At 39.5% G+C, this 72,089-nt stretch overlaps 1 long non-coding RNA gene across 1 annotated transcript; it reads left to right on the top strand.

The window, feature by feature from the left end:
• The first annotated feature begins 2,716 nt into the window (after positions 1-2,716).
• LOC146499665 (uncharacterized) lies at positions 2,717-54,634 on the top strand. Its single transcript, XR_014870368.1, has 2 exons — positions 2,717-23,788; positions 24,039-54,634. It is a non-coding gene; the product is annotated as an uncharacterized LOC146499665 (long non-coding RNA).
• Positions 54,635-72,089: the final 17,455 nt, after the last annotated feature.

Consider the following 72,089-nt stretch of genomic DNA (forward strand, 5'->3'; position numbering starts at 1 on the left):
GTAGCTTTTGCTAAAACTACAATGACCAACTGAAATGATTGTGAGTTTATAAAAGTTCAACCATACATTATACTTGTAGTCTATTTTTAAAGATTTATGTCTTTAGTGAAAACTATTGGGTCTGGCGTTTAGTACCAAGTAGCAATTGTTAGATTGTTTTTGATCTGGAAAGGCACAGTGGTGCATAGATTCGCCCTGTCCCCTCACCGCAAGAACATTCTTGTTTTGAAGCTCTTTGTCTTTGAAGCCTCAGTCTTTGAGGACTTTGCAGGTTCTCCTGGTGACTGCATGGGTTTCCACATTGGTCCTTCTCCCCATAGTCCAAAAACTGCTATTCTAAATTAATCTTTGGCATTGGTTTTGCTTAATCCTGTATGTCTTTCTGCATTGACTCAGGATATACAGCTGACCCCATCAGCCCAATAGCATCTTTGATACACAGGCAAAAAAAGAAAAAAAAAATCAGGAGGCTTTTAATAATAATAATAATAATATATTATTATTAATAATAATACAGATTAGAATAATATAACAATGGTATTTTTAGGTTGTCTGACCTTGATTAAAAAGTACAATAGCATAGCTGTAGATATGACAAGTTATTTCAAAATTCACTTAGGTGGTGCAAAAAGAGTATTTTACGGTTGTCTGAGGTAGTGCTGTACTTCTGTTGACATGGCACCACATTTTCATTGCTTATCAAATATAGTGAGTAAGTTTTTACTGCTTAAGTTTCTGGATTTAAGAAAAACACTTTTTAGACAACAATAATTGTGTTACCCTAAATTATCAGTCTATTAGCATATGAGTTTGCTGTTTAGCTTGCAAATCAATGGCTATTAGCCATTGCTCCTAGCCACTACCTCAAACATGACCTAGAGGGGTATTTGCTAATAGTTAAACGGCTAACGTTAGCACGTTGCTAGGTTTGCATGAAACACTTTAATACTTACATGTTGTAAAAACTGGAGCTGTAAGTATTTGCTATAACTATCACTAGCCCTTTTGACTAACACTGTTACCCCTTACATGACAACACTACAGTGCACTTCAGAAAGAGCTCAGCTTTAGCCAAACTGGACAGGTAGCTTCAGTCTGCTATGTGGTCCTCACTAACAACGTTTTAGTGAAAAAAAAAGTGTAAAACATATATGGACATGGTTAGGATATGTGGTGTGACATGCTGTAGTCTGTAGGGCAGCAAGCTGACAGCATGTCTCTCAAATGCCACTTTGCCACTGCCATGGCAACCATCCACGTCAAGGTTGCACACTTTTTTGGAAAGGATATGACCTTGAGGAGTACATTAGCATGTGCTGTGTCATATATTCACATTTCAGTCTGAATATTAGAAAATGTCTTTTTACTTTATTTATCTTTGATTTTTTCCTTCACCTTTAAAACCACAGCTCCACTCCCACCCCCCTAATCCACCCTCCACTCTCAAAATAAGAGCAGTGCAGCTCTCCCATTCTGCGACTGGTACAAAGATGGCCTTCCTCTGTTAGGAGAGATATATGAGATGGAAGATACGAAGCCAAGGCTCTTAATAAAAATCATCCATTTTTGTCAGAGCTGGCCAGGGGGACAGTTTCCAGCAGTATCAATAAACAGCTTTTTTTTTTTTCTCTCTCTTCCTACCTCAATCTCCTATTCTTTCTATCTTTCTCTCTTTTCTGAGCAACAGCATGCATCATGCACAGAGAGAAAGAGCATCACCTTTGCAGTCACTGTTATCTCCTAAATCATTGTGTCTCTTCCCGAAGGCTGACCTCTCCGCTGTACATTTTGGGACTATCACGTGGCAAGGCAAGTCACACTTATCATGAGGTAAAGGGATGACTACCACACTGCCATTTATTTCTTGATTTCACCGCAAAGGGAGAGTGTAGGTGTAATTGAATTCTCGTCTCTCCCCCCCGCGCCTCCTCTTGGGCTTATAGACCCACTGTAGAAGTAAGTCGACTGTCCAGAACTGTACCACACATTCGTCAAACTAGATTATTGTTATTTCCTCACACTCTGTGTGAAGCTTTATAGTTATTATGCTGCTGTATGAAGAAAAATGTTGCAGCAGCAGAGCTGCCCCCACACTTCAAATAAGGCTGTTCTTGATGGTTTGTGAATCATTTCCTGTAAATGTTGAGTAGACTGCATGGAGGATACCAAGGGGTAAATATGATAAGAGAATGCATAAACACATCAGTCATACTGGTGTTGCGGAGGTTGCTGATATACTCCTGTAGGTGGGATTGTCATGCCTGGGGATGATGGTGCGACTCCTCTCCAGAGCATGAAACAGGATTACAAACACATCAGCAAACCACAACCTTTATTTCAGGACAACTCCTTGTCAAAAATATATGGTTGCTAACTTTAACCTTTTTATGTCTGATTTATTTGTCTTGACAAAGCGCTCACTCTAATGTAGAGCCGTCTAAAAATACAAACGAAGTTTAGGTAGCGACCGGGATCCGCTTTCAGCTTTGGTCTCTTTAGTCACACTTATGCCTCAGGTGTAGCTTTTCACACTGAGTAATTTGTGTGATGTCACCTATTTTCTGGAGGTACCAGTAAATAAATGAAAAAAATAATACATACATACATATATATATATATATATATATATATATATATATATATATATATATATATATATATATATAGATATATATATATATATATATATATATATATATATAGATAGATAGATAGATAGATATTTTTCATCCAAGCATACCATATGTCTTTTTTTATCACCACAGAAGAATGTCTAAAGCAATTCAAAGAGAGCTTGTCACATGTGTGAAAGTGGCTCTTCAGCTTGACTGACAGCTCAGCCATTTAGATCTCCGCTGTAGCAACAACTTCACCGACAGTTTTTCAGTGACGGGTGCCGTGAAAGGTGAAAATAAAAAGTTACTCCCCTGCTTGAAGGCATCCGATTGGACCACGGCCTCTGACTGCACGCTGATGCGAGTGGCTGCTGCAAATTTTCTCTCCTGACACTCGGTTACCCACCGTTTGTCAGCCAGCTCCCATCATGCCTCGTGCCCCTGCAGCTGTAGCTGTGAGCAGCAAACACCTTGTCACAAACAGGAGCCATGATGATATGCCCGTGAGTTAAGTGCACACGCTGTCGCATCCTGAGCTCGTGCGCACAACCCCGCGTGACACGCAGAAACACAAACGCACTTCTTTCTTTTACGCCTGTCAGATCACATATCCAAACAGCACCGGCGACGCCGTTACAGACTTCCCCACTGTTTCGCTGTCTGACCACTTCCTGACTCCAAACTACACAAAAATCCAATCGCTGCACAGGTTCTAGTGTGAAATGAGAGGCAGCAGACACTCACTAATATGATCTGTCACAGTCTGTTGGATGGGAGAAATGTGGACCCAGGGGTAGCTCATCTTGATAAGCGCAGGAGCCTTTGCTGTTTTTACACCATTTTAATATGGTTACACACCACAGAGATGTATCTCCTCCCACCAGCCGCATGTTTTTCAAAGGACCCCAGCTCCTTTCTTCTCCTCGTCTCTCCACGTCCACTCCAGCTCATGTTCCCTCCATGAGTGTCACCAATTTCTTTTTTTTTTCCCGGGCTGCTTTTAAATTAGTCTGTCTCTCCCATCTTCAGGTCTAATGTTATTTTCATAGAAGCCAATTCAAAGTGAATTGCATGTTAATTCAAATATGGGATTGCTGTCCCTCACAAGAGATAGTGGACGCAAAGCAATTGGAGCCCAGGAGCTGGGTTAGACATGTCTGGCAGACAAGCCCCAAATGTGTCTCCTGCCGGGCTGAGTGACAGAAAATGCAAATAATTTGAGCCTCACTCAGCCCGTGTCTAGACACTGCACTCTTAGTGACTTTGAAGCTACACACTGCACTTTTTTTTAGTAACATATTTTGTACAGAGACATTTGAAAAGCCTGTGTTCCCCCCCCACCCCGGCTCATGGGTCACTAACTTTATTATAATGTGTATCATTTATTATGCATCAGAGATAAAAAAAAAAAAAAAAAGGAAAAAAAATCCGATTGAAGACTTTATGAATTTTTAAAGGGCTCACGGTCACATATTTCTAAGTAGCTGTACACACACATATTAAATAATTAAAAAAGAAAAATCCTGGCCACCATCCACTTGGCTGTGATGTGAATCCATAAGCAGCAAGCCTGTTCCTCGGTTACTGCTGTATTGATGAACATTTACATCCAATATGTTGCTCCATTGATTCTTCATTATTCCAGTTCCCGGGACTATTTCAGTGTGGCATGGCAGCAAGATGTACACAATTAATTTGTGCTTTCTATTAAAACCAAGTCATTAAAAGCATGCTGCACAACAATTTATAATTAAAATACCAGCACAAGTGAGAGGTGAAAGTCTCATTAGTATTGGTGCCACGTGCTGTTTATTTCCTTGACTAATTTCAAGAGCCAGTTCTCGCAGTTGCCGCGATGATTTATGTGCTGCACATACATGTATGTATACAAGGGTGAGTGTTTGGAGACAGCAACAATGTTAGGAAAAATAGGCTTCCTTAATTGGAATTAATAGCAGGTAACATCAAGGTCATTAATGTGTCGACAGATGATTATTCTGTGCACAAGCGTAAGCTCATTCATCTAGCGTCACAGCGATGGTAGATGAACAACATGGAGCTGTGATGCTATAAAACGGAGAACAGAAATCCTGGCGCGCAAAAGTGATTTTGACCTATTAATGGTTTGTTAATGGATGTACAAATATGGGGAAAAGGAAAAAGATGATGGGGTGAGAATTTGGTGTAAACAACATGAAAGGATAGCTCCATCCTGTATTGTATCAATGCTTCAGGCTCATGATGATGTAGTGGTGTGGGGGAAATTTTCTTGGCACACTTCAGGCCCCTTAATGCCAACTGGGCATTGTTTAGACATCACAGCCTACTTGAATATTGTTGTTTATCATATCCATCCCTTTATTACTACAGTGTACCCATCTTCTGATGGATGCTATTACACCATGTCATAAAGATCTCCACAGTCACCTGATCTTAATCCAATAGAGCACCTTTGGGATGTGGCAGAATGGGAGATTTGCATCATGAATGTACAACCAGCTAATATGCAGCAACTTGCCGGTTGCTTTCACGTTAGCGTGAACCAAAATCTCTGTGGAATGCTTCAATCAAATTATTGGATCTATGCCATGAAAAATAACGGCAGTTCTTAAAGCAAGGGGGTCTAAAATGGTAGTAGCATGGTGTAAGTAATAAAATGGACATGAGCATATATTTAGACCTGAGGGCGGGATGTTAAGTTTTCAACTGATGCTAGAAAGTTTGTTTAGCAAATGGCATAACTATGAAATGCACGAATGGAACATACAGGTACAAATAGCTGTTAATTAGTAGCAGACTAAGTTCTGCAGTTTCATTTAACAAGACTTTAGCACAAACCTCTGCCATAGTGGACTGCTATTCAAAGTAGCTGTCAGATAATTCTGTTCAAATGCCCTTAAAATTCAAAAACACCATACATACAGTCAAAAACTCTAGTTTAGAGAATCAGTTCCCAATAAATTATCTGAATTTCATGAGGTGGACCACAGTCCAAGCACTCCCCTTCTGGTCATGTGTCTCTCAGTGCCAAATGGTTGTCTCTATTAGCACCACACAATTATTTGTTTTCATTTCCATCCTCCACCCTCCCTGCCTCTTTTTCTCTGGTCGTCAGCCTCTCTCTCAAAGCTATGAGGGAGATCTGCCAGGCCCAGGAGCTGTCCTCAGTGAGGCCTTTACTAAACTTTAGCCTCTGCCCTAGCTGGCTGCATCGCTATCAATAAACATCTGTCCTTCGTATTTGGGGTTGGGTCCTTGCTAGTGAAATTAGTGTAAGTGAAATTACCAGCTACAACTGCCTTATCTGAGCACCTCTTAAAGTTCCTAACTTGGCTGAAGTTGGACATTGCAACAGGGTCATCTATGGGAACTAAACTTTAAGGAGCCATTTGAGGAACTTTAACTTTTTGCCCTCCTATATTGGCGTCTTTTTTCCAGGCTTGTCTGTTACTCATTTCTGATAGGAGTCTTTGAAGCTCTTATATTTGACTTATGTTGTGGTTTATGTCCAAATCCCATCAAAATGAATGGCATTCACATCAGCTCAAGCTGTACCTTGTGTTTAATATCAGGTATTACCATGCCATTTTCTTAACCACTTATCCAAATCGATCTGTGGGGCATCTGCTTGGAAGCCGAGTAGATCCAGGACAGTTTGACAGTACATCACAAAGCTTTCCTCACACAAAGACTTCTGGCGTTTTCAACTGCATCTTCACACCATGATGTGACAGTGCTCATTGCACCATGCTAAACATTGTTTACTAAGCATGAACATGTTACTAATTGAATCAATATTAAGGTTTAAAAAAAACCCATTATCAGTGGCAGTGACATTAGTCAAATTAGCACAGTGACATTCCAGACTGTTGATGTTCTCCCGTCTTTTGTCAATATATGTTGAGTGTACAGTGTCACAGACATAGATCTATGCCACAATAATGAGACACAATTGATTAGCTTTGCTTCTCAAATGAGCCCTTCACAAGGAAATTGAAATAACAGTGAGTCACACCATACGGACATGATTAATGGTGTTTTGAGATTGGGATCTAGTGGTATTTACATAATCAGCAACGGAGAATTAGCTATTTCCATCGTTGCGTTGTCTGTGAACAGTGGTTCTCCTGTTACGTCAGCCTTTTACTTTGATTGTGCTGCATTGTCTTCAACACTTGATTTCTCAAAGGTTTTAATAAAATGATTGCACAGATAATGAAGAGAGTTCTGGATTTGCATCAAAGTTAAGGTGAAATGGCGGCTGGGTGGGTGCATGGTAGAACTATATGTTGCATACAACTTCAACAATAGTAAAAGCAGTGTAAAAGTAGCGCAGTAAAGGTGAACATTCCACATATGCATGTGTTTAAAGTTTCTCACTAAAACACATGTTCACAACCAAGTGTAAAGACTAGTAAGGGACGATATAGCTTTAACTACTGTTTGATAACGTTTGATTGCAGTCACCTGCAAAAGGTTTTGCATAATTCAGTTTAGTGCACATAACTGCAAACATCACATCTGTCCAAAACCCATCCCAGTGTTGTATATTCATGTGTTTAAATCTGGTTTAGGAAAAATGATTTTTATTTATTTTAACTGATGTAACGGTAAAGGTGAGTGTCGTAGTTGTAGTAGCTGAGTAGTAATTTTCAGCATGTGATCATAGGCAGATTAGACTAGACTGCAAGTTTAAATAGTAAAAAGCCAGGAGGATAAAAGGGGTAAAGAATGCATGGGGAGAAAGTAACCTTACTGCTTAGTGTGAGGCTATTTCTAAATTATGTAAAAGAAAATTCACAATAAGAAAGATACACATAAAAAGAGTGTATTGAAATAAAATGCACCTTAAAAGCAGCCCTGCTATGGCACAAATTTTGGTTTTGATTGTTAAACCTAGCATAAAAGTAGCTAAAGGAAAATAAGTCACAGTATCCATAACGCAGTTTATTTTATTAGTGAATATTTAATCTGTGAACCCATCAGATTCAGCTTTTGGGGAAAGCAGAAAATGACTATCCCTTTCAAGACTTCCTCTTCCTTGATCGTTTTTCACGAATGCAGATACAGTTTTAAAAGCTAATATAAAATGAAATGAATAGTCAGCTGATGGTTTGGATATTACATTTTCTCATTTGCTCTCCATACTGACTGACTGTATTCACCAAAGTACAAACACACCTATAGAAACAAGTATATGGACAACAAGTATACACCTACAGTTTTTTTTCATTTATCTGTTTACAAAGATTAGCGTTAGCTGACTTCCGTGAAGTCAAAACTGATACTAACTCCAAGCTATTTATCATATCAGATCTGAATCTGTTGTAGCACAGAAACTTGTACTTTCTTTCTTTTAAAATAGATAAAATGTTTTGAAAGCTAAATCAAATCATCGTGGATTATTACTACCCTTTTAATTCTGAGGCACTGTACCTATCACTGCTCTTTGGCATTTTGGGAGCTTAGCAGTTTTTAAATAGAAAAAATTAAAGTTCAAACAGGGACTTCTAACTGAAATAAAAAAAGATAGATGAAACCTTATGCAAAGACCTGAAAGTAATGTCTGAGGTTTGTTTAACACACACACACACACACACACACACACACACACACACACACACACACACACACACACACAGTGAGAAGTTATGCCCTGGGACAACTAAAGCTACTGCATGTCCTCTGCTTGTTCCAACACAGAAAGGTCACTGCATGATTTATGCACTTGTTTTGTGAGTTAGATGGGGAAGTGTTTGTGCTTTGGGGAACCTGACCAATTGAAACATGAACTATGAAAATAAAATTCAGTTCATGGATTGATTTGCAGCTTAAGCTGCCCAACTGAATGTCACTGGATAAATACATAGCGTGTGCTTGTGTCCATCTGTGCATTTATGTTTATATTTCCAGTTTAATGTGTATGTTGGTGCCTCACGGCATGTGCAAGGCATTAGGGTGTTTCTACGAATTGTGTTATATGTAACCAAACAGATGCTCCATGTAAACATTACTAGGTCATGATGCAGCTTTTTCTTCTGTGGGTTTTTCTTTTCTTTTTTATGTGTTTGCAGTTATTAGATAAAGACAGTAAGTGTGTATGCCCTTATTTATATGGCGGTGTACTCAAATGTAGCTTGATTTCTCCATCTAATGCTAGCATCTGTCTTGACATGACAGTTCACTGTTGGAGACATGTATTCTTTAGCATGGCAGCTCACAAGGGAGAGACACAGATGGGTTTTGACTTCGTAATGGTAATGGGTGACTGAGGATGAAGTTATTCTAGTTGACAAGCAGCTCCATGTCTGCTGTAATCAAATATCTCCTGTGAGCTCCTTTTTTCATACAGTTTTAGAATTTTCTGGCTGTGATTAATTGAATAATTTAGGCATAGCCTACATTTAGAAAAGGGGGGAACTGCCTTTAAAATAGAGAACATGCTTAAAAGAAAACAGTGGATGAGTATATTTTGATAAGTTTAATATAATATGAGAAGTGTTTTATTTATCACAGAGTCCCTGGTGATGTGTGTTATCAAGGCTTGTTTAGTGTTTTGTTAGATAAATCATGCACACTCTTATCTTCTGAATCAGATAACAAACCTATAGACTTTTAGGAGTTTAACAGTTTGCACAGGTTTTCTTGGATGTGCTTTACTAGATGTTTCGAATAAACAGTATTTCAGTTTAATAGTTCATGAAAATTCCAATTCCAGTTTTTGGTTTAATGCTGATCGAATCCTCCCTTCGTTACAGTAGTGGTTACACAGAAGAACCTTCCTTAATTTAATCATAATTTATCAATCTGATTATCATTTGCTAAACATATTAAACACTAGCACCAAAGTAGTTTAATTAAAGTTTCCCCAGATTCACAGGCCTAGAAACCAGTTGGGAACTATTTGACAGCCACTGAAAGCCACTGGTTGCTGGTTGGCGAGTGGTGCTTGGAGGTGGCTGATTGTCTCTTACAAATAAATTGTTAAAGCCCCAATCACACAGGCCCAGACACTGATCCGTGACTGTATTGGAAAGCACTGGTTGCTAGGGAAAAGCTTGTATTCTTCAACCAGTTGCTAGCTTTCGCTAGTGTGAAGATTGATTTCAAAGAGGTGGTGCACTGAAAAATGTTTCTTGCAGCTCTTTTGGTGACTAGCAGACAGCCACGGCCATCAGTGGTTTGAATTAAAGACACTGAAAGTTTTCCTGGAAAAATGCAACAAAAACTTTTGAGGCTTTGAAAATTCAGGTCGATTGTTCAACAGTGTGAAGTGTCAACCATACCTTGCACCTGCACCGATACCCTGGTGTTTATTTTTCTCTCTAAGTAGGAGAGGCAAAAAATGTTGTAAAGTTTTTATAAGTGGATTATAAGTGGAAAGTTGACTAGTGAAACATCCATGACGCACACCAATATAACGAACAATACATGCACAACATGCCCTAAAACTGCAGCCTATTTACAGAGTAAGATGTGGACTTTCTCCCCACTTTTCCACTGTGTGGTGGAAAAGTGGTACCTGAAAATGTCATCCTACTTAAAATCATGAATAGTATGGTTTTTGGTCTTCTTTCCTGTAAAATATAGGCACTGTAAAATTTAATTGGTTCCCAGAACTTAAAACAATTATGGAAACTCGTTGCCACAAAAGTAAGTAAAGCTTACTTAAGATAAGGATAGTAAGGAAGGGTAAGTAAGGGCAACTTACTCACTTGGTTACATGCTGTTTAAAATGACTTACAGTATAATTATTTCTTCTTTCAAATAAAAATCTTGATTGATTACCCCCTTATTGTAGTGTATGTATCGCTAACCCTTTCTAGGAAAAAGTACTTATATCTAAATATCAGATAAAATATATAGAAATTCCATTTTAGGGGAATCGCACCTTTAATCCGAGGACATATTATAAAGCGCCACCTTATTAAGTAGCTGTACACACTAAATCTTCATCTATGAATTTATTAGAAGTTAATAATGTGGAATTAAATAAAATGAACAACTCTGGCACTTCAAAGATTTTAATTGAATAAAGAGGCAGCGCATATTAGATAACACATTCATGCCAGAGGTAAATAGATGGCACTTGTAAGCACAAGCTTGTTTAGCACGACAGCTGTGTTGGATACATTACTGCATTAAATCAAACCCAATTACTGCTAGCTCATTGCCCCCTAGCCCCGAGAGGTATCTGATTCAAACGCAGAAGTACGCAGTCCTTCAGTGTTACTGTTAAGAGGAACAATCTTCTAATGTTCATCATAAAGACCAAAACAAAAATTGAGGTGACAGTCTGTTTTCAAAAGGCATGTTCTGGGTACGATCTGTAAAATGCGCACCGAAGTCCCAATCGTTTAAGATATCAGCAGCTACTTAGTTTTTAGTGCTTTTGAGATCTGTGGGGTGTGCTGGCTTGCTCTGCTGTGGCTCAGAGTGCTGATGTTTTTATGTGCTGCTGCTGTGGTTTTTGTCACTTTAGAGGGTCAACACATTGATATCCACTCCAACGCTTACATGCACTGTGTTACGCTGATGGAGGAGGCTTTTTAGGGACAGCACTACAGGGAGTGGGTCTGAGTGGTAACCTCTGAAATGGAACAATGCGCGATCACTAGTGTGTATGTGTGTGTACTCACAGCTGAGAGCATGTTCACAAAACCAAGGCTACACTGAATGACAGATGGATGGATGAGTAAACGATGGAAAGGGAGAAATGATATTTAGAGAGTGTGAATGTACAAAACAAAGAGAACAATAAGAGCAAATGGAAGGGAACTTCAGACTGTCAGAAAGCAAAGAGTGGCACACTCACTTTGCCTGAGCAAAGTGCCAAGCCACCAGTTTTTTCCAGCAAGACACACCGGAGGTGTCTGTCAGGTCAATTAGCACTACTGTGCTTACATTTTCCACTTGACTTCCTTCATTAGTGTTTTTGTCTGCAGCTTTGAGGCTGCTCAGTGTGTCTGCATGTTTAGTCATACTTCAGCCCTTTCCCCCACCTCTCTCGGTGAGAACATAGTTTATAAATCTGCTGTGAATGTGTCAAACATTCAACTTAGAGGAGATCATAGTATTATTTTCCCCCTCCAGGTAATTCATTCTACTGACTTTGCGACCCCCTGACTAGTATTCAGAATTTGTACCTGCAAGAATCTGCAGTTAGTGTCTAGATCAAGATTTAAACAAATTTGATGCCTAAGTAGTATCTGCACATATAGCAAAGAAATTGAACAAAGCAAATAACTATGCTATGGTATCTATGTTTTATGGTGTTTGCACTATCATTCATAAAAAGCACAAACCCTAACCAAACAAAAAGTACAGTTTCTCAAATAGACCCATGAGGCTCCTCTAAAAGTAACTCAGACGTAGTACAGAGTAGAAAGAAAAAGCAACAAAATCCAGGAAGAGAAAGAAAACAATACACAATACAACATGACAAATGAAAAATGAAAAATGCGATTGTTCATACAAGGACATGCTCAGGGTTAACAAAGAGAGTGGAAACAGCTGGGAGACAAGAAACAGAACACAGAAATGAGAACTTTACAGCAGGAAATGTTTTACAATTTAAATATGAAACAAATAACTGAAAAAGGAATGAACAAAACTAATGACTGGAGAAAGACAATGTAATGATTTTACAATGAACAAAACAAGAAGTAACAGAATAAAGAGATACATACAAAGTATCAATCCAAATGATTACCTAGAAAGAAAGACAAACAAACAAACAAAGATCAAATTACAAAATATTATATATAGAGGAAACAGGCAAGGAATAAAGAAATAAAACACATGAAACTAAATAGTAATTCGAACTCATAACTAAGTACCAAGAGCAAACTTAAACATGAATCATACAAAAAGACAACAGTAATTCTTGTCTCATTTGTCTTAAAACTCAACTCCTACAGATCAAGACCCAGGGATCTCAACAACAGGAGCATATCGTAATCCCCGAATTGGTTGTTGGTGTTGTTTTTTTTATCCAGACGTTTTACAGTCTAATGAAGTGATAAGAAGAGGATGTGGCACTAATACCGCAGTAGGCAAACAGACATGATTTATGTGTTATCCTACCAATACATAAAGATATTAAACCAATTTATAATATCTGCTTGCAATGGGTGATGTTCCTCAAAATGAAATTGTGATATTTCAAGGAAATTTGCAAAGATGATATTTCTGACAATGTAGAAAAGCTGCTATCATTGATTGCTGACTACCTAATTTGAAGTCTGAATCTATTGCCACACACTGCCTCATAGAGTAGTAGCAGTGACACAATGTACTTCAAATGTAAGCACAAACATTGCTTGGGTATTTTTTTCCCTGGAAAATGTAAGGGAAAGTATACAACTGCTTACCAGTAACAGTAACTTAACTTAATTTGTAACTCTTCAGGAGCCTCCACAATATTGTCACATAATAAAATTGAAACTGAAAAATATACATGTTGTATCTTGAGTTGAGCCTTTTTTTGCTTGAAGCCCAGGAGCTTTACTTCTGATTGCTTTTCCATAGTATCAACTAGCGAGTGCACACACTATTGAATCGATAGTACCTCCTCTTCATATGCAATCATAGCCTGTAATCATTGGTCTGTTTTTGCGTCAAGTGATGAAACAAGTTTGTGTCATAGTTTCATCGTGTGCCGTTCTTTTTCCTCTCTTTCTTCTTTTTTTTTCTTTTTTGTGGGCAGTGCCCTGGCCTGATGTTCCACCTTTTTGAGCAGAGCTGCCCTACTTTCTGATCCAGCCTGCACACCTGCTTCCCATTTACTCATCACTCCTCTGGATAAAAGACCAGCTGAAACCTCGACTCTTTGCCAGATTGTTGTCATCCTTGCGGTGGTACTCAGGCTCTCTAACTAGCTTGGTTGTTAGAGAGCACTTTTTTTGCAAGTACTTACTGTTGTTCTGTTATTTTCGCTTCTAGTTTTTCCTGGCTTTGGCTGGATTAAAGTTTTCCTGCAAACTAGAGAAATTCCTGAAGTTGGATTACCTGCAGACCAAAATCTGGCAATCCCCCATCAATGCCCACCCTCGAAAACTTACCTACCTACTCTCAACCGCTTCAGTCATCCAGAAAAAATGTACCTACTTTATACTTACCCATATCCAAACAATATTGCTTGCTTTTGTTAATAAGAATAAAACTTGCATTAGTCTTCTGGGTCTTGCTGTTTAGTCTACTCTTCTTTTTATTTTTATTTTTTTTGTGTGATTTTGACAGTTTGTTGTTTCCGCCTTTAACAGGTACAGCTTTCTGACATATTTTGCAAAGTGTTGTTCTTTGTTGGGAGTCTGACCTGTACCTCCCTTTTTACACAGTAAGTCCTCATCAGAGGCCGTCACACTGCTCTCCCTCTCAGACATGTCTGTGCTTGTCTCATTGGCGTGTGTACTACGGGATATAATGATGTCCCTGAATGACACTGTTTTATTATGGAAAAAAAAATGGTATAGTTCAGGTAGCATTGTGGATGTATGACACAGCCCTGATGTCCACCTGTTTATATTATACTTTTTGTTTGGTGCCGTGTGCACTTTGCTCTCGGCATTCTATCCAAATAGCAAGTATACATTAAAACATCAGCAACATCATAATGAATAGAAAGACTTAAGGAATGGGATAGAACTATAGTGCTATCTTTCTAATCAATAATCAAGCGCATATGAGGAAATTGCTATATAATGGGGATATTGTCTGAGTGGGGAAAATCACAAAAAATCTTTAAAACCAACAGCATATTTAGTTATGGTCTATAGTTTTATTGATCCTCTCTGTGTGAGTTGCTGAATGATCCTGGATCATCCCCAAAGGTCCACTTATGCATAATTTAAATTCATACAGCGTCCATGACATGCCCTGTCATGCGAGATTGGGGGGGGGGCAATATGCTCTGAGAGTTAATATTCCCTATTGGTATCCCCAATGTCCAGTCCCACAGTCTACACTGACTCAATATCCGAGAAGCACAATTACAGCATAAAATGCTTAGTCATTTGAGATCTTCAAGGATTCCTGAAAATAACAGTGTGTTTTGATGTGTCAGACTTTGAGCACACATGGGCGGCTGTTTTATGAGGGCCAGGAGATGAAAGACAAAGAGGTCTGAATGTGTGATAGGAAGGCAGGGCAGTGATTCCCTTTCAGGTTTGTTTCAGGCCACCTGCTGGGTCCTCCAAACAAAGCCCCACATGGCAGATCAAAGCACGTCACCATCGCTTTGTTTTGTTGAGGTTTCACACGATTAGCAGTTTATTTATGGGCGAGGAATACATGTGGCTATATTAGCAGCTAACTGACTTGAGCCAGTGTCAGAAGTCTTTTTGTATGAGGCAGCTGCGTATTCATTAAACACTGATTACTGGGTAAGTAAACCAAATCGCAACGTGGAAAAGCTTTTAGGTTTTATTCTCATATGGCATTGGTCATCTTTAGAAATATGTAACTAGGTATCTAAGGAGCAATATGTTTAAACCTTACAATAAATATGGTATCAGGATAAAAAAAATTGGACAAAGCAATAGTTTTCCAAGAGCTCTATCCATTTGTCTTCTGGTTCTCTTGGATTGCTTTAAGGCTTTACAACCTTAACTGAGCGAATAAATAGCCGTCACACTCCCCAAATAGTGTGATCGCCTGTCACAGCCCTTCACATCCATTTGCTTTATTGGACGTGGCTCACGCCTCCAGATATTTATATCTTTTTACAGTCATGTACTGTAGTGGCTAACAAAAAAAACAAAAAACAAAAAAAAGGGGAAAGAAAGCAGTGAAGGAGAAAGAGGAGACAGGAAGGCTAGGCAGGCAGCTAGACAAGTAATGGTGTGAAATAAAGAGGAGGGATGTGTGGAGCTTTGGCTGGGGACAGCCTCCAGATCCATCTTGCCCTGCTTAAAACCCTAGCGCCTGGGTAATGGCTGCGCGGCAGGTGCTTTCAGAGGTTACGGCACAGGAGATGAGGGATCTAGGAGTAGAGAGGCCAAACTGAGAGGTGATTTCCCCAGCAGAGGCCTCTTCATTTTGGGGGGAGAGGAGATGTCGGCAGTGCTACTGCTGTTGGAGCCTGGAGGAAAACAAGCAAATTGCTCCCCACAGGAGCAGGGCACCGGCAACAAACTGCATCTGAGATGATATAGGGTGTTACCTGCTCCATGGCCCTCTGTTGTTTTCATGTATCTCTGCACACATGAAACATTAATTTGATATATAAATGGTTCTATCTACTCTTTTCTTAACCATCCATTTATCCATACATGCGTGCGCTATGAAGGAAAAAATAGATCTCCAACAAAAGATATATAGTTGTATACAAAACCAACTGCATCCCACAGCACCAACTTATTTAATGAGGTCACCATGTTGACCAGAATAGATGGAGTCCCAGGCACATGGTAAATGATACAGCCAAATGCATGAGTGTGTGTCTATGTGTGTGCGTGGTTGTAATTCCTCTTCTGGTTTTTGTGTGGAAAAAATTGCTGATTCCTTTGCTTTAGGTCAAAAGGCAGTTGTTTCGAGCATGAAAGCCAACCTTTACAGAATGTCTGAGGTGTGGCATGACAAAGGCATTGGTTCCACATTTAAATCAGAGGTTGTACACTGGAAGAAGACGAGGTCCGCCATTAAAGCTGTCATCTTGCGTTGTGAACAAAGCAGGTAAACCTCTGTGAGCAGAACAAATGCAACACTGGATTCGCCCCTGCTTCACTGATAGGAGGACGTACCGCTGCTGCAAAGCTGCAAAGCTGTTAAGTCCACTCAAGGTTTATCCCTTTCAGTGGTAAATAATATCTTCAGCTTCTCAACAGCAAGAACCCCTTGCTGAATCTCGCTCAGTGCATTTACCTGAATCAGCTCTAGCCATCTTGCATTTGTTAAAGGCTCTTTGGCACCCCTCGAGTATGGTTGAAGGTAATTGAATTGAGCTCATTCTTTGTGCTGATTTCTTATGTTACCGAAAGGGACTTAGGGAGAAAAGGCATTCTCAGAATGAGGCTTTTTTTTTTTTTTTAATTAATGCAAAGGCTATTCATGAAAGGGATTATGAAAGTCATATGAAAGGGGAGAGAAAAAGGCAGCAGGAGGCACTAGGATCATATTTTCTGTAGAGATCTGTAGCCTGTCCATGAGTTTCATGCTCCCTCACTGCTATGGGGAAGAATGTTTCCCCCTGATACGAGCATTTATCCGGTTTTAGACTTAAGCTTGCTACTGTTATAATAACCTCTTTTAAATGTGCTCTAAATTGTTTCTCAATGAAACAGGCAGTACCAAAGCCATAACAATCATGTCTTTTTTTTCACGTTAATGAAAAATGTCGTCAATGAGTAGAAGAAGAAACAAGAAAGGACATGAAGAAATATTTTGCTGTTTTGAATTCTGTTGTTTATTAACATGCAGATGCAACAGCTGTGTGTGAGTACTACTGTTTGCAGTTACTGCACCATAGTGTCCTTTTGAATCTAGTTCCTTTACTGCTCAGTGACCTGCAAAGCCGAGTAAAGCAGAGGAGCTGGAAAAGGGAGTTGGCATGTTGATGATTTTCGCTGTCCATTTCCTCACTACATTAGATGTCAAAGGGGCAGAAAAGATCTTCCTATCAGTCCTCACAGCCTGTTCTTTTGCTCAAGGCGTCATATGCTGCCCATCACTGACATCTCACAGTAAACACAAGGTGTCTAGTGGAGGTATCCGTGTTGTGGCTCACCACATTATGGAAGAAGTAACAGAGGTCTGTCAATCCTACAGATATACATAGAAAATCCAAATTAGGAATTAAGAAATATGTAAAGTTAAGAATTTTGGGGGGGCAGACAAGCACCACCTAGTTCAGCTGACTGCCTCCCATCCGATTAGCCGCTGGTTCAAATTCAAATTCAAATTTTATTTGTCACATACACAGTCATACACAGTACGATATGCAGTGAAATGCTTAGACAACTGCTCGTGACCTAAAGAAAAAAAAAAAGGCTATGAATAAGATAGGAAATAAATATGAAAATTAAAAAGGGTAAATTTAACTAGGAAGGAATAAAATAAAATATAAAAATTAAGTTAAAAATGAGATAACTGTACAACACAAATTAGAATTAAGGGTAAATTTAACTAGGAAGGAATAAAATAAAATATATAAATTAAAGTTGAAAATAAAATAACTGTACAACAAAATACACAGTATAGAAATATATAAGAATGTATGAAGAAATATATATATATATATATATATACACAATAACAGCAGCTGTACAAGTATTAACTGGAAATGAGGAATATAATGTCCAGTGTTGTGCAATCCACATTATTTAGTGTCTGGGAATTTTAAACTGAAATCTGTGTAGCTTACACAGAGCCCAGCTCAAAGTTCTGAACCTTCAGCCATCTTTAATTGATGTCGATGTACCAGCGGGGCATTTGTGAATTAAATGAATCCACTGAAAATGAGAATTAGAATTTTTAAACTGTGAAACCCAGTGTAAGAATCAGCAAAACACTCGTGAGCCTTGGGCCTCTCTTAAATGTGTGAAATGAATATTATATAAAGGCATAAAATATCCTTATTAGAGCAATATGAAATTGAATTGCTAATAGAGACAGTAATAGATTTAAAGAGTCACCAGGGAGATCCATGTTTTCTGTGACATGTGTGGAAATGCACCAGAACACAGAGCAGAAGTCTTTAATAGCAATACTGACGGCTTCTACTAATTCTGTAGAATTTTAGTAAAAAAAACAAACAAAAAGCTCCCCAAAAGAGGCCAGCTCAGTGCTCATTTCCAAACAGCCACAGCATTTTGACACGCTCCTCAGAAACTGTTGACATTTTCTAAATTAAAATCATCTCCCTCTTTTCCTTCGTGTGAAGTAATACTTCATTAGTGATGATTGTTTATCCATGCCATGAATACAAAGGCTTATTTCTTGAGAAATGACAAAGGACCTCTTTTGCCTCAGAACCACCCAAGATAAAAATGTAAAGCCTTTGACGAGTTAATGAATTGAGTATGGATAAAATCGACTTTGGATGTGTACACAGCTAATGAAATTCAATTGAAAAGAAACCCTGTAAGAGGTGAAAACTTACAGTGTGATTGAGATTTTTAAAGGTTTTAATCAACAAAAAACAAAACAACAAAACAGACCATTAAGTCATTAATCTGTGTTTAATAATCTTGGGATTTTCTTCATAGATAAATCTGTGAATTTTTAATAGACAACAAGTCTATTTTTAACAAGAGACCTCATCACGGTGTCACACGATGAGCTTGAAGGCTTAACGTAAAGGCCGATGTTGTTGTTGAACGGAGTTGACACCTATCTGAATCGGTCATGGCTATGTTGTTTGTCTTCTGCCAGGAGACTTTTAATGCTTGTACCGAAACAGTAAAAAGGACATATTGACTGCAACTGCTGACACTGTGCACACAGCAATTGCCAATATTTCACCCGCCTGAGACATTATAGTCGGTGTGCAGTGGAGGTGGTTGCTGCAGCCTTGCTTTGACAGTCTTGAGTGACATTGGCAATGTGTGCTTACACACAGGCTCAAGGCAGATGGACACAGACTGACAGAGAGACGGAGGCTGAGGGAACGACAGAAAGAGAGAGAAAAGCAGCCAAGGGTAAACTCAGCACCATGGACAGCTACCATCAGACAGCTCTCCAGGCAGCATTTGTTTGCTTTTATCTCCGAGATGAATCACTTATAGCTGACAAAGCCAGCGTTGGATAAGCACACTGGTTTGAAATGTCACTGTAATAGGAAAGCCCACAAAAGTACACCTTTCCAAGTCAGCTCCTTTCGTTGGTTTTATTTAAAAGTCTTTGTCTTTGCCAACTTTCTGAGCTAATGTGTCTCACCACTGTATACTTGCAGAAACGAGCTCTGCGCTGCATGAAACGTAGCAGTTCTCTGGTGGTATTGCAGGTGTTAACATCAAGCAGCATTAAGGTTTTATACATGCATTGTGGACCACACAAGCTGAACTTTACACTGTTTGCATGTCTAGCATTTCCATTGATACCCTAGAGTGAGATTCTGCATCAGACCTGACATGTTGTTGTTATTATTAACAAAGCATTGCTTTGTTCTTTTTAAATGTTCTTTAATTAGTTTGTAGTGCAGGAAAAAGCAGATGATAAAAATGTTAGCATGACAGATGTTTAGATTGATTACATAAACATCATGTAGGAGTAGATAATGGATAATAGATATTGGTTTAGATGTAATTGGACATGAATAACTTGAAATTACTATATAATATACTACAGTATATTTCTAACTAGGAAGCAAATTTTCTTCCTCTGCACAATACATTGCTTAAACATAGAAATGTAAAAGTGAGGTCAGAGGTCAAATGTGACCTGATTTTTGGATGCAAAACACAAAGGCGGTAGAATTTTAAGCATAGTTTTAAAGACAAAAGACATTTTATGAAAGTTTGACCTTGAAGAAGAGGTCAGAGGTCCAAACTAATGTGATATTTAGAATTCCCATATATCATTTCCTATATAACTATATTCTCAATACAAACAATGGGAATAAGAAACATAGCTTTAAATAGTTACATAGAGCATAATTATTACTTTAACTTTAAGATTAATTCAATCAATTTACTAATTCTGAAGGGAAGGTCAGAGGTCAAAAGCTTTGTATCATTTTTTTTTTTTTTTGACAAATTAATCAATAAGTTGATCTTGAAGACCTCGGTGGATGTAAGCCAAATTTTAATGGATTGTTAACACGACCCTTCTACAGCTCTACAGTTTTACTGTAGAGCTTTTTATACTTTTCATGTTGCAGGGAAATAAACACAGGTGTTACTAACGACATTAATGAGAGTTTTGTCATATTAACATGCAGAGAGCTTGTAACACCTGTTTACTTACTATTTCAAGTCAAAATGACTGCTGCAAAAAAGCTTTATTGGCAAAGAGCTCAGCAGACATTCCTATATGAATGCCACTTTCTGAAAATATATCCATCACATTCGTGGCTGTTTCCATACTTTTAAACATTCTTTAATAACTACAATAATTCCGTTCCATGCAACCTACTTTACAAATAATTGAGGCCAGTGTGTAAAATGTAAATGGGGGTAAAAAAGAGTGTGACAGTTGTGGACTGCAGACAGGCCAGTTTAGCACTGACACTGTTTTTCTTAGGAGCAATGCTGTTGTAATACATGCAGCATGCGGTCAGTGAGCCAAGAAAAGAATTTCATATTATAATTGGCCAGACAACAGGACTGTTTTCCCACTTTGCCTCAGTCCATTTTAAATCAGCTCTGGTATTTCTGGATGATGTTTATAGATGTTTTTTTTTTCTTTGCATGGTAGAGTTTAAAATTGCATTTGCACATGGAGACTTTGTTCAGTTATACTAATACTAAGTATTTTTGAGCCTATCATCTAGTACCTGTTCATTTGCCTATTAAGATCACAGTACTGGTTAAAGGCTTTGTCCCATGTATACAGAGATTTCTCTGGGACTTAGAACACATCATACTTTATTAAACTCTTATATGTGACATAGTGAACTGCTAACCACTTGCAATGCTACTGCCACAGAAAAAGAGGTGTGATTTTCTTCCCTCTGCCTTTTGCTCTCCTAGCATTTGATCCATAAGACCACTCAGTCTGTAATCAGAGCTTTCAAATTTGACCTTGACTTAAATCCACCACATGAGCAATTGCTGGTGAAAAGCAGCCTCTAAAATCAAATGATCAGCTCGTCCATGTGTTTACGGAGGAGGGGGATAATTCTCTGCACTCAGAGCAATTAGAATTACAAGCTAGTTCCATTTGCACCATCCCCACACCTATAAAAAAAGGTATGGCACCAGCAAAGCTAGCGAGGGGTAATTATCATAAGTGTGTGGAACCCAAGCCCCATTCAGAGGAGATTATAACCTTCTCCATCCACCCCTTTCCCTCCACCCTTTCGCAATCTCTCTCTCTCCCTCTTTTTGTGAATCACTTTTAACCTGCAATCCAAACAGCTTTGACAGGGATTATGGAGTTTTGATGAGAGACAGAGAAAGGCTTGGAGAAACTGAGTTTGGGGTAATGAAGCAGCAATGTCAAGGAATGATTTATGAGCGGCTCTCTTTCCTCCACTGTGATGTAGTCAGTTCAAATATCACATTTCAGAAAAATTCGATTCTGACCACGCACAAAGTGATCAGTGTACCATTTCAAGAAATTGAATCGCATTGTTTGTTTAATATACTATTCCAAGCCTCTCGGTGATATGTCAGCAATATTTCCACATAACAGCAGAACATTGCACATAGAGGGGAATATTTGAAGAAGACTGTAAAGCTCGAAGATGAAGCATTTAGTCGATTCACACGTTTTTCTTTCTATAATATTCTGGGAGAAGTGTGGCATGCCAGTTAGATTTTAGACAGCTGAGTCACAGGCGAAAAGCCCAGGGTTGCTGAGCTAATGAGCAGTTTACAGTCACTATGAGCAGCGGCACAGGGTGCAGACTATATCTTGTTTAAAGCAAATCAGTGTGTAATATTCTAGACTCAAAAATAACAAAGCACTACATAGTAAATAAAAGCTAAAATAGCATCTTATAAATGTTTTTTTCATTTTGCATTAGAATGAAAAGTGGTGGGTAGGTCATTCTTACCACCTTTATGAGATGATTGCAGCATTTTCCCTCCCACTGCATATTTACATCTTAGACGCTAAGCTGACGTTTTTAGCCTTTGGTACTTTGTAATGAGGGAGCAGGTAGGAGGTCCTTGGATAAGTCAATAAAGGATGGCTTGTGAACACAGACACAGAATGAAAATCTATTGTGTAACTTTGTAGTTATTGTACAGTTAATGGTAAATAAAATAAAATAAAGATAGATATCACAGAATTTCTTTCACCAGCCCAGTGTTCAAGAAAAGACAACATAAAAATTTTCGAATAAAAAAACCAAAAGTCCAAATTTATTGTCCAAAAATCTGTTGTTGTTGAGATAACGCAATTAACGTAACTTTCACTTAAACACATTTTTAAAAAGCGTTTTAAGCAAAAAGATTATCCAAGATCTCCTTATCCATGAAGTACAGAACTAGGAGGGGATCACCTAGCTAAATACACCTACCAACAACTCAAAATCTTACTTGTTAACCGCGTTATATAGTTTGTTTAATGTGTACTCTATGTAAAATAAAATAAAAAATTATGATTTTAGGGTGAAATAACACAAGGTACAGATTAAACTAATCTAATACAACACGCTAATTAGCCAGCTATTTTTTAGCCTTTTAATGTTTATGCTAAGCTAATACACCTGTCTCCAGACATTGGCTACGTACTTAATAAATACTCGTGTGTATACATTATGAAAGTAGCATTGAACTCATCTTAGATTTTGATAGTAAATAATTTAAAATTTCAAAAATGTGTTACTTTAACTTGATAGCAATGCATGCTAACTGGCATGTTTTTTTTCCCCTTAGACTTTGTTTAGAACAGTCTGGCGTTATGCAGTGCTTATAAATATAGGTTGATAGCAGCAAATTTTATTATCCTTAAAACATTCAACTGGCCGAATTATTAAATCTGTGTATGGGGGTGGCACAGAGGGACAAAGAAAAAGCTAGGGAGCGCTCACAGGATGCCAGAATATTTAAACAGAAATAAAATCAGTGCAGAAAATTGGCATAGGACAATGACTGTATTTACAGGCTGCACTCATGTGTCCTATTAAACATTTGTTTCATGAAATGTGGTGCTGTGAAAGAGTTTAAATATAATTTTCTATAAATATTTCACAAAGTGAAAAATGTAAGTAAAAGTTGTAATTGTTCTTAAATAGAAATATCACATAATTTAAATGTATTTAAAATGCCTCAAGTAAGTATACCCATTATGTAGAATTGTACTTTTCAGCATTCAGTACTTTAGATCATAATTATTGATCCACTGATGTATACAGCTCTTTAATGTTCCAGATGTTGAGGACTTTTATTTTATTAAATAAACATTGCTGGTAACTTGATCATGATCATTTCTTCTCATTATTATTATTATTATTATTATTATTATTATTCATTGATTTTAGTGACAAGAAATGTTTTAATCGTACTATTGTACTATTATGAAAACATTATGCTTCACATGTCTGTGAAGGTTCTCAGTCATGTTACGTCTCTCTGCAGCCTCCAATCTGCTCAGTGTGTTCAGCTGGTGCTAATTGGCCACACCTAGTCAGGTGTGGATAAAAGCATACCTGAGGCAAGCTTCCCGGGGAGCTCATTTGTCTTTGCCTTGGTGGCATCAGCCATTTTAGCCAACCTGGTTTTCCATTTTAAGATAAAACCTCTTCTCACCTGTACTCTGGTATTCGTCTCCTTTTTTATGTTGCGGCTTTGAGCCGGGTCGTAACAGTCATCTCAGTCAGACGTAAAGATCCTTCACAATCTTTGCATCAGATTAAAATTGTTCGTCCCTATTCACCTGAATTCAGCACGTCCCTCAGAAAAAATTAAGAATATAAAAAAAATTGTATCATAACCAAAATTAAATCAACAACTTTTATGTCTACATTTTGCTACATTCCTGGTAATTAAAACATCTTAACAGAGAAATATGGTGTGCATTCAACTGACCTAAGTGGATCTCCTCAAAGCAAAATCTAAATGCTTTCACTCTATTCATTCCACCTGAATGTGATGAATGTGACTGAAACTCAAAGCAAAGTACTTGACTGCCGTGATATGCCTCTCTATTTCCCTGCACGGTTTTGCATACAGGCAAGTATTGCCATATTAGGGACATCATGTCTTTTGTCCAGTAAGTTGACCATTTTCATGAAACCTTGTTTAATGGACACATATATTTAGCCAAATGCAATGTGACTGTGTTGATGATTTCATTGTATCTTTGTGACCTGGATGGATGCACAGACGCACTGTGCAGGCTCGCTTTTATGGACGTCTGAGCAGATGTTGGACAATTCACATTAGCAACAGTTGGATTGCTCTTCTTGACCTTCATGTATTGTTATGCTGCCATCTGTGGTGTGTTTTTCAGGTGGTTGAATAAGTTGTTTTGATTTGTGGTGCAGACACAACTCTACAGCACTCACATGATTTGATCTTGGTTAACATCACTTGCCCTAAAATAAAAGTAGTTCCAAAGAGCAGATGATAATCCACTTCAGGACAAGCTCTGTCTGTGTCTGTCTGTCTATAAAGCTGTACTTCGGTATTCAAGTAAATGTACTCAGTTACTCAGTTACATTCTATAACTATGCTTTTATCCAATAGTATTGGGCATTATTAGATTGACTGTCTAACTGTTGAGGTCAGGAAGTACCTGACCCCTCACCCCTGCATGGATGTAACAGTGGCTGCAGGAAAATCCTGTCCAGAATGCTTTCTATCTCATAGCCATTTAAACTGTTGCTCCATACTAAGCACAGCATATTGTGGTTTTCCATTCGCCTTTATTACCATCAGCTTTCCAGGCAATCACAGTGCCATGAACCATGAAGGATAACTATGAGTAGTGCATGGCTTTCTATTTGCCTTGATGTACAAATGATTTGTTAAATCCTTGACAGGCATCTGATTTTCCTTGTGTTTCCCAATCAAAATGTATCACCTCATTTGACTATATACTGTTATGACAGAGCAATAGACAGCTACAAACACACGACTCTCCAAGTCCCAGACTGACTAGACTATTACCATCTGTCTTTGTAAAGTGACTGGCCTTATTCATAAAGGCCTTGGATGAGAGTGCATTGTGTAGTGGGAGGGACGGAGGCGGCTTTTGAACGAAGCCTTGATCATCACAAATGCACATCAACAGACATTTGTTGTGGAGGAGCTGGTTTGTATGCAGGGACCAACTTCAGTGGTAATCAGGAAGAACAAACTTAACCAAGCTTTTAATTGTTGTTTGTGTAACTGTCTGATCCCATTTAAATCACACTGCGGGATCTGCACAACATAAAGGCTTATAAGTGGCATAATAAGGGATTTTGCAGAATATCCTCTCAAAATGGAATTGGAGGTTTCGGTAAGAACAGAATGAACAAAGCAATTAAGACATAATCATTATAAACACTGGAAAGTGTTTGCTATTGAGCTAGCAAAAAGTTTACAGAGCAAATACAGAGTACGCCTAAAGTGGTTCTGCCTTCCCTCTACAGCTACCAATGAAATTCCTCTAACCCCCTGTGGCTGTTCCATACTGTAATGGAGTGCAGTTTTTTGCACCTTGTAATGGGGGTAATAATGAGTAGAACAGCAGAACTCAACTCAATTCAGAGTTCAATTCCATTTTTAAGAAATGCCGGTTACTTACGTCAGGCTTATAGTATATTATCAATCTGCTACACTGCACCAATTATGAACTGAATGATTGGGTACAGCGAATATATTTGTGAAAAATTTAAACATTTAAAAAAAGTATCCTCTTAAGGCAAAAGTTATGTATTGACAGTTCATGGTTCAGTGTTTTTGTATTGCACGAATTTCACTGAAATCTTCCACATACTGAGAGCTAAGCGAAGTAGACAGTACTCATTTGGTGTCACCTCTTTAGCTTTCTTTTTTTTTTAGCTTTAGCTTTCACCTCTTTCTTTATTTAGCTTCTAAATGCTGCACTTTGTTTGCCAGGTTGCTAGTCACCTTGTCTGTGTGCTTTTTATTAATGAGCTTATGATGTGTGATCGTCTTATCAGAGCTTATTACCCTTATTGCAGGAAACAAGTTTATAATCATTGTGCCAATGAAATAAGCTGAAATATAAAGTTAGTTTTGTAGCCTTGTCTCTTAACAACATCACAGTAGATTTTAAATCAATCAAGATGTGACTGAAGTACATACTTTCATCTTTAATTCAAGGGATTTAACAAAACTATTTAGGAATTAAAGCCATTGCTAGAATCCCTGAATAGTATTACCCATTTACCAAGACGTTTTGGATAGGCTGCAAACATAAATCAATGAACTGAGTGCAATAAAAATAATATAATTAAGTTGTGCATATGACCGAGGACTCTGCACTCTCATATGATTGCCAGCCGTTAGACGGAAACAAGCTAAACACAGGGCAATTTAAGAAGGTCAAGTTTGAGAACATTTCCTCAGGGATCCAACATTATTATTATAGACAATAAATTTTTTTTACTACATTCTGTATGTATGTATGTGTCCATTAAAATAATGTTACTGCCAATATGAGAGAAGCTTTAAAGAGTAAACTAAGAATGGTAAGTCAAATGTAAGTCAAAATCAAATAGGACTAATAGGACTGGGTGCTTCTAACTATTGGTGACATAAATCCATTTTCTCACAGACTTCACAATGGTTGGGCTTTTTTTTTTCAGAGCAGACCATTGACAACTAGTGATATTTAGGAAAAAATGCAGGTTTAAGGCACTTACATGTGGGCTTCATTTTTATGACCCAAAGGTTATAGCCATCTTTTATATACAGTCTGTAAGCTGACTACTGTTACTCAAACGATAAAGATCTAGCAACAACTGATTAATGTGATACCCAATCCTCTGAGGCTCACTGTTAAATAAAGGAATCTCTGTATGTGTGTCTGTTCTTTGTCCATCTGAAAAACTGTTCATCTGATCTGTTCTGAACTTGGCAGGTGAATCGTGGGGGAACCGGGTGATTGACAGGGCGTTGAGGATGTTAGGATCAGGGGTGCTTTCTCTCTCTCTCTGTTGCTGGGCAATCAATCAACAAAGCACATTTCTGTTGTTGCTAGGCATTGTCATCATCAAAGACAAACATGTGTCTTTGATGATGACATTATGGTGCATGTGAGCTGTAAAAACTGTGTGAACCGTGACATCATCACCTCACTCCCTCAACCAAAGCAACTTAAAATCAAACAACATTTTTTGTGCATCTGCCAATTTCTAAGTTGGACAGATGAATGAAGAATAGACAGACACATACAGAGGGATTAATTAGATACATCGTACTTTTCTTTTCACAATAAAACCTTACATTTAAAGGTAAGTTTGAAGACATAATAACAAAAGCAGCTAAGACAATGATAAGTCTGCTTTCGCTTTCCTCTTTTTAGAGATTTTCCTCTTTTAATAGGCTATCCATAACCTCCATAGACAGATCCATGGATCAAAAAACAAACCTCTATCATCAACAAGCAATCTATAGCTATTGCTTTATTCGTTTTTAAAAAGGGAAATGAGGCTCAGCATGTTCCCTCACTTTAGAGATGTTCAAAACTGTCTAATTCCATTTTAACGCCGTCACTTTTTACGTCATCCAGTGTGCTGTTTCATTCCAGCGCACTACAATTAACATCAAGATCTTGCCTTACTGCTCCTCTGACACCCAAATGAAAAATACATGTGACCACTTTTTCATTACTGAATTTTGTCTGCTGCAAAGCCGGCCCTCTACTTAAAACCCTCTGATACTCTTGGAGGAAACCCGTACAGGACATGAATAACAGCCTAAGTTGAAACAATTATGGTGCAGAATTCCTCGCAGGCATGTGAGTGGCATATCGATGACTCACTTTATTTCTGTTAACGGATACTTTGTCCATTACACGAGAGAGAGAGAGAGAAAAAAGGCATTCTGTACTTTCCCCCCTCAAGTGGTGCAGTTGAATTACCATTTGCTGACTAAATTGAACAGAATGTACTATAATTCAAATTAGAGCTGGGCGATATATCGAGTTTTTAAAAAATATCGATATATTTTTATACGAGATATAAGATGTGACAATATCCTTTATATCGATATAGTCTGTTACGTTATAACTATACTTGTGGAGCCGCAAGTTTGCCTCTCTTTCATTCACTTTTGTCTTTACGCAACATTACTTGGCCTCCCCCTCCTCCCCCATCGCTTCACCTGCAGGAAGCGACAAGATGGACACGGCAAATCTCCGTTAACGAGTTACTGCGCATCGCCCCGTGCGTGGGGCTGGACGCCGTCAACGTGTTAGCTAGCTAACCACGCTAACGCCATGCAGCCCAGAGGCGCTGCACAGCCTAAAATCCTTTCATTTTCTCAAAAGTTGACAGCGCGCCTTATGTATGAATTCTGGTTGTGCTTGATGGCCGCGAACCGATTTTATGTGGTACACAGCGCTCAGCAATCTGTCAAAAAATGTTTTAGTAAGACTTTGGTAAGCTACGGTGCTGCACCGCTTGATGGATTGTCGGAGCATTACGGCGACCGAGGAGCCTCGCGGAGTGATACGTACTGTGCTTCAACGTAATATTACCCTACTGTGTATAAGGACCATAAATGGCACCTGTTAAGAGACGTGGTTATGAAGAGGATTTCAAACTCAATGCTGTGAGTCACGCAGTAGACGTTGGGAACAGAGCAGCTGTGAAATCTGTCTTTGTTACTATGCTCAGCGTCTTTTAGTTTACATTTTGACTGCCCAATTGTGAGCTTTTTGTTATGCACAAAAACAACATTGTTTTCTTTTATTTATGGAGCATTATTATTTAATAAATGCTCATAATTTATTTTTGAGTAAATTTTATGTACATCTATGCTCTATGTTAATAAAAGTGCCTGTGTGACATCTGGGACACAGCTTTGACTAAGAAGTTTTCTTTTTGTTCTTACTTTATGGCTTTAAAAAAAATATCGAGATATATATCTTATATCGCCGTCCAGGTAAAAAATATCGAGATATGAATTTTGGGTCATATCGCCCAGCCCTAATTCAAATGTAAAGAGGCTTTTGGGAATTCATATTTTAAAAATATTATTAGAGAAAGAAATATTGTGATTTTAACAACAGCTTTATTTTTATGTGACAGCGCAAGTTTGTCACGGTTTGGCAGTAAAATCTTTTCAAGGGCGTACTAAAAACGGCGATTGACAGTGGGTTCATGTATATTACCTCGTCTCGGTGGATTAATCCAGTATTCCACTTCATGTTCATCTTTTTTCGGCTGTTGCGGCTCCTTTGAGATGTCATGAAAAATACATTTGAGAGCTGCTTAGTGTTTCTTTTATTTACTAGCGTATTCCAGTTTGGGGGTTTTGCAGCCGTATCCTGATTAATACGCGGCCATTAAGCAAGCATCATTGGATGGAAATCCATAAAGCTCATATGGCGAAACAAATACAAACAAGTACTCCTGAAATAGGACCTCACTGAGAGACCTCCTGAGGAGAAGCACCCCACTGAGCCAGCAGTCTGGCAAAGAGGCCCTCCACCCACCCCACTCCCCAGTAGACTCCAAAACCGCCCTCTTGCTCCTGTACATGAATTATTGAACAAAGATGAATTATACACAACACCTGTTCATCTGACATGCCAAATATACGCGCCTTATGCGGCGGCACAGGAGCTTCGGCGGTGGTGCACCTGTTCCCCGGTGTGACAAGGCAGTGACGCCTCATTTAGGTGCCCCCACTGAATCATTCTGCCCGAATGCATTATTGATACATTTAATCTTTCATGTCGCTCAGTGTTCGACCTCTCACTGCAGGCTTCGCAGGCAGGGTGTATCATAGAATGTAGGCTTTGATTTGTCAGTGTTTAATTGCTTTTTACGGAGACGGATGTGTTTCCAGGGAGAAGGCGATCGACTCAAGGTTGAGCGAGCGGTAATTCTGTGTTATAATTATGCTCGGAAGAGTGTCAGTCACATGTGCTGGCAGGTGCACTCTAATGATCATAAGAGTAACGAATGAGGTTGACATTCAAGGTATAGCACGACAGTTCATATATATAGTATGCTGAATCGAATAACAGCCTGTTTGGGAATAGTTTCTATCCTAACATTGCAAGCTAATTTAAAGCTTTGTTGGCACACACACACACATACACTTTTGATGGGTAAAGAGAGAAAGTTTACATCATTTCCCCAAAGTGTTCATGCTCTTTTTGATATTTCTTTAAGCTACTGCATGTTGGCTCTGGTGAAGCAGTGCTAGGGGCTGGGCAGCTTTTAAAATTCCTCATGTTGGCAGTTATATTTAGCTCTGTTTACTTGCATTTGTGCTATTAAGGCATGCTGCTCCTCTCATGTCCCGCCCCTTCCTTTATTCCCATCACTCTATAATAAATGCCCACTGTCTCCTCACATTCATGGTAACAGTCATTATCACCCTCGCAAGGAAGCATGCCACCCCAACCACCCCCACCTTTTAAGATGGAGACTGCCAAGCCACACGCTGTTGAAAGGTCATGCGGGAGGGGAGTTAGAGGGAGGCAGACGGGATGAGGAAGTGTGACGCTGAATCACAGCGCTGGAGGACAAAAGCCGGCTCGGGAGGCGAAACAGGTGAGGTGAAGATTGTAGGTCAAAATGCACGATTGCGGTTAGAAATGAGACTTCAGCCAGACCAGGAAATGAATGTGGAGCTCTACGGGAGGCAGGTGGTCATCAAAGCATCTGTGCACTGTATCTCCTGAGGGTAATGGCTCATAAGAAGCAGTTGGGGAAGCAGGTGATGAGCTGAGTCGGGAAACTCAATAGTTACAGCTGCTGGCCAGGTGAGGGATGACAGGTCTGGAATGACAGGAGAGATAAGCTTGCAGCACATCTCCGAGCACAGTTTATCAAAAGCAAATGGGCAAACACACAGAGGTTTTCTAGTTTTAGGTGAAATATTCAAATTGCGGGGTCCTTTGTCAGTAATTCTTACAGTTTTAACCTTTTTTTTTGTAATGCAGAGCTATTGCTGCAGTGATGTTTATTTACTTCTACCACAGCACATCTGAGAAGAAATTGTTGCACTTTTTATTTCACTTCATTTATCTACAAACTTTCTGCAAAATATGTAAATATCTTTTTTATATTAAAAAAAACTTAGAAAAAAGTTATTTGAGTATATCATTTTCTAAATTATTCTCCTGCTTACAGATACACGGGAGAATTAATTAACTAGTGAATTAATTAACTAGCAAATTAGCAGAAAATTTGCGTCTGTGTTCAGAATAATTTGGAGAATTTGTGACAGCATTTTTCACTGTTTATTATTTAATCCATAATGAATATATGGATTATGTTATTATAAATTATAGGACTAATTAACATCCACCTTCAGTCTCAGTTGTCCTCTGACACTCAAATAAAAGCAGCCATTAATTCCACACAAATTCTAAAGAAACAACAGCTAAAATTAGCTTTGAATGCACAATAATGAATAAAGATGTGGTATTTAAATACTCTTTTACGTAACAACATCTTCCACGGCATGATTTTTAAATCAATGTAGTACTGTCTACTTTTACTGAACTTTTTACTGACTGAAAAGTAGTCAGCCAGTAAAAAGCCAGTCAGCCAGCCAAATGTGCATGTATCATTATTTATGTATAAAACATACACCGTCTACTTTCTGAGGTACATTTTGCTAAGACCTGACTTTCCCTTCAGAGCTGTCTTAATTCTTCATGGCATGGATTCAACACGGTGCTGAAAACATTCCCCAGAGATTTTTCTATTTTTCCCTGATAGTATTATGCAGTTGCTGCACATCCATGATGCAAATTTCCCATTCCACAATATCCCAATGGTGCTGTACTGGATTGAGATCTGGTGACTGTGGAGATCATTTGAATACAGTGAACCTGAGTTCCTGTTCAAGCTTTGTGATGTGGTAACATGGATTTAATCCCGCTGGAAGCAGGATTCAGAAGATGGGACACTGTGATCATAAAGGGATGGACATGGTCAGCAACAATACTCCGGTAAATTCTGGGATTTAAACATTGCTCACTTAGTACTAAGGGACCCAAACATGCCGAGAAACTAGTCCCCCACACAATTACATCACCACCAGTCTCAAAAACTGATAGAAGGGATGATGGATCCATGGTTTCATGTTGCTTATGTCAAATTTTAACCCTACCGTTTGATTGTAGGAGGAAAATTGTGGCTCATCAGACCAGACAATGTTTTTTACAGTCTTGTCCACTTTATTGTCTGCTTTTCTTTTCTTTTTTTGAGTGAACTGTAACTTCGATTTTCTGTTCTGAGCTGACAGGAGTGGCCTTCTGCTACTTGTCTGCCCATCTGCTTCAAGCTTTAACATGTTCTGTGTTCAGAGACGCTCTTTTGCATACATTGGTAGCAACGAGTGCTTAATTGAGTCCCTGCCACCTTTCTATCTGCCTGAAACAGTCTGGCCATTCTCCTCTCACCTTTCACAATATCAAGGCAGTTTACCACCAGAGAACTCACGCTCACTGGATAGTTTCTCTTTTTCAGACCATTGTAAACCCCAGAGATGGCTGTGTGAGGAAAATCTCAGTAGATTAGTATGCCTGCCACCAACAAACCATACCACATTTAGAGTCAGTTAAACCATCTTTCTTTCCCTTTCTGAAGCTCGGTTTTTGGGCAGGTCATTTTGGACATGTCTACGTGTCTAAATGCATCAAGTTTCTGACATATGATTGGCTGATTGGATATATTTGCATTAATGAGAACTGCAACAGTTACAAACAGTATCAAAGTGTCAACTGATGTATATATCGGGTATATGAACAAAGATATAATTCTTTTGGAGAAGTAAGCGATACAGATTGCACATTTGTGCTCTTCAGGTACACTACAAATTAATCAGACACCAGCTGGAGGCAGTAAACGGAAGCGAGGAGGACAGAACAGGTGTTGCCATGTCAGGGATAGTGGCACAGGGAAACACAGAGTACAATGGACCCATACTCGCTTTTAACAAACTGTAAGTGATTGATAGATAAATTGAGCTACCCGGGACCACTGCCACAAGCCATACATCTGATATTGAGCTAAGAGCTTGATTAGATTTCAGCAGCAATAGAGATGAAATTATGAGCTCATTGAATACGGTTAATAACCATCCACTGCATTGTTTTCCATTATGAAAAGCACTAAACAAGACTCTCACGAGTGGGTGACTGCTGCTCTGCATACAATCAGTCTGCAGCTGTGAAAGTAAAGATGCAAGTATGGCGAATTACCTCTTTTTGTGAAATCAGCAATGGTCCAACTCATTATATAGGAAATGAGAAAATGTTGTTTCTAACTAACCTGAATCAGCGGCTTCTGAGAGTAAAAATGTTCTCTAAACAGCCTCTAAAGATTTAGATTTTCCAGTGTTAGCAACAGCTAGTTGATGTGACACATGTTTAACTAGCCTAAATGGAAGGAAATGTTGAAAGCACACAAAGTGACAGAGTTTTACAAAGTGACAGAGGTGCATTATGGGAACGATTGAATAAAGCGAGAAATCCAATCCATTTACGCTTGTGCAGATCTGCTTTCACTTTGTTAAATGCAATTAGGGCCCTTCCACTTTGTCCGAGTGACACTCTGAATGGCTTTTAAGAAGTCAGCACAAATAGATCTCTGGGCTAAAAGACAAGTGGAGGAGGGAGGGGGTACATGCTCTCCCTCAGAGGAGTCAGCATTGTTCACCCCCCCCACCCCCACCCCACCCCAACCATCACCAAAGGGGGTGCAGGAAGGGAGTTCGAGAAGTGTTCATAAATCATACTTCATTGTTTGTTCGCCTCCCCCTTCTCCCTTGTTTGTATCGGCGTTTCTCGCTCTCAGCTGAGGGGATGCGTGGAGGTTATGGAGAAGCGGAGAGCCCCACTGAGAGGTGTTGTGGAGTTATCTCTCCCATGTGATGTTCCCTGTGAGATCAAACACAACGGGTGTCCCTCGGAGCAGTCATGGTAAACCAGCCAAGCATTTCTTACATTCGACGCCTCCTTTTCTGCTGTTTCTTTCTGCATGCCTTGCCATTTTTTTTCCTTTCCTCTCTCTCTGCTACAGCTTGTGGAAGCTACAGCACTCCCCCTCCCTCCCTCTCCAACGTGCACTGTACTCTCACTTTGTCACAAAGGCTTTCGCTGTCTCCCCAGTGCCGTGGCTTCCATGACCAGACTGTATCAAACTCTCACTCTTGATAGTTTTTTTTTTTAAGGCTTCATAGCAGTGGTGTTAACTCCCACCAACACCACCTCTAGCACTACATCATACACATGAAACCATTGATGGTGTGTGTGTGTGTGTGTGTGTGTGTGTGTGCCTGTGGATGGTTGGAAGTCTCCTGTGTAAAAACCACAGAGCAAGTTTTGAAGAAAAAAAACCACCCAGCTACGCTCACTTTTGAAAAAATACTACTCTTCGTCCATGTCAACATTTTCTGTTGGATTCTGTCTGAAGCACAGCTTCGCGTCATTGCGGCGAGGATAAAAACTGAAACCCTGGAGAGGAAGTTAGTCTTGCATAGTGTCTGGAATTTTCTTTCTCTGTTTTGTTTTGGCACATTTGTTCAAAGTTTTTAAATAAATGTCCATGCGAAGGTGTTGTTCTTTTATAACTGGATGTAAAATGGGATGCTTTGGCAGAGCGCAGAGGGAGAGCTGGCTACAGCTACATAATTCTCAAATGCACATTATGTAATAACTGTATGTATTTCTTAATCCATTTGGAATAATCAGGGCTGGGGCGGAAATGCCTGCCTCGTTGTCATGGGGAGGCTATTTTACTGGCTTATATAATGTTGCAACAATGTGATCACATCATTTTAGTCTTTTGCATATGTGAGACAAACTACAGAGCAAGTTAAACGGGTAAAATTACAGCAGAATTTGAGGTACAGAAAGTTGAGCACTTAAAGCACTTTCTACTATAAGTGTCATTCAGCCAGCCACATTCGTACAGTGCTTCTATCTATAGATGAGCACACTGGCTGACATTCACATCCACATTTCAGTGGAAGCATCTCTGATATTCACATACACGTCCATACTCTGATGGATGCATTGGAGCCAGCTCAGCATTCAATATTTTTCCCAAGGATATTTCGACATGCACACTTGAGGAGACTGAAATCGATCTGCCGACCTTCCGATTGGTAGCCGACCTGCTCTGCCTCCTGAGCCACCGCCATCCTATTAAGAATTTTATAATATGTAAGTCTGATTGCTGGTGTATGTTTTTGGTCACCTTCCAGATCATACACAGATACTGGAGCGCTTGGAGTGTTTTTAGCCATGGATCTAGGAAGGCAATGGGCAGTGTGATTGGTCAAAATTTTAAATTGTTCAGTCTTTTGCGAAACTAGCTTCCACATCACAGAAAGCATAAATTTCAGGATGTCAAAAGTAAAACCAACACAGGAGACTCAAATGGTCATTCCCTCTAATGTTCAGCTGGAGGTGATTCCTCTGGTTACAAAAACACTTCTTTTTCGAAAAATGCAATTTTTAACATTTTATTTTTAAGCATATTTTTACCCAAATGATAACAACACATTAGACTGCAACGATTTATTGAGATTATTTCGTTTATGTATTTATTTATTTATCTAGTTCATAGTTCCTTTCCTATTACTCCCAAGGAGGCTAACACAGCTTACCAGTAGTGTTACAGCGAGGTGAAACTTGAGACTTGCTAACATGAGATCAGCCTCCCAGGCAGCACTTCCTGCTAGCCTCCCACTAAGACTGGCAGACCCCAAAGCCCCAACAATGGCCATAATCCTAACCTGTGAGTAAGCGCTGCCTGAGAGACTCAAATCCCTTTACTGAGCAAGTCCCTTAACTGGGCTCCGTTCCTGCTTGGATTTTACTGCCAGCGCTCTTTTGGTGTGAGACCCGACCCGTTACCACCCCTACTCAAAGAGACAATAGAGAAAAGGATTTAAAAAATGGAAGGACACCAGAACGAAGCAAAAAATGTTATTCTCTCATGTTATTCGCTGGCTTTCTCTTCCTCCGTAAATTTTAGCACAGGGGGCTCTTTGAATGATATGACTGGAAGGAATAGAGCACTTTAATTATTATAGATGTTTAAATTCCACACTCTTCACATATTTAATTTAATGTAATTAGTGTCCTCTTAAGTAAAATTAGTTAAGTGTTGATGATCCATGTGCATCCATGATTGCACAGGAAAAATAAACATCTAAAAAGATGTGCTAGCTGTGGGTATCTTTAAAAAAAAAATTACTACTATTAACTAATCTCATAAACCAATTTGTGTGTTAATCTTAGCATATGAGGAAATGTCTCTGCCTGTGTAACAAAGCTCATGCATTACTTTTTCTTCAGATGTCTGTGTGTGCACACGTATCCAAACATCTGAGTGAATCGCATATATTCAGCCATCTGCCAGATGCCATCTTGCCTCACATACCTAACGTCGGGTGGTGCTCGCACTTGCTGCCAGCCTAATAAACTTAATGGACTCGCAGCTAACCTGGAATGAGTTCATCAGGTGGCTTCATTTCACACTGCCATTTTAAACTCCTCATATTTATGCAAATTGAGAAAGCAGGCAAGGGCCAAGGCCAAGTAATACCAATGAGAAGCAGCGCAACCGGTTGGTTATATGTATTATTTTTGCTGATATGTCGCTCGCAACTTTAGAAGACATAAGCTTCTTACTCTTAGTGGAATATGTGAAAGTTAGTTAATAGCGTAGGGGCCTGACAAGCTCTTGTGACCTTGTCAAGAGCCATTTTAATAACGAGAGAGCAATATGCAGTCTGACAGTGCTAAACGCTTTTCTCTTCTTCAGGTTATACACTTATGAGAGAGTCATTTATGTTCAAGGTTGTACTTCCCCTTTTTTATTTCGATTATTTTGAATGAATTAATTTGTTTATCTATTATTTTTTATTGCATTGACTGCCCATCTCTCCATATCCTCAACTAATAAAGTTTATCTACAGTGATGTGCAAAAGTCTTGAGCCACCACTCATTTTTTATGTTCTATAATGCATATTACATAATGCAGCAATTTATTGAAAAATGCAATCACATGGAAAAATACAGTATATAAGACAAATGCAGAGTGTGTAGAATTCTAACTAACCTGAAAGTCAGTATTTGGTATCATCACCTTTATTCTTAAACACAACCTGAACTCTGTTAGGCAGCATTCTTATCATTTCTCCAGGCTTCCTGAAGGACATTCAAGTCAAAACACTATTTAACCGCATATACAAGCCATGCACGGATAGTATTAAGTTGCTGATATTGTAAGACTTGGAAACACACACACACAAAGCTCTTCTTTGGATGTTGGCTGCCTTTTGTTCCGTTCTCTGTGAAGATGATCCCATGCTGTTTTGATAATGTTGAAGGGGAGGCCAATCCACGACTGATGGTGTGCCAGTGTGCTTGTTCCATCCAGGTATGTTTTTCCAGAGTTAGCAGTGTGTTTGGGATCTCTGATCCAGCATGCAATACCATCTGGAACACTGCTGATTGGCAACAGATTCAGTTTTCTGCATGACAAAGTCCAGTGGTGCTTTTCTGTTTTCATAATTCCATTACTTTGAACAAGACCTCCAACACCACTGGCTGGGATGTAGCCCCAAACCATATTTCACCATGTTTGACAGGTTTCGTGGTAATAGTCTTTTGGGAATCTTCTGTCAGTCAAACTGTTTTACCTGCAGTATTTTTGTATATTTAACTAAATAAACGCAACCAAATGGTGTGTTTATGCAACAGGCTGCTACAGTAGCAACAAAGTGCCTGAAGCCACAATTTAAAATTGGTTCTTTGATAAGTTGTCTGTTATGTGTAGACTCTCGTTCAACTCTTGAGTTAAGTGCCTTTTTTTACGTTTGAATGAGTCATAGGTCAGTGTTAAGTGGCTTAACAAGAAGAAACATTTTGTACACTGTACTTGTACATGCTTTGCTTGGTTCCGCAAAAATAAACATAAAACTGTGCTTTCTCGATTAATTTCCATTTAGCCTTTTTAAACCCTCACTGATGAGTTTTCTGAAAAACACATCACTCTTTTTTTAAATTGCTTAAGTCTGAGCCTATCAGCGGGTTTGCAAATCTTCCGCTGTATAAAGGGCACAGCAGCAGAGACAGATGTTGCGGCCACCGCTGCTGATGCTGCTGCTTCTGCTGCTTCTGCTCACAGAAGCTACAGCTGTCGCGACTGCTCTGCCAAGAAGATCACGCCCACCGCCCACCGCCTCCATTCATCACAAACACACACTCACACACAGTCTTACGTAGCCCATACTGATCTCTTGCACCATCCATTCTTCTCAGCTTGTTATTCCACTCTTTATTACCCCTCAGCGTCGCACAGTTTTATTCTGTCTTGAGTTCTCATTATCTAGTTGATGCTCCTGCTTCCCACTACATATTTTTAACCCTTCTCCCTTCATCAATTGAAATTAGAATTAACTGCCCCAGTTGCGTTAAATGGAAAATGAAATCTATCTACACTGTTTCTGTTCCATCTCTCTCCTCCCCTACCCCTTGGTTGCCTGTCTTATCTTAAATTTTTTCATCCAGCAGCTTAATTTCTCTGCAGGATGGGTCCTTTCTGTCTGCTGCTGTGTGGAAAATAAATTGCTCCACAAAAGCCCAAGCTGCGCATGAAAAACCCACCTCTGCCCAACTTAATCAATAGCAAAGACTCTAATTAAACGCTCCTTCAGTTTCATATGCTCATACACTTCAACCTGTAATTTTCTTTATATTCCATGAGCTTTGGTTAATCTTTGCCTGCTTTTCTCAGCAGGTCAGAATTAGATTTCATTTTTCCCTCCACTTGTCCACACTTTTCCACCACACCACAGAAGGTGAACCTCCGCAAATGTCAAAGGCACTGTGGGTTTTGCGCTTGCTTGAGTCTATCATAGATTTAGAGCTCCCAATTATTTCAAAGTGCCTAAAAAATATAATCAAATGCTATGTCACGAGGGACCCTAAGCATTACTTTTCCCCATCATTTATTCGTATTAATTTCATTCAGTATATTTTTATGGACTTGTCCACATTGACCTACTCACATTTCATCAATCTTTTTTCTTGTGAAACAACAAAGCAGTGAGCTGATGATGTTTATTCTGGGGCTTGTGGCAAAATGTAAAATGGTCATGAAAATGCAATCCTTTGGTATGGATGTTTTATCCTTGTTTTACAAGACTTTTATTTATATTTTCAATTCAATTCAATTCAATTTTATTTATATAGTGCCAAATCACAACAAAAGTCACCTCAAGGCGCTTTATATCATATTACCTTTCAAGGTAAATATTACCAGTGCTTAACAACAAACACAATAAAACATACAAACAAAAAGTTAGCCAAACGCAAGTTCAAACATAGGAGATTCTGACTTCCTTTTAAGAGAAGCCACTGAGCCCGGTGATCTTGGGCTCAACTCACTTAAATTCAATTCAGTTGTGTTTATATACCACCAAAACACAACAACAGTCAGGTCAAGGTGCTTTCTATTCTAAGGTAAAGACCCTATAATAATACAGAGAAAACCCCAACTGCCCCCTATGAACAAACATTTGCCAACAGTAGGATGGAAAAACTCCCTTTTCACAGGAAGAAACCAGGGCAGCTATCTGCCGTAACCAGTTGGGGGTGAAGGGAATGGAGAAAGGACAAATGACGACTGGGAAAGAGTTCCAGAATCTGGGGGCCACTGTGGCAAAAGCTCTGTCTCCTTTAGTTTTCGGCCTACAGGCGACAAACTAAACTAAATTAGCAAGAGTGCGACATGGGAATATGGTTGCATTCTGAACAAGTATCTGATGTTCTGCGACAGTTTTGTTGAGACCAAGTGAACAATGAATTACAGCAATCCAGACGTGATATAGGAGATCTCAACCTGGCAATGTCTCTTAAGTGAAAAAAACATGGGGGAACGAGAGATTTACCATCAACATCCCAAGTCCATGCTAAGTCAAAAAACTACTCCACAATTCCTGATAGAAGATTTAGTAAATATGGTCTCTGACCTATGATTTCCCTTTACACTAGGCAGAAATGTATTAGGGAAACAAACAAGGAGCAGGAAGAAAATTGTCAACCATCCAGTTTTTAATAGTCCAAGCAACTATGCAAGACCTAGAAAAATCTTAGGGCTTAAAAGAGATATATACCTGAATGTTGCCTATGTGATAGAAGCAATAAGAGATGTCCTTAAAAGTGTTCAAAATGTTCTGAAGAGGGAACGAATTTAACAGAAACAATAGAGGCGCCCAAATGGAATCTTCTGGCACAACAGAGCCATGAGAAGCAGAAGAGGACCTTAACATAGGAACAGCCACAGAAAAACATTGTTCAGACAACTCTAAAATAAATGGTATTTATTTTGAAGTATGCTTTCTCCTCAGACCACATATGTTCATACATCCAAGAATACAGACATTTGATAAAGACATAACTGTCTTTAAAACTTAGAATCTAAAATAACTGTAATGATATCAATATTTTATAAAACTTTTCAAAACACAGAGTTCTTCATACTTTGAAAAGCCACACATTAAAGTATACATATTTGTAGGTACAGACACATAAACTTACACATAAGCAACCATACAGTCAGAGATTCATCCCAACATGCACATTTCCATTCACATTAGTTGCAAGCTTCGCTCCAAAAATAAAGGAGCAAAGTTAGGAGACACTGGTTAGAAGATCGCAGAGGTTGACCGTGATAACAATGTCTCAGAAACTCTGGCAAACTCTGGCTGTCCATGTAGAGATTTTTCACCGAAAGCCAGTGAAAGATATGATATGTGAGTGTGGCCAAGTTTTTGTTAGCGGGCGCCTGCTCCATTCTGCACCAATTGGAAACAGGCTATCGAGAACTGAGAGATATAAATGAAAACTGAATTACAAAAATCAAAGTGGGAGAAGATTAAAATGTGTACTAAATGTCTCAAATAACTGAACGACAGCAAAGGTTTGATTTTTGCAATATTTCTGCGATGAAGGAAACAAGACTGGATGAGCTTATTCAAAATTCAGATGTTAGTTAAAGATGATACCAAGGCTATTTGCAGATGATTTGGTGTTATTGGCGAGGGGGCTGAAGCACTGATTGATCTCCTTAAGAGAAACTTTCAGGGCCAAACATGTAAAACCTCAGTTTTACTGGACATGAGCTGGAGGAAATTTGAATGCATCCAATTAATAATGGCAGAGACGCCTGTTGAGGTTGTTAGGCTTTACAGAAAATGCCTTCATTAAATGCAAACAAGTGATTTTTGTACCTGGTGAAGTTGTTATTAAACCAGAAATTATTTGTGGAGATCAAAAATAATTTTCAACCAAGCTGCAATTACATTAATTCCATCTCTTAAATTGGGTATTTTAACATGGGAGTCCATATTGGCTGAGCGCCTGCTGGAACAAGCAACAAGTCTGAGGAGGATCCCCCTGGATTTGAGTCCTAACCAAGTAATGGTGATGCATAACTGAGTATTTCTGTTGCCCCACGGAATGGCAAGTGAAAATTAAAATAAACTGGGAATGAAAAAAGTGCTTACGTGTAAATTTAACCCAAATAATAACATTAAAATGACCGATGATATGTTTGAACTAAAGTTTCTCGGGAAAGTGGAAAGTGACTGATGCCTCTCACAGGCCGCCAAATGTGGACTTGCACTTTCAAATTTATGACCACAAATCAAGAGATAAGATTTTGCAACTATGAGCGAGAATTTATATCCAGGAGCACGAATGAATAGATTACGTTTTATGTATTTCACGATCTGCCGCAAGACTCTGTTTTTATTCCCATATCTCATGTCATGTTTAGTGAGATCACTAAAAACCCCACAGTTTGCATGGTGCATACTGCCTCTGACTGCTTTCAGTTAATAGCCATGTAAAAATGGTCTTGTTGCCACAAATCTCTTGAGATTTTTTTGTTTAAACTTTGCACGCACCAGGGAGGTACTTGGCAGGTTTCTACAAAGGAATTGGTAGGAAAAGAAATGTGAGGAATATCACAAAGGTCAGGACACAAGGTAGGTTTCAAACTGACAGCTTTTCCTGGTGCAGCGGCAGAAGATGATCAGTCACTACAGAGAACATGGCGAGTGTCATGATAAATTGTGCTACTGAATAGTTTGGCATTTCTATAATCAGGACTTTAGGGTGGCAGACATGAAGCAGGACAGCTAAGGGATGATGGAGTAGGTGATGATTGGATGGCATCCGAGGAAGACGTTGGCCCAGAAAATCACACTCAACTGGCACATCTGATATGCCGCCTGTGTGTAACATTCCCACCCAGGAAAAATGTTGCTTTCAGTGATATAAGTAGGTGAGAGTTCATTGATTCTCTCCTTTCAAGATCTCTGACATCAGTGTTTGTGTCCACCTTTTCCAATCCAAGTGTATTAGTGGTTGCATTAATCTTTGGCTTTTCCAGAGCAGATAAAACCTGATAAATGTCGTAGTGACTCTTTTGGCCTCTGCGGATTAATTACTGTTTAATCAGGGCTTAGTCGTTAACAGCTGTGGACATCTGCTCCTCATTTTTCAACATAGACATGACAGTCACTTTCCCCTCGCTTTTCACCCTTATCTTTATGGTCCTGTTCTCTTTTTTTCGTATCTATTTCCAAAACATTCGTGCTCTTTTTCCTTTTCTGAACAACAACAGCAACTTCCTGCCACACTTTTGAATGTACATTTTGTTTCAAAAATGTTTAGCAAAGTAATACCGATATTTGCTTTCACCACCCCACACAATAGCACTCATTACTATTTATGATTTACACTCATTTATTAATAGTGTGTCCATTCAAATCTGTGTGTAAATTGTATGTACAAATGTTTATTCATCGGTATTTGCCTTTTACAGCCAAGTGGGATCAGATGTTATACAGACTGCTCAAATCTGACATATGGATGCTGGTAAGAGCGAAATAGGCCAGCACGCATGTTTCAATTAAATTTTGCATATGCATTTGTATTTCACATATGGTAAAAATGTTTCCACCATCATGTTAGTAAATGAGGTCCATTGTGAATATTGATGTCACTTTGAAATCTGGGTGTTAAGTATACAACTAGAGCTAGGAAGTTAGCCCAGCTTGACTAAAGTAAAGAAAAGGTTGTTAGCGTTCTCCAGAGTCTTTAAAAACAATGAGATGCCATTAGAATGCCTTTTAGGTGCATGCTAGGCTATTTAATTAACAAATGCTACAAGAAAGTATTGGTGTAGCACTATTTTGTGTCGAAAACTCGCTCAAAGAAACGGGTAGAAATGGAGGTTTCATATGGAACGCCAGGACTGCCATAATGAATTAATTAAATACACCATTAAATAATTAATTAAATGTGTCAATAATTAATTAAAATGGGAAATAATTAATTAAATAAATAGTTATGACACATGTAATTAATTAATTATTGACACATTTAATTAATTATTTATGTATTTCACATTTTAATTAATTATTGACACATTTAATTAATTATTTATTGACACATTTAATTAATTATTTATGTATTTCACATTTTAATTAATTATTGACACATTTAATTAATTATTTAATGATATATTTATTTATTTCATTTTGGCAGTCCTGGCGCCTGGCTCTCATCATGAAATAATTTTATCTGTCAACCTCACCCATCAAACGCAGGGGGCGGGGTTAACGCTGCCCATGCAGCTTCTCTAACATTTGATTGGTTGCCGTGCAAAGTAAGTCAAAACAGGTCGATCCTAGATAATCGATTGCTTGTGTAGACTTGGGGCAGCCAGGTATCCCAGAATGCATTTCAAATCACAGGCAGCAATGTTGGTGGTGTAGTTTTAAAATACCCCGTTTTTCTGTCACCAACTACACTTTTAACCGTGTTTTAGCCGCGAATGTCGCGTTGTAATCTTCACATGTCGGGTCAGGTTGTCAACCTTTGCAAACATGTTCTATACATGTTTGCAAAGGTGCTCAGATGTTTTCAGAGATTTCAGTAGCTCTGCTAACAGTCAGCATGCAGAGTGCACCGAGGGGGTTACGTTAACCGGTTTGTTTACATATTCCACTCTCCGTGTTCCACGTGTTGCATTCGCAGATTCTCATTTTCACCGAACGATCGTCTCTTTCCACCTGGTCTTGTGTCTCTGTGCTTCTGTAACATAAAGAACGAGCTGACATTTTTCTCACGAAACCAGCGATCAGCTCAACAGACCCTCAGTTTACCTGCATGCATCCTCCTCCTCACCTGTCAGCTGTTTAACACCTGCTGCTAATTCAAGAAACACGCCCACGTTATCTGGTGATAGTCACAGTTTAACTGGGCAGCCGGTGCTCGATATTACGCAACGTCAGCACATTTTTCTGCACAAGATAAGTAAATATAGTTTTTCCCGAGCGCAGAGCTGCTGGAGCTTGTTTCCCAACAGAGCACTTTATTGGCGAACCCACTTCATCAGCGGCTGATGTCCAATCACCGGCACAGCTTTGAAACCTCAGCTGAGTTTTAGCTCTCAGTGGTTAAACGCTGGACTTAATTCACTCAGGTTCTGTCTGTCGGGTCACGTTTACTTCGCTGTTTTATTTACAACTGAGCAAATCGGTTTGGCTGAGGTTAAAGTTACGTTTCATAACTGCACAGTTTTACAGACGTTTAATGGTTCACTGGCACATGTGTTAGACTGAACCATTCGCTTTTCTTTATCTGGTGTGTTTTGGATTTAACAGTAAATTTTGAGATTAAACTGACTTTTAAAATGTTTTTATACAAAGAGGAAAGAGAAGGCGCATTTCCACCGAGAGGAGCAGAGTTTCCAACTACATGTTCATAATGCAGACTGCAACCTGGACAGAAATATTATATCATCTGTTTTTAATAGGTTTTCTAAGCACCAGCGATCTGTTAGAATTTTTAGAGTTTACTTAACTAAAAATAAATGAGGTTAACATATAATTTGTGTGATTTTTTTCTCTCTCTCTCTTTTTATTTATTTATTTATTTTTTTGCTTTTTCGGTCATGTTATGTTTAACTGTCAAAGGTTTGTTACAAACTATGAAACACATGGTGCAGACTTCTGGATGTTAGAAGAAAACTAATACTGCTAATAAGGCAGGAAGGTGTCCTTTAAAACTAAACATGTTAGTAGGACTTTAGTATTTATATCATAGTTTATGAAATAGCACGTGTATTTCAGTAATAGCCTACTGATTTCAGTGTAGTGGTGAACAGTCACACAGCTCACGTGGGTGTTATCTGTGATACTCCTTAACTATAATTTATCCAGGTTAACTTCAGTTAACTCTGAGCGGCTGGATCGACGGAGGTCAGACAACAATTTTACATGTATGATCTTAAAACAGGACACAGCCATTATCCGTCCTGGCCTCATATCAAATGTGAACGCAGACTGAGTCTATGTTTGACGATTGCTTTATATCTAATCTTCCTCTCAAACATTTAAACAGTCTGCAGCTGAGGGAATACAAACTCAAATTGTCGGAACAGGTTTGCTCGTTTCTTGCGTTCATTTGGTAATTTATTAAATGTATAACTGTTATAACTGCTGAGTCTCTTACGCTGATGAAAATGCAGAAAACACAGATCACGAACACCTGTTCAACCAATCGCTTTCATTCCACTTTGACAAACTGACGCGTTCATCTCTGTTACAGTGTTGCGTTAGACTGCTATATTTTTGTGTTCTTTATGCTGTAGATTTTCACGTCTCTGGAATAGTTGGCAGTACTAAGGATGCTTTTCTGTAAAATCATATTGATATAACCCGTGAATTATTCGTAGATGACAGTTAGATTAGTCAGCTGGGAAACTCTGTGTTACCTCAGAGAGCTGAAGATATCGTGGATATGCTGACCTCGCTCTGTGGTGTACAGGTCCATTTACCCTCATGATTAATATTCACAATAAAAATATTAGCCGAACATCATGAAGTCTGTATGTGTGTCATAGTTTCGAACAACCTTTGTACAGTTAAAGCCAGCAGTTACTACATGAGGAAACACCAACGTTATCTCTTTTATGCGTTTATACACAGGTCACACTGATTACTGAACAAAAACCCAAAGATCAGCTGTTAATCGAATTTATTTGCTCTCTCTCCTCCTTAAACATGTTTTTAATGTTAGTTATAATTCAGAATTATACTGAAACATGTATGACGAACATCAGGAAATAAAACCCTGATAAATATAACCTCAGTAAAAGAAGTCCGTGTCAGCGGGGGTTATTACAGCTGTGTACCGGGGCCTGAGCTTTGTCGGTGGTAATAACAGCTCGTTTGCTTGTGAGGCGAGCGGGTCTATCCACGCTTTGCCGTGAGACTGGGCAGACATCTCCGAAATCATCGAAGCACTTTTGCAAAGAGGCTCTATCTTGAGAAACCGACCAGACACATGAGGATTAAACCACTACATTCTCGGCTAAAAAAATATTAAAACTGTATTTGGTGACACACATAAACAGGGTTTTCAAAGTTCAGTTCTGTTAGTTTCCACATGCTGGTTGTTGTGTGCTAAAAACAATGGCCACCAGGCCAAAGCAATGGTTTTGAGTCGATCAGCGTTAACCCCGCCCCCTGCGTTTGATGGGTGAGGTTGACAGATAAAATTATTTCATGATGAGAGCCAGGCGCCAGGACTGCCAAAATGAAATAAATAAATATATCATTAAATAATTAATTAAATGTGTCAATAATTAATTAAAATGTGAAATACATAAATAATTAATTAAATGTGTCAATAATTAATTAATTAAATGTGTCAATAATTAATTAAATGTGTCAATAATTAATTAAAATGTGAAATACATAAATAATTAATTAAATGTGTCAATAATTAATTAATTACATGTGTCATAACTATTTATTTAATTAATTATTTCCCATTTTAATTAATTATTGACACATTTAATTAATTATTTAATGGTGTATTTAATTAATTCATTATGGCAGTCCTGGCGTTCCATAGTTTCAAGCCTGACTTCTCATCACTGCTTTTGTTACCTGTTGAAGTTCAGGGTCCGGCTGCTGAGCTGATGTCAGCAGTCAAAGCTTTAACATTACTCTGGGTTTATTGCTAGCTTAGCGTTAGCATGCTGTCTGTGCAGGTGCTTGCAAAGAGTTGAAGTTGTGTTATCAGCACATTTCTGTCCTGTAGTATCCACTTTGCTATCGCACTGTCATCCTTTTTTGTAATAAAAATTCAAAAGAACTTTAGCTAAGTTTACTTTTTTGCACCTGTTGCTGTTTGGTGATAAAATCAATGAGAAATAGCGTTTTCCTTGGTTCACCTGAGTGGCTTTACAGGCAATATTTTGGGTGGATTTCAGCAACATAGATAAGGCTTCATCAACAGCAATAATAATTCATAAGTCGGGTGTTCTCTAAAGCTACAAGTACATCAACCTTTTTCTCTGAGAAAACTGTATCAGAACATTCATTTAGGTGTTTGGTAATTGGTTTGCCCATCACACTTCAGAAATACATTTAGGTTTTAGATTCCTTACCTTAAAAATGCTATTGTATACATAATAAATAAATAATAAACCAGAAATATTATAGTTGGCTGTTTGAAGCAAATTAAAATCAGGATCAGCCAAGTTCCTGTTTGTTACTGTTTTTCCTCTGTGCATGCCTTTTTCACCCTCTTCGGCAATCTGAGCTCTGCAGGGACACAAGTAGAGCTAACTCTGAAAGGTTTTGCCCGAAGATAAATTGGGTAACCTTCTTCTGTCATTAGTAATACCTTTTCCACTGGTGAACAGCAAGACAGAGCAGAGCACAGGGGTGATGGAGGAAAGAGAAAGCAAGAGGTGTGTGGGGGAAGCGATGAGAGTCAGGAGTCAGCGGTAATTAGCCATGAAACAAAAGCCCACACGGCTCAGTTATGGCTGAGTTTCACACCTTGAGCCATCTCTCCCTGCCTCTGAGGCTCGGAGCTCAGCTGGGGCCATGACTGCTGCGAGGTGTCTGGCTGAAACTGAGAGCAGACCTGCAGCAGCCCTGTCCTGGCTCTGTCTTCAATCCATTATGCCGCCTACATACCTCAGTCTCGGTCTGGCCGATTGGCAGGATACTTTGTCTGGCTGGCTTGTCATTTCTGTCTGGGGCACATGATTAGGGATCCCACCAGACTTGTGCACATAAGCAACTTCACATCAGAAATGATTTAATGCACAAACATTTGCTGTGTTTTGAAGAAATAGTTCTTCATGAAGCATGTACCCGGTTGTTTTATTGCGTTGCTTTTCTCCTTGCTTACATACTTGGTGCAAAGACAAGCTAATTATCTGCTGAGTCTTGCTTAATTTTCATACCTCTGCGGCTGGCGGATGAATAGTGTACCTCTTGAAGTCTTCAAATGAATATCTCCAAATTTTGGCCGCAAAGACTCGCCTGGACTAAAGGATAAATGGATTAGATTTTGGTCAAGGTCATTGTGACATCATGTGAGCTTCATTCTTCTGCAAGTAATACCCTGAAGCCAGGAGAGAGAAATTCATTACATAAACTTGGCATAAATGTTCTCTTTGGCTCAGGGAGGAGCTGATTAGATTTTGGTGTTCATAAGTCAAGACTGTGATCACATCATTTCTCTTGTTTTGGCTGTAACTGAAGAATAAACACAGTAATTACTGCAACATTTAAAGGAGGTATTTAAGAGGATAGAACGATGAAGTGCTAATATTATAGAGTGGCATAGTGATGTGGTGGTTAGGTCCTGGGGCCTTTCTCTGTGGATTTTCACAATTTTCATGCCTGCATGGGTACTTCGACTTTTTCCCACAGTCCAAAGACATGCATGTTAGGTTAACCGTGTTTGAATATAAGTATGAATGATTGTCTGTCTATAGAGGGGAGGGGAAGGTTATGACCACATTCTACATATGAATTGATGACACAAATCTTTAAATTCCTTCAAAGTCTTTACTCTCTTGTATCGAGTGAGTTTGGACAGAAATGGATGCAAACTGCAAGTGGATTATCTGGTGGAGGCGTACAACCACAAAGCTGTACTTCTGCTTACAGACATGAAGTCATATCAATCTTCTCATTTAACTCTGTTTTGTGTCTGCTTTTTGTCTCCTAGCAAGTTTGAATGCATATTACAAAACGCTGTAATATTGGTTTAACAGTTGTTTGCTGGGATATGAAGCTTTAACAAGGTGAAAATATTAGCAGACAACAGGCAAAAAAACCCAAAAAAGAAGTGAAAAGTAATAGTGTTCAAAAGAGAGGTAAACAAGAACGGTGTTGAGGTGGATTCTGCGGTTGCGAGCATCATTTAAATGTTATTAAAGCACACAGCTGATAATTATCCCTTCTTCAGCAGCTTTTGAAAAATTGTAATGGCACCATTTGAACAAACAGTGGCGTGCACGTGTAGTTTGCTTAATTTAGTCAGAATCTGAATGGAAAATATCTTCTTGGTCTAGAATGGAGATATTATCATCCTAGACAGATTCCATGAAAAGAATTACATTGCATGTAGATGAGTTTGCTGCGTCTTTTACATGCAAACATCTTCTAAGTCCTATAGAAATATCATATATCAGCAATTGTTTTTCAGTGAGCAGCTTTTAAATGTGACCTGCTCCTATTATAGCTTCTGTGTTGACTGAAAATGAAGACAGATTAATGTTTAATCCCTTTAAAAAACCCTGCTGTGACAAATTATGAAGAACTAGTGGAAAAAATAGAATAAAATACTCCCTCTTTGCTCATGAACATGAATCAAGGCTACTAGCATTGCTACCAAATTAGCATTACACCAGAGACACTGGTGCATCTATTAGTTTGCACTTCCAGGTATGCAGTGGAGCAAGCATTAGAACAACGCAGGTGCTGAAAGTGCAGTTGAATGGCTTTTGCTTTCCTCCTCAAGATAAGATCCAACTGAGAGACCTGGGGGGTTGCTTGGCACAAGCGTCCCTCCCACCTCTGTGACTGCACTGGTTTAGGGAAAGGCCTATGTTGACAGGCCCTTCATTAGAGTCTTTGTCCTGGAAGAGCTTAGTACATAATTAATGTCTCCATGATGGATTACATGGGTGGGTTGCAAAACTGCAAAGAGGTCGGCAGAAAACATAGAGGAACTGATGCGAGGCTATTTTCCCCACCATCGAACACGCCTACTGTGTGCCCCTTATGCACTAGCACCAAAATTGCTGATTAGAAAGTCACAATATTTGCACCGCCGGTGTCTTAAGTACAGGTGCGAGTAAAAAAATTTACCCCCCGCGCCTTTGCTTTCCTGTTTAATCTCTCGGTCCACATGTGGGAATCGAAGAGCTGCTGCAGCCCGACAAAACGATCATCTTTATTGCGATTCTCACAGGTGGGGCTTTGGGTGGGATGTTAACCATTAATCAAAGCCATTGTTAATGATGCAGAAAGCACTGTGGAAATTAAACCCCTTCTGTTCCTGTTTCTATATTATTGAGGTAATTCCTGTTTGAGCTGGGATGATGAAGACAGCACCTGTTCTCAGGGTGAGATATCTAGTATCATCTCCTTTTCCCCCATTTATCACAAAGAAACTGCACTAGTGCTGGCCAATACGCAAATTTTGGTATCGATCAGATGCCGAGTAAATACAAGGCCAGTATTGCCGATATCGATATTTTTAACCTCTAAAGCCAGCGCATGTAATATTTTGAGTTTTTTGGAGAACTGTCTCTTTGGGTCATTTTCTGTTAAATGTGCTATAGGCTACAAATAAAATAGACGTGACAGTCATCACAAAGAAATTTTTGATAGTCGATGTTTGAGGTATATTTATTCATTTCCAATTCAGGGGGCAACATACTGAACTTAAACGACAGAAACAATATCAATAGTAGTATCGATCATATCGCACTAGGATCGTTTACATACCAATAGTGTTGGGATCGATGCTTAGTTCTGCAAATATCAGGTCTGCAAATATTAGCCTCGTACTGTATTACGCCTAGTACGCATCAGATATATTTTCCTTCATGTCAAATAGCAACTCAGAAGTTCAGTGTAATGATTTTAACATTTGACTTCCAGATAGATTGCCAGGATGAACATCAATATGCCGACTTTCTTCACAACCTCCAGGCCGTTTTAATAAAACGAACTCAATCAGAACTAATTGCAACACATGCCTTTTTACATAAGAGATCAAGTGGAATGGCATCTAATTGAAAGTGTAGCGTATGTTTGATCTCGGTGTTTTCATTTAATACCGTCCCCAGGGAAGCCAAGTGCAATATTTTTCAGTTTCCAGGGTTTATTCGGAAATACAGTTTAAATCTGACACAAAATACTTTGCACCATTCCCCACAATGTCAAAGGAGCTTGCAAAGAAAAGCGTCTGGACTTCTTTAAGTTGCTTGAAGACGTTTCACCTCTCATCCGAGAAGCTTCTTCAGTTCTAAGGTCAAATGGTGGGGAGTCCCAGATTTAAACCTAGTGGGAGTATCCCCCCACAGAGGGACAAAAGGACCCCCTGATGATCCTCTAATCGCCTGAGCCAAGGTGTGAAACTGGGTGTGGGTCCCAATCAGCCAGAGTTTTGGGTGAGCTCATTGTGAAACCTGGCCCCACCTTATCATGCGAATTCCTGAGGTCAGATGGCCCAAGATGTAAGTGGGTATTAAGGCGTCTGGGGAGGGAACTCAAAACTGGATTATAGATGGCAGATAGTTGGTGTCGTAAACCACCGCCTCTGTTCAAAGATGGTCGCTCACAGTGGACATAGATGGCTTCTTTCACTCCTCTTTCAAACCAAAACTCCCACTAGGTTTAAATCTGGGACTCCCCACCATTTGACCTTAGAACTGAAGAAGCTTCCCGGATGAGAGTTGAAATGTCTTCAAGCAACTTAAAGAAGTCCAGACGCTTGTCTTTGCAAGCTCCTTTGACTACGATGACCTGGATGACTGAGAACCTTCACAGACACCATTCCCCACAATATAAAAAAAGGGAACTAAACAAAAAAAAAACCAAGCTAGTGTTTAGGGGACAGGTGGAGTAGGAATCCAGTATCGTGAGCTCTCCTGATGCACGCCAGTCAGCTCCCATTTGGCAAGATTTCATTGGAAATAAATTCGCCTGTGTGTTGCCAGTGTTCGGTGCACAGGCTTGTGCAGCAGTGGATGAAGTGACTCGCTCAATTATACATTTACTTAGACAAGTAATAAAGTGCTGCCACTCTCTGCCAAAGCTGTGGCTGATTATAGCGGCTGTACAAGCTGTTTTCCCAGCCTCCCGTTCCTCCCATCTCACTGATCAAGACATGCATCCCAAAGAGAGGCACACTTTTTGGTGCCACTGCGTCTCCCAACACTACGCTCTCAAAAGCACCGCCTTCCTGCATTTCTTTTTTCCCCCTCTAATAAACAAGTGCATGTCTTTCCCTATTACATGGGATTCTGATCATCAGATATAGCATATATCTCATTCACAGACATCCTCACATCATGACATTGACCAGTTCAACCTGTCTACAGGTGCGATGATATTTTTTATGGACAACATGCTTTTCCCCCTCCTTTTTCTTGGCTTTCCAGCCCTCCAAGTATGAGGAAAAACTAAACAAATAAATAAAGAAAACATCCATCCATAAATCTCTCAAACAGATATGCCCACATTTTTGTTATTTATCTATCTTGCCGTCATCTACATCGAAATAACTTCAAAAGAAATGATGCAATCGCATTTTCGTGAAGGGATTTTAAAAAAAGCATTTGCGAGCAGACATGTTTATGTCTGCTCTTTGATGAAAGCATGTTAAAGCTAACATGAGAAACCTGCTGTTTAGAAAGTGATAGAATGTCCCATTTATTTGCAAAGGGTAGCCATATAAAAGAGAATCGGTTATGAGCTACAGTGTTGAGGAGGCAACGGGGAAATCCTGAACGTGCAAGCGGCTTTTAACACGAGATCTCAGCTACACGCAACATATGTGATTTTAATTCATGTTGCTGTTTGTGGCTCAAAGTTTTCTGTTCTTTTTTTTTTCTTCCTTTGTCTAAAAATGATGCAAAACCTCTGGGGGTACTGCTGCCTTCAAGTATTCACGCTGACTGCACATGAACATACAACTGATATGCCTTCATTCTACCTTTACTAAGCCTTCTTCCTTTCCCAAGCTCTCCTTTAACGACCATAAGCTCTAAGATCCCCAGGGAGGCCGTGTCTTCTGCCTTGCTGCGACAGTGAGCCAGACTGACAGAATTTATGATTTGACGGCTCACGACTTATCCTCGGCTGGAGCATTCGGAAAAACAGTGACAGGAAGAGATTATATCCTGAAGTTAACGCTACGCTAATTGGACAAGCACGCAAAAGAGAGAGAGGGCTTCATTTAAAACCAATTAGACAACTTGATAGTTTTAAATTAGGCAGGGCTAGATCCAAGCTATGCTTATTTTCATTCCCTGTAACCTCACCCTCGCACACAAGTGCACACTTGCTCTCTCGCTCACTTTGACACATGGTTTGCCTGGTGGCTAATAATTTAGCAGCTATCACATGATCGTGCACAGTTCCTGAACGATAGCAGTATTGGCACGGTTTTGTGTTTTGTTTTTTTCCCCCTAGCTGCAGAGTTGTGACTGGAGGATGGCGATGGCTCTGCCAATTAACACCGTGGAGCTTCTGGGTACAAATGATTATTCATCACGTAATCATAATGTGTCTTTATGAATACCTGAAAACTCTGCACATGCGGTAAAAGTCATCTGCTTAGGCCTATTGTGGCAAGATAACATCTGTGGAAGCTTCTTTATCACAGACTTGGTAATCCACTAAAGAGGCTACGCAAGCTGTTAGAAATGAACAGGGTTTTAAAGGAAATTTTCACAATGCTTTCACACTGTATGGGGATGTTTGTTTCGCATTTGCAGATAAATGACAAGAGTTTAGATAAAAAGGTTCAGCTGTGCAAAAGAACAGAGATGTGTGGTTGAATGGACATGTTCACTAAAAACACTCAGTGCGAGTCCTTTCTTTGCTTCTGGTTTCCAGGGAAACCTCTCAGGTGTGCGTGTTTAAATGTAGGAGGTTAATAACACACATGCAGCGGGCAGCATCTGCAAGTTCTTTTTCTTTTCTTATGTTTGTGTACATTTGGTTGTGATGCCTGCATTTAAACATCGGTTAGCTACTTTTTAGAGCTCTGTGATGCAAGGTTAGGTGTGACCAGAATGTGAATATAGTAGCATATAGTAGACTGGATTTGACTGACTCCCCTGTATCTGTGTACAGTCTAATGGCAAAAAACATAGCAGTGAAGGGTATAAACAGAAAGATTTGAGGATTTTACGTATGTTTTTACTGAATATTAAAATGACTTGTGTATATAATTCAATAAATTCAATGTAGCTGTTTCAATTTTAAGTCAGTTACAGCCTTATTTATTATGTTACACATTTTTCTTCTGATGACAAGTCTATCAGATACAGAGCCCAGCAGTAGCCATAGTTACAGCTGATCACAGAACCTTGGTCTCCATGTGCAAGTCAGCTGTAAAACAAGCACACAGGGATGCTCCACTGTAAAAGGTTAAACCCCAACATACTACAAAAACATAAATTAACATACAACATTGGTTCTTCTGGTTAAAGCACAGCACTTCACCTATTGCTGTACATCATCTGCTTCAAGGTGTCATGTGTTGCGCACTCAGAGATGTTTTTCCACATATCTTCATTGTAACAGCTGGTTATTTGGACTACTGATGGCTTCCTATCACCCATTCTCCTCTGACCTCTGGCAGTTTCAGAAAAACTCAGACCAGCCTATGTGGTATGTTGACAAAAGTCCCTTAAATCACCTTTCCTCCCCAAACTGATGCTCAGTTTGACAAGTACCTTTAATGTTTTTGCTGCTTCTTTGTTTTCTCCAGGTAAGTCTTCCTCAGACTCGTTACAGTGATTTTGAGGGAGCAAAACACAAGGAACTACAAGGATGAGACAAATGAGTCTGACACCATGGAAAGATTAGGAGATGAAACAATAAGTTGACACCCAGAGGAAATGTACTTTATATTAACGTGGTGACTGTGAAGGCTCAGCACTTGGCCAGACATCAAAGGGTGAACCTTTATGCTTTATCTCCTCTGTTCACACGAGGTGATGCTGACGTGCGTGGCCAATCGGATCAAGCGTAAGCACTGATTCTGACTTGAGGGAAGAGCTGGAGTTACTCATGCGGATGGACTGATGCCATACTGTGAGAGCCGACTGGTGGGGGTAGGATATGAGTCTCTCCCTGTCAGCAGCAGAGGGGAGGAAGGGGAAGTCAGGTCTAATGAGGGGAGACATTCCTGCGTCACATATCAAAAGGTCTGAAAGCGACGATGAATCCACAACTTATGTACTGTACACACACACTTCTTCATGTGTGCCTTGCACAGTCATTTCTCTTTACGATGGAACATATTCACAATCCTGATTTATGCCCTGAAAATTCACTCATTATATATGTAACTTCTATAAGTAGGTGTCATGTCAGTCAGATTAAAGTTTTAATACCTAAAGTTTCAGTCCTTCTTGATTTAGTGACTCTCCATGTTACCGTGGCAACAGCAAGTGCAGTCTAATACAGAGGAGCACACGCTCCTTTACCTGCTACCTGCGAATATTTAATTCTGATCTGCTCATTTAAATGTGCAAAAATGCACAGCTGTTTGTTTGTTTGGTTTTTTTTATGCATTTGTAGTTCCAGGTGTTAGAAGCACTTGGCTGCTTCACAATAGATGCTCTCCTGTGTTTGGATAGTTATGAATATATATTTTATTCATTTACATGTTTCAATTCATATTCTTTAAAGTAAATTATGCAAATTAATTACAGAACCGCCTAAATCAAGGTGGAAACTGAAAGCACGAAGAAGTGGAAAAGTCGTGTGTAGGTTGTATGCGAACTGTTGGGGCAGTGACTGTAACGATGTTGTTTCTCTTCTGATTTCTGAGTAGTACAGTATTTATACAGGTCATGCCTGAAAATTGAAGCAATTGTGTCTTTATCTTGTCCCTATAGCAACATGACCATCAGAGGGCAGACACAAGGCACACAATGGAATTTAGGGCACGGTGGAGAGAGTTTTACTTGGCTTTCTTGGTAACACCTTGGTGTTCTCCTGGAGGAGAGCTGTAGTAGGTTTACATGGAGAGGTCTGGGCTTCTCTGTAAGATTGATCTAATGACCAACTATTACATTCAGTGTTGGAGAGGTTACTTTTAAAATGTATTCCACTACAGATTACAGAATACATGCCCCCAAATGTGTTTTGTAACATATTCCATTACGTTACTCAATGAGAGTAACGTATTCTGAATACTTTAGATTACATAATATATTGTCAAGCTTTTTCCAGCTACACGAATGTACTATTGCTGTGTGATTTATTACTTTTACTGAAGCTTATTCGCCATAGCAATACCAACTAGATTTTTATATCTTAATATATAACGAGTAACTGTAGGGTGGACATTAGGTAAGGCTGCACTTTTTGCAGCGATCTCGTATGTAAAACTATTCCGTGCATATATAAAACAGGTCTGCGGCTCCGAACCGTAGTAAAAGGACCTCTGGCTAATAAGTCGGGTTCCGTGTCGGTCTCGTAGCTGAAAACTAACTTTACTTTTACTTCGCTAGCGAGAGACAGAGAGAGTCGTTGGAAGGCTGCAAATATAGAAATAACTAACAAGTGTTATTTGAGAGTTTTTGTTTCTCCTTTTTTCTAGGAAAAGTTCTAATTTTGCCTTCAGTTTTCTTTGTCACCTTTACATCACAGAGTGGCTGAACTCTCCAGGACTTTACCATTAAAAAGGGACAGTTAATCTTAAACTGTCTCAGTTTTTTTCTGGGAATTGGTTAACAGCATTTGTAAAGTGCATGGTTGAAATGATTGGAACGCTGGCATCCCGGGATGCTTCACTGTTGGACAAAAGAATTACATTTTACACTTGACACGTTTATTGCAGTTGGTTCAGCCCAAATAGTCCCCTTTCTTCAAGAGGGCAAAAGAGCACACAGCAACTGGTGAGGACCGATGATGAGTTTTCACCTTTGTGAGCCTGTTGCCAAGAAAAATGGCAAGTTTAGTCAAAAACCTGTTACTTATGTGGCCAGTATCACGTGGATTTTACTTCAAATGCCATCTGAAAGAGGAAAAGAAGACCAGAAAAACAGGACCTTTGAATAATGTTTGATGTATGCAGTATAATAGCTTTCTCATTTAATACTTTTTCTGCTTCTGAGCAGGAAATAACACAACACCCTGCTGAGAGTGATGATGGCAAAGGAATTATCAATGGTGAGAGGACAGGTAGAACACCAGAATTTAAAAAAATAATTAAAGTCAATGCAATACAAATCCACACACAGAGCATAAGCAAAAATGGATTTCCACCCACAAACAGACGGAGATATGGAGCATGTCAATACCAAATTCTACAGCATTCTACAGCATAGAGCTATCAGCTATCTTTATGTAACTGGCTTCATCCCCCATTAAAAAAGTGGGTTGAAGCAAAAACTGAAAACAAGGCTGAAAACAATCCAAAATCCCCTTAAAATTTGAGTCCATTATGATACCATAGACAAATAATTGTTCCTTTTGAGAAGCAGGACCTGGATGGAAAACTTAAGAGTGATGGGCGATGTAAAATTTGCATGCATTCATTCATAGTTATGCTTCATAACTATACAGACCTACTAATAAATAGAAGTAGAAATGGATGTATAGATTATTTGGATGGATGAATGGCATACAGACCCAGAAGTGAATTGTATGAACTATATAGATCTCTTCTGTCTTTGAGCTTAGATTAAGTGAAACTCAGAGTACAGAGCGTGTGAGGGATAGAGCAGGAAAACAATATGTACATTTCTTTTGTGTTTGCCAGAGAGATTTGGAGCACTTTAAGGTTGTTGTTTTGTCAAAACCCCTCCCCTCTTCCTTTGTGGCGTTCTGTCAGAGCCAGCCCAGTGACTTTTCAGGCTGCTGAACTTGGGGACCTTTCAGTGTCACCCTCTGTTGTCATTTCTGACTGCTACAGCCCAGACAATGATGCACTCGCACTGTAGGGGGGAAAATGATGTACAGCCAACCTCAAGGTCTGCCTGACTCAAAGTTGTTTTTTCGGCTGCTCCATCAAACATTGTTTTGCTGCCACAGAATATCTCTGCCTTTGCTTTGATGAAAAGGGAAAATGGGATTTCGCAAATGTCCTCAAAATCAGAGAAGTTAGACAAAACTGCAACATATGACATTTGCAGTTAATTCATGAAGCTGGGGCGAGCGTGTGGACTGAATAAAATAATTGCATTTGGTTGCAAAAATAATCCCAAATTGGACTTTTTATGCCAACTCGAGAATGACCAGGCCTAAATAAATGAAAAATCATTGCCATAGTTCATCATATTCCACTTTGCGGAGCCCAGCGTGGACTGTTAAAAGCCCCAGACAGAATCAAATAGGCTTGGTCCCCTGAGGGAGTGTATAACTGCACGCATCTTATCCATAAATCAGCAATGTACGACCGATGCGAGGTGGCAGAGGCAGTTATATAGGGGCCTCAGCTGGATCACATGCCTGCTGCAAGGAAATGGATCTGTCGGAGGAGCTGTGAAATAGTGTGGCGGCTGCGTCACTCACAGCTCTGCTCCTTTATTTCATTATCATAAAGGAACAAAATGTGTGTCTGTGTGTAATGCCGCATATAGGCAACAGGTGCAGCTGAAACAATTTCCAATTTATGTCTCTTTGAGATTAAAAACGCATCTTTAAGACTCAGTCTCACAAACCTGTTTGCCTCAAACTACCACTTCAATGAGAAATATCTAATTGGCTGTGAGAGTTTCAACGCTTTTTCAGGCGACAACTATTCAAGCTAGCGAAAGTCTGCATCTGCTAGAAATGGAAAACTCTCTGTCACAGTACTTCCATAAGTGTCAGGCGAAGCATACAGTAGCTGCCTATAACCATGTTCTCCTTATTGATTTTAGTCTGGCTGTAACCTCATATCAGGGCTTTGCAAAGTTCTCTGCTGCATTAAGTCTCAGTCCTAATTGAAGCCTCCCAGAGGCTAACTGGCTCGATTGCTCCGCCATGTCAAAAAGCATCAGTCAGTTAAATGAGGCTGGGAGATGGAGCGCCGTTATTGCTGCTACTGCTGCTGCCTGCAGGCTATGACCTTGTGGTGAGACTGAGCTTGAAATGTCTCCTCTAAACTTGCAGCTTCCCTGAAACATCGAAGTCTGATTGTTGACCGGATGTCAAATGTTTGTGTGTCTGTGCTCAGTCACATGATTTAGGCATGTGCACGCATGATCTTGTACTCAACTGTCAGAGCCTCAAGGCTGTAGGACAAAATGAATGACAGTTGTATTCCGTCGCTGGTGATCCTGGATAATATCCTCTCCAAGAGTCATCCTGGACTGCTGGGCAGGCGTGTTTTTAGGATTGTTTTAAAAGGGTGACAGAGGCAGGGTGACCATCGGAAATAACTACCACTTTGAAAATGATCTTAAAGCAAATAATTCTTTTTCTTTCTAGTGACTTAATGTCTGTCACCACTCGTTGAGTCGCGTTATGGTGTTCCAGTTCAATTCAGTTCAATTTTATTTGTACATTGCCAAATGTCAACAACAGTTGCCTCAAGGCATATTGTAAGGTAAAGACCCTACAATAACATAGAGTAAACCTCAACAATTAGATGTCTCCCTATAAGAGCACTTCCCGACAGTGGGAAGGAAAAACTCCCTTTCAACAGGAAGAAACCTGACAGAACCAGCTAAGTAAGGTGCGGCTATCTGCTAGAAACAACTGGGTGTGAGGGGAGGAACACAGGATTAATACATGATGTGGATGAGTGCTATAGATGAGTAATAACTAATGATTAAATGCAAAGAAGTGTATAAACAAATAGTGAGGGAAAAAAGGTGAATGAAGAAGAAACAGCCTAGGCTTATTGCAGGATAACTAAAGGAGTATTCAGGTTCACTTGATCCAGCCCTAACTATATGCCCTGACTATATGGTCAAGCTAATCAGCATCATCCTGCATCTTGAAGTCATGGTAAATGGACTGATTCTTATATAGCGCTTTTCTACTCTCCCGGAGTACTCAAAGCGCTCTATACAACACGCCACATTCACCCAGTCACACCCATTCTCACAAGCACTTTATCTATACTTAGTGCTATCTAACTACATTCACACACATTCATACTCCGATGGACGCATCGGAGAGCAACTTGGGGTTAGTATCTTGCCCAAGGATACTTGGCATGCAGACTGGAGGAGCCTGGGATCGAACCTCCAACCTTCCGATCAGTAGGTGACCTGCTCTACCTCCTGAGCTACAGCCACCCCCCAATCATAACTGATCAGATCACTAAGATAACATTCTAAAGCCTCACAATTGTATTTTTACCACTTTATTTGTGTTGTATGGGTCTCTCTTTGGATCTTAGGTTTTGTTATTTTTCTGAATTGCAAAATAAAATGTGTTAAGACAACTGTCATACCTGAGTTCATAAGTTTGGAAATTTATAACTGACCTTGTACCAACCATGAAGAAATATGTGATTTTTCACCCTACTCATGTCTCTGGCAAAAGGCAGATTTTTAAAGCATGTAGATGGACGTAGCACTCAGAACCATTGACTAGCATTGTCTTAGTGATGCATCCGTATCCAACAGCAAGCACGGGATGGTTGCCAGGGAATGAAAGAGAGCACTCTAACAATCTCAAATGAGTCTGGGCAGTCACAGATGTTAAGGGGGCGGGCGCCACCCCATACCACCCTTCTAGACATACCCCTGCTGCTTGCAATGGACTATTACCTGTGGTAGTGGTGTTATTGGGCTGTTTGTGATTATACATATTGTCCAGCTTGTGTCTATAAAATAACATCTAAAACAACAAAATCCTGCAATTCTTATGTCCAGCTGGGAGCTGTTTAGTCCTCCAAAAATTCAACAATAACAACTGTATGGTAATGATGGGTGAGAGTTCACAACCCAGCTCTGCTACTGAGAGGGGGCTTACACTGAGAGGTTCATTTGGCAATGCTTTGCATCGTAGTCATTAGATGGCAAAATTGTGCTTTAACTGCACTGAATGAATAATGACCTGGCTGGTGGGAAGACTGCAAGATGAGGAAATGGAAACTACTGGCCAGTGTTTTTATGTCCATTTGATAAAACTTTTGCAATTTTTAGGTCTGTTGTGTTTTTCTTTGGCTCTCGGAGGAGACAGATGCACTTTTTCTCCTCTCCCTTATCTTCCTTGCTAGTTCTTATGTCCTTGTCTAGTCTCGTGTCTTTTTTGTATTACTTTCCCTGGAACACTCTCTCACAGTCTGTGTCTAAAACTTAAAAGAGAATTATGGATTTGATGAACTGGGATCTGAATGCTATTGACACCCTTTAACAAGAAGTCTGGGCTCGGGAGAACCCGAGTGCCCTGGAAGGACTTTCCCTGCCGGATACACGATGGACGGGTGGCAGAGGATTGTGTGCCTGACAGTGTTGGGACTAACGCGTTATTAAGTAACGCGTTACAGTAACTACGTTATTATTGTGGTAACGAGCACGGTAACTAGTTATTATGCCAAAATCAGGAACGCGTTAGTCGTTACTGGGATTTAGATAGGGTCGTTACTCGTTACTTCGTGCGGTGGCTATCGCGGAGCTTCCACAGATTCAATAACATTAGCAAGTGTTGGAGGCCAGCAGGTGGAAGAGAAGGAAAAGAGACCTGAGGCGGCCGCCGGTCCAAGTGTGAACTGAACTACAGGTAAGAAGTTATGACCTGCAGTCTATCTGGGTCAGATATAAACCAATTTTAGGTGGAGTTTATTTTTGTTGTGCTGACTTTTTCCGTACTGCGTACTAGCTAGCATGACGGAGTTTCTATACAGCTGGGTGGGTGCTATGATGTTAACGATGTTAAACTTTATTTTGTTCATAAGTTATTAGAGTTGCCAACCGTCCCGTCTGGTATTCAGAGAAAATATTACGCATTTCTTATTGAGGTGAAAAGGAACAGTTTGTCCCGTAATTCGGCTACATTGAAAAAGGCACAAAGCTGGAGTTATTCTGTGTCTTTGCTGCACAGCTGCCTCTTCTTCTCTCATTCTCCCCCCTCCCTCTCCCGTTTCTACTTCAATCATGAAAACTGATCAATGATCAGCTGATCGGCTCTCTTGTTTGTTTATCGCCCACTTTGCGCCAGAAAGAGGAAACCAGCGGATGTCGCGTTAAACAACAGCAGCACGTTTAAGCTTGATCAGCTGTTGTTAGGATTTATTTAATATTAATTCCTAGTATCAGCTGATGTTTGCTGGAGCCACAGCTGCAAAAAAGCTGCTGGTCATGATATCGGTTTGGTTATGTGGTGAGAGGGAAACATGAAGATGAAACCAGGAGATGTCCTTACTGAATCATCAGAGCTGAACAGGTGATGGAGAAACAGGTTTACCTTTTAGGTGACATGAATGAGTTGAAGGGAAGTTATGAACTGTTTCTGAGAGACAACTAACCCCAGGATCCTTTTTAGGTAGCTGACAGCTGGTAACTGTGCAGGAGCGGATCTAGCAAAGTTTTGCCAGGGGCGCCAGGTGGGGCATTAACAGGGAGAGGTGGGCACAAAGAAATAATTTTCTTTCTTATTCTCATTTAAAATGTCTAGCTTTTAAAAAATAATTATCTGAATCTTACAACAAACGATTGATGCATATATACCATCAAAACAGTGAACATCACTGTCACAACAGCGTTTGTTTTCATTCAAAGGCTTTATGATTTTTCCTATAATGGTGGGCCGGTCTCTAGTCAAAATGCCCGGGCCGATTTTTTGTCCCCGTCCAGCCCTGTATGCAGCTCATCTGCAGTCTGGTGTTACCTACATCTTCCTATTCAGAAGGCAGAATTTCCGAGTTCTGAGTACAATCAAAGCACCACGACTGCAGTTTTTGTGTTGGATGTAAAAGGCGCACATGACGTTGTGACATAGGCTAGAATCCTGGCAGCAGTCAATGACGGTCCAGGCGTGGGATTTCTCTCGTGGAAATATGTATTATCTTTTCCTTTCTATTGGTAGGTGGCACAGTGCACTTGTGGCAAGTAAGCAAGCTAGAAGACTGGCAAAGTTATGGAAGCAACACATTAACAAGAGAATTCTGAGTAAAACCAAAGTTACTTTCCCTAGTAACTAGTTACTTTGAAAGTAACGAGTAACTTGAAGTAACTGAGTTACTTTTGATAGAAGTAACTAGTAATGTAACTAAATTACTATTTTAAAGTAACTTACCCAACACTGGTGCCTGACGGGACTGTCGATCGAGGACGCTGAAGATATCTGCCTATTCTGAACCATGATAACAGGGTTCTTGCTGATTGGAGCTGGCTTGGCCCTGGCTTATCGGAGAATTAAGAGAGCGGAACCGGCTGTTCAAACCCCCACAAGGCTGCCCGCTGGGATTGGAACGACTTCTCAGAAAGGGCTCACTGAAGGCAGCATGGTTAAGAGCTTGGAGGCGCTTACGACTGCAGTGAATGCTCACAATAACACCTTTGAGCGTATGTATGTTCGATTACATCAGGAAAGAATCAACTCAGAACAACATCTCTGGGCGGAAGCTACATCTCGGATCAGTTGGCTGTGGTCGTGATGTCTCAGAATCTGCTATGTGAGCAAAAAAGAGTGACAAGACCACAGAATCGACGGCTAATAACATCACGGAGAAATTCGCAGCTATTAACGGGAGATTGAGAGACCAGTGTCGGAGTGTTAAAAACAGCTTGAAATTCTCATGAGTTGTTTGCAAAAGAAAAATTACCATCATAATGCGGCTACCCCTTCGGCGCCAGCTCTGGGCTCAAGGCTGGAGCCGAACAAAAACTCCCTGATAACGACTGTGTTGAGTCTGTTCCTTCCCATTCCCGGCAAGGCCACCTGGGTTGGCTGGAAGACTGTTTACTTAGCCTGGCGGGGCAAAGGACACTGTCTCAGCTGAACTATGGACACGCACACACATACATATACTGATACTGATAAGCACTAACTGACGCATCACCCTCCCTACCCCGGATCCAACGCCACCTCCAACACTTTCCTCCCCTCTGATGTGGACATCGGGTCAGCTGGAGGCGCAGTCAAAGATTGCAGCGGTCCCAGATCAGATGTACACACTGGAACACTTTCCCATGTTGCTTGTCTGTGTTTATTGTGTTATGGTGTGTTGATACTTGTGCATTCCTGTATTATCCTTTTGTGTTGCACATTTCGATGTTTTTTTCCTCGCTATCCTAGCCTGACCTGTCTCCCCAATGTGATGTGTGTATTGTATGTACGGTCGGCAAGGTCTGTCATCTCGGTTGTGGGCAAAAGACCTGCAACTGATAAATAAAGGCTATCTCATCATCTCATCTCATCATCATCTTTCAAAAGACATGGTTGTAATTTGTGTACCTAGATGAGAATGCACGTCTTATCTTTAATGAATGAGCTGAGTAAAATAATCTACTATGCCTTGTGATTTTTGACCAGTTTTGTCGGGGCTAACACATGCTACTACTGAGTACACAGTATATCTGCACAATGTAAAAATCATGTTACTTTTAAAAAGCAATCTTTTTGCTCTCAAATTGCACCCTGGTGCACCTTGCATGTTGGTGTCTGCAGTTAGTGTCAGCAAGGTGAAGGTGAACTAGTGAATAGCTTCAAACCGACTTCACTGCCTCTTCACCTCGGTGCAGAGTCACCTCTCAGTATTGAGGCGAAGAGATAGAAATGGTGCAGTTTCTCGAGTACCCATTCATAAATAGTAGCAATAGGTATAAAAACGTATGTGCTGCTATTGAATCAGCATTAGCCAGTGGCTGTTCTTTGCTGTGGTGTGCAGAATAGGCAGTGCTGTGATACAGAAGGCGAGCAGAATAAACAAACTGGTTTAAAAAAAGAGGCTGGCTGCTACAGCCTGAAGGCAGTAGCATAGGGGCTGAAACCAAACTGAATTCTGTCCTACAAAAAGCCATTTACCCCTTCTATGGTGAGCTGATGTGGTTGACAGAGCATCTCCAGCCTCTGGCTTTTACCCCTAAGGTGCAACATGAAGTGCTTTAGGGATTTTCTGTGCCAACAGACATTAAACTACACAATACCTGTGCGAATATCCCCAACCCAAGGTGACTGGGGACCGGTGCTGAGCCAGGACAGCTTTACTTAATGCATAAAAACATACGCTCTGATTTTTTTGCATACGTTGGAGACTTTATATGTAACTGGTTATATAAAACAGAGCTCAGCCTGTAGTTCTGTTACTATATTGTTTAGCACTGTATGTTACAATCTCTAATACGCTTAGAGCATCCATAACTTTGGAATACTCTCAAGAAATAGTTTCCCCCCCCTATGAACAGACTAACTGTACTCCTTAAACACTCACTACACAATTGTGTAACACAGCTTCAATTTTTTCTTGCTACTTCAGTTTTGTAGCTTGGTCACAGTGATATAATGTGGAAATGTCACTAGAAAGAGTTTGATCACATTCTCACATCTGATGAGAGTTTATTTGCTAAATGTTTAAATCTAACAATGTTAGATCCACTTCAAAGATAGTTTCACTAATGCTGGCTAACAGTAGCTAACAGATGATAATAGCATCTAACAGTGTTAAAATCTAGAGCAAATAGACAACTTCAGCTGAGGTAAACAGCAGCCAGACAGACCACACACTACCGATGAACAGAAGCCAGAGTTATCTGTCCTACAGCAGCCACCATGACTATGATTATGAACTTGAATTGGGAGTAATATATGCAATCTACTGACATCCAGTCATTTATTTTACACACTGTAACTACCACAAGTGCTGCATTGGATATTATTGTGATAAATCCATATGGCATCCTGACGCTGAATATGAAGCACCCAGATTTACACATTTCTGAATCAGGGACAAACGTACTAAATGCACAGGTGATTGTGGTTGGATGTCCTTATTAGTGAACTTGTGCTGAATTGTAAACGTTTACCTATTGAAACCAGAGTGTTAAGGTAGTGTAGTAATGATGCTATCCTGTGGTGGTACAGCACCCCTATAATCTTAACCCCAAATATCAGGTAAATACTTTTATTTATATCACAGAAAGCATGTATGATTTTATCAGTCTCTCTATAATGTTTTTGCCAACTCTCCTTTACAAGGTTGTTTCACTTCATTGATGTTTGCAGGCGTTCATTTATGCATAACTCTCCCTTGGTTTTGTCACAGTCGGGTTAAGGTCTGGACTTTGACTCGGCAATTGCAACACTGTCATTATTTTCTTTTTCAGCCATTCTGTTGCAGATTTGCTGCTGTGCTTGAGATAAGCCTGTGAAAGCTTTCTTTTTCATGATTTTTTTAAACCACAGTCCCCTCTCGCAGTTAAGTTCATAGGCACATAGACACAGTCCATTGCTTTATATCTATTCATATACTGCAAAGCAGTTTGACGGCATAATAATTAATGCTCTTATGTAGCTGTTGAGTGATGGACAGCCATGCCTTCCATTACTTACTAAAACACAGTACAACCTGACTAATGTGTAGGTTGCTGCTATTTTAAATTCTCTTCAAATGAGGAGCTTTCTAAACTATACCCCTAATGAATAATACAGGGGTTTCTGTTTGCAAACTAAACCTCCTTTTCTTGTTGGCTGATTGTTGTTAGTGCAGCAAACAGTGAGCTTAAACCAAATAAACTGTAAATAAAAGGTGAAAAATAAACTGAAACTTGGTTGTGTTCTTTCGGCAGTCCTTCATTTTCCATTTTTGGCAGAAAAAAAAGACTTTAGACTCAAGAAAAAATATATATCAGTGGTTTACTGCAGTGTTCAGTGAAAAGGAAATGCAAGAACTGTTTTTATCAAGTATTTTGAGAATTTGTAGAGCCCCAAACAGCACATCATTTATATACAGTCTTTTTTTCGTCTCAGCTTTTACTATATTTTAGTCAGTTTTGGGTTAGGATATATGATCACTTTCAGATTGCAGTGACAGTTTTAAAGATACATTTTCTCTTTGATTGATGCTTAAAGATTATGGCTTTATTGTCTTTCCCTGTCACCCATTGTTCCGGAGTGGTCGATAGAGATGCCGGAAGGGCCTTTGCTTACACAGCACTGTTTGCCTGAAACTGGCTATCGACATGGTCCATAAATCACTCTCTAATATTTTTATGCATCCAGTCAATCCAACTGCTCGCTAATGTTTCCTCTCCTTGCTTTCTTTGTAACTCATTTGAGCTGAGCGGCGACGCATGACAATGTGTGCGTAATGGGGATTGCTAGAATCCGCTTGGCAGAGGGACGCCTCTGTTTGGTTTGGCTTAAAAGTGCAACTCCCTTGACCTTGCAGCAGTGTGTGACATCAAGATTCTGTGAAAAGGCCAATTGAAGACAAGTTAAATGCAGCCTTGAATTATAAGAACTTGCTGTCCAATCCTACATAAATCCTTTGTCAGTTTTTAAGTGGTTTCTACAATTCTTAAATCCTAAAAGATGCCATGTTCCATCAGAAAACCTGTCTGTCAAATGCACAGTTACTTTCCTTTTCCTTGCACATGTGTAAAATTAAATCAGACACAAGCAATTTGCCTCAAATGCAGTAAATCTACTGCAGCTACTCCCCCCCCCCCCCCTATTTTATTTCCTTGAGTTGATCATTTCATCTTCACTCCTGACCCCCAACTATTTTCCTCCCCAGCACTGTCACTGGGGTTGTTGTCACCCTCACTGCCATGATGTCTTGACCTTCGCTGCCTTAGCTTGTCAAATGCTATCTGATGGGACTGCAGGGCCCGAAGCAAGCAAACAATCTGATATAATCTGTCTGGCTGGTAAAGAAGCTGCCCCAGCCCCTCCACCCCACCTCTCGCAATCCCCCATCTTATTTTGAGTGTTGGCAGGACCATGTAAATTTGTGCACAAATGGGAACAGTCAAAACATAAAGGAAGTGCTAAAAACTTGGAAGTATGCTAACTGTCTTTCTTGTGCAAACTTACATTAGAAAAGAAATACCAGCTTTTTGTCTGTCTTATCTTTAAAGTAAGATATGAAGCAAAGGAAATTGTTTGGTCAAAAAACTCCACCTTAAACCATTTAACATATTATATCTAAACTGTTTGTCAACCCTTTATGGGCTTGGCCGGCCAAATTTGAACCGAATACACATGTTTAAGCTTATACATCTTTGAATTTGAAATAAAAATTGTTTTTGTTCTTTTGTTCTATTTTCCAAAATCCAATAAGGTCTAAGAAAAGGCTGAAATTGTGTTGGCATATACATCTTTTAGCTTTAATCCCTAATGTAGCATAGCTACTGATCCCATAATGCTAGCAGGAAAAAAAAGACATTTTTTTACTGTTTTTTTTTAACACTACAGTATAAAAAGTGTAAAAGTAAATATTATTCTTTTACTGTATTTAAGTGGACTTCAGGAACTTCATCGTAACATGGTCCAAGCTAATATTTTCATTCATGAAGACTTTAATTCTGCGTCAGGCTGGCGACCTGCCCAGGGTGTACCCTACCTTTCCCCTTATGGTAGCTGAGATAGACTCCAGCCCATCCCCTGTGACCCTGATAAAAATAAGCAGAAGAGAATAGATGGATGGAAGACTTTAATTAGTCCTCACCTTGAACGCTCTTTGATTGTAATTTGATATTTAGATATTGATTTAGATTTAGATATTCTTTTTCCACTTGATGGAGTGTAAGTAAGTGCAATTACTCAAATGCCACTCCACACATGTAAATACAAATTTATAGTACGAGCTGCCTGTGCTTGAGTTCTATTCATTTTATGTATTTTCAATTCTGTTTAATAATATTTAGACTTAATTTTCCATCTTGACTAAATAGAATAAACCCATATAGACAAATTCATGCATTTATTTTATTTTTTATTTACTATCCAGTAGCCACTTCATTTGCTACACCTTGCTGAGCCTGGGTTGGATGCTATTTTGCCTTCTGAGCTGTCTTAATTCTTTGTGGCATAGATTCAATAAGGAGCCTGAAACATTCCTGTGTGACATTCATCCATATTGACAAGAAAGCATCACATAATTGCAGATTTGTTGGCTGCACATTCATGATGTGAATGTCCTGCTCCATCACATCCCCACGGGGCTTTTTTGGATTGAGATCTGGTGTTAAGGGGCCTAAAGTATGTCAAGAAAGTATCCTGCGCACATTACACCCCTAGCAGTCTGAATTCTCATTTAATTTATACTGAATTCTGACCATATAATGGGAACACGAAAAAACATAAACTCAAACCGGGCAAATTTATTCAAGTCAGTCGGCCTATTTATTATACATGTTTGGATGTTTGACATCACTTTATTGCAATTTTTCATTTCATCTGTAGGAACATGAGTGATATATCACAGTCTAACCTTGTAACTAGACGTTTGTGTATGGATTAAGCAAAAGGATCAGGCTGCTAATATGTCATCCCACGCACGTACTGTGGTTTGACATATAAAAGCACACAGTTACAATGGAAACACACATACAGAGTTGCAAACGACTCCGTATTCACATCCCCTTTGTCCCAGATGCACCATAATCAGGCTGCATTATTTCACTGCTTTGAATGTGACAACATTCAACAAGCATTCAGCAGCCAAAGCAATCACCGCTTTCTCCTGTAAATGCCTCTGAATAGACTGCTTACTTTTCACTCCGGTATAATGTGATATTAAGTAAAATGAGGAACTGCAAAGTAATTTATTTAACATCAAATTCCAATTTAAAACGTACAAATTGGTCCAATAAAACAAGATTTCTTCACGGTTGCCAAGAAAAAGTGACAATCACTGAGATAATTTAGAGTTTAACAAATTTTATGCTGTTAACTGAATGTAACATGAAACAAATCCCTGAAACCGAACTATGATGCAGAAACAAACAGTTCTAACAATATTTTGTTATCTAACAAGTAAATATTTTCTCTAAAGTAATGTAAGTGATGGTTTCTGTTCAGCTGCTGTTGAAGTTAGAAGAATGCATCAATAAAGCAACCCGTCCCTCTATTTACCCTACTCAACTGAAGTGGCAATCCAGTTTGCAGTGGTCATCAGGATGTGAGCCACTTGTGCAAGGTGATGGTCATTGAAGCACTCATTATAACAGCAGACCATGCGAGCAGAATGGAGTGGCAAACTGAAGAGATTTGTATAGCAGGCTTGTGATTTTCTGTATGTCAAGTGTTGAGCTTCTCAGCGCTCTGAAACAGTCATTTTCAGTGCTGTGCAAAAGTCTCAAGCCATCCTTCCTTTCTTTATATTTTGCATCTATGGTGTGAGACGTTCTTGTATCTGAAAGTCAAATCCTCAAGAAATGGGGAAAGAAATCCAGCAAAGACCTAAAACAGGACCTGAGAGATGAATCTGATCCATCCACTGTTCACTGAAGCCTCAAGAAATGGCCTCAGTGGAAAGATGGCTATCCAGAAGATATTCTTAAGGAAGGGAAACAAGAAAAAAACTGAGGTATGCCATTAAACACAGGAACTAAACTGAAAAATCAGTAGCAACAGATCTTATGGAGCAATGAATCGAAATTGAACCGTTTTGGTTCACATCGTTGTCAGTATGTACGGAGGTGATTAGGAGAGAGGCACAAGGGTAAGTGTCTACAGCAAAATAAGGTGGTGGGTCCTGGTTTGGGGCTGTGTTTCAGCCAGTCGTGTTGGGCAGCATTTTAACTGATGAAATCATGAACACAAAAAAGTACCGTCACATTTTGAATCACCATGTAATATCATCTGAAAAGCTGCTGATTGGCAGCAGTTTCATTTTTCACCATGACAATGGAGTAAAACCATACCAATATAGAAAAAACACACAATGGAACGCCATTAGTCATGGATTGGCCTTCCCCAGAGCCTGGACCTCAACAATATTGAAGTAGTGTGGGATCTTTTTTGACAGAAAACATAACAAAAGGCAGCCAACATCTAAAGAAGAGCTTTGAATGTCCTTCATGAATCCTGGAGAACTATTCTTGAGGACTACTTAAAGAAATCAAAAGAAAGCCTGCATGACAGAGTTCAGGCTTTGTTGTAGAATAAAGATGGTTCAAATATTTCCTTTGAAGCTATCCTTATCCTATAATTCCATGTATGTTTGCATGTTTTAATAAATTGTTGTACCCATTTCCCTAGCAAAATATAATAAAAAGCAAGGTGGTTGTTTTGCACAGTACTGTAGAAAACTCTCTAATGTGTTTTTCTGTAAATACCATCCTTTTTTCATTATTGACTAGGAAGGTAGTGTGTATGTGGATTTGCCAACAAGCAAACAAACCTAGAAGCACTTAATTGATTGCGATGGCCCACTTGGCCCCGCTTTCAACGCGACTGGTTGCTTTTTAAGACACAAAGCCGAGGCGATAGGACACAACAAGACAATTCAATAAGACGTGTGTGTGTTTTGATTTGCCAGATGACCTCCGATGCCACGGCATGCTGATTGCGTCTCTTTTAAATTATTATTATTTTCTTTTGTACAGTGAGCTCATTTGACAGCAGCATATAAATAACAGGCTGTGAAAGTCCACAGTGCTCATCCTGATTCGCACATACATACATTGTTTTCTGGCACCAGCACACTTTCCACGCACACAAACACACACTCACAGGACGTATTATTCTCTATCACCACATTTTGGCAGGAGGCACAGTGCCTTCCAT

This window comes from Neolamprologus multifasciatus, chromosome 17 (genome assembly GCF_963576455.1).
Source record: "Neolamprologus multifasciatus chromosome 17, fNeoMul1.2, whole genome shotgun sequence".
Lineage (NCBI taxonomy): Eukaryota > Metazoa > Chordata > Actinopteri > Cichliformes > Cichlidae > Neolamprologus > Neolamprologus multifasciatus.